Genomic DNA, 72089 nt, shown 5'->3' with positions numbered 1-72089 from the left:
GTAGGGTAGGGTAGAAAATACGAAATACAGAATTTACTTAGACAACTATTTAGGAAGCGTGTTTCACAATCTGCTGGGATGTCCCAGAAATGAGACGTTGCGTTTAAAAACGATAATGTACTCGATTATGCTGCATGTCTGCGTATTCTACGTTTGGCCCCTTCCTGTTGGCACCAGAGATGACTGGATAATACTGACAATGATGATATTTACAATGATGGTAAATAGCTACAACAACACACACAACGTTCCGGTAACGACACCCAAAACAGGGACACCGCCCCAATGGCGAGAGTGATTACGTTCAACCGCTTGCAAGCAAGATTTGTGAGGCATCAGCGCGTACTGCTGGGAATGTGATGGAGGTGATTGCTTTCTCTTGACTCCCACCGCATGAAGAGGACTGTCCTTTGTCTTTCCTTTTCATTGTAACAATAATAAAAGCAATACACAAATTATATATTCATGAATATAACGTAATCGTCCTTCATTGTTACTAATATTGAAATATTTATAATTTATTCTTTTTTAATATTTTTTGATATTTTTAAAAAGTTCTTTATTATATATGATCATTTTCATTACGGTGTACACATTGTAAAATAAATCATAGATCTTGGATATGAATTTGTTATAAATCAGATACAAAATAATAAAAGAAAAGGTTTTAAATCAATATTTCTCACTTTTCATTACAAAAGTAGACTGCTGGGACGCGAAACCAACGTCCATCAGAAAAAAAGCATCAGTGTGCATTAGAGCTGCAGATGCAGACTGTCAACATGGATCTGGACAAGGTGAGCAGAGATTTACTTGTAAAGCTGTTCTATCAATAACAACAGCAATAGTGCTACTGCTCTTCGCCAATATCGACGGATTAAAGCAACACACAACACAAGGATGTCCTTCTTCCGCACAGGTGTTAAGGAACATGATTCGGAAGTTTAACGGCCTTGCTGCAGTGGTAACACCGGTTCCCGTCAAATCAACGAAGTTAAGTGCTGTTGGGCTGGGCTAGCATTTGGATGGGTGACCATCCGGTCTGCCGAGCGCTGTTGGCAAGCGGTGTGCACTCAGCCCTTGTGAGGCAAACTGAGGTGCTACTTGATTCAGAAGTAGCGGCTCCGGTCTCGGAAACTGACATACGGCCGGGAGAGCGGTGTGCTGACCAGATGCCCTGCATATCCGCATCCAGTAACGCATATCAGCTGAGGCTGACACGATGGCCGGTCGGTACCGTTGGCCCTTCATGGCCTGTTCAAAAGGAGTTTAGTTTTAGTTTTATTCGGAAATTTGAATTACTTCGCGATTTGGGAACTGGTGCTGGGACAGGCCGACGGCCAATTGAGCCACAAGTTGTTCAAGAAGCTAGTTTGCCACTGTTGAGAATGCTGGACGCAACGTGCGATCTTAAAGCAGTGTATGAGCTGCGTCACGATAGCTGAACATTCCATGATCCACCGTTCGAGGAGTACTGAGAGCAATTTTTGTGAAATGGTATCTGTATTCCGGTTTCAGGGTATCGTGGGTGCAGATGGTCGTCACATTGTGTAACGTTTTTAACCTGGAACGTAAAGATGGTGCGAGATTAGCAAATGTTGTCCTCTCATGCGGAAATTAAAATGTGTTTCTTTCAATGGTTTATTCTTTTTTTCTCTTCCTCGTGTCCTTATAAATATTTCTGAAAAATTTTATTGTTCTACGATCAATCATTTTTCTTGGAGGCAACCACACTGTATATCTTGCCAGGTCAAAAGCTATGCCAGACCAGATTGCCAGCAGGGCCCTGAACTAGTTACGTCACTCGCACATCTCTTCAAGGCTGACTCAATTCTCCTGTGCTATTAGTGATATTCTCATCTTACTTACGAGAATTACAGGCATGCTCACACAGTGTATACGGGAGTATCATCACTGAGGAAAAGGATTTTTGTTGGTGATGCTGGGCTCTAGTTACCACATATTTTAACATCCGTGTAAACACTGAAATCAAGGAAACTAGGTTTCGGATGTGATTTGAAAAGAATAATTTAACATGAACAGCCCGAGGAAGCTATACGAAAACATATTCGAGTTATCTTTCAAAGTTCAAATGGTTCAAATGGCTCTGAGCACTATGAGACTTAACATCTGTAGTCATCAGTCCCCTAGAACACAGAACTACTTAAACCTAACTAACCTAAGGACACCACACACATCCATGCCCGAGGCAGGATTCGAACCTGCGACCGTAGCAGTCGCGCGGTTCCGGACTGAGCGCCTAGAACCGCTAGACCACCGGGGCCGGCTCTATCTTTCAAAGGCCAGCGATTGTAACTGACGCTGAAAACTGATTAACTTGCTCTACCTCCTCAGAACTACGCTGACGAAATTTGCAAAACCGATGGTATACGAGTACCATTTCTTCATCATGTTTTGGTTGGTGCATAACTTAGTAGAGTTTTTCCAGCAGTTTAATAAACGCAATAGACACACGTAGCAGACACTTCACTCATGAATAATACATTCTTATTCACTATTTACAACAGTCTGTCAACGTTGGGGTATCTTTTCGATTCCGCGACTGTAGAAATAACGTAGTTTTGAAGCGACAAACACGTCGAGCCATGATCGAAGCGCATTTGCATTCGGAAAGCAAGTTCCTTGAAAGTTGTTCGATTGAGAGCGCGAAAGGTGAAAAGCTGAGAGCGTACAATCGGGTTGAAAAAGGTGGGTCCGGGCGCGGAGGAGCATCAATGCACGCATTTGTCCTGGTTGTTGTTCTTGGACTGCACCTGCAAGACGTCTCTGATGTTAGGAATAAATGTCAGCAGTGATATTTACACCTCGGGGAGGCAATTTGTAGCACTCCACACAGTCCCTGCTCCACTTGATGCATAACATTATCCTCTGTGGACGGGCGCATGTCTTTGCACGGAGAGATACTACCTTGTTTGGACTCAGCCATGCTTTCTTTTCCTCGTATTAGCGTAAAGACACCATTTCTCGTCACCAGTAGTGATATAGGATAGGAATGGTCGGTGTTGTTCACGAGCCAAATGATGGCGAGCAACCAGAGATGCACATATGGCAACCGACGATTGTTGTGATTTGCATGCGGTACCCATACACTAGATTTTTAAAATTTCACCACTGCATACAAATGTCGCACGATGGTGGAATGCACACAGTTCAACACATCTGCCAGTTCTCGGGTGCACTGGATTAATGCGTTTAAACAATATTCATCAAACCCCGAAGGTCTTTCTGAACGTGGAGAGTAACTAACGTCAATACCAACCTCCTCATAATAAGTGGCATTATCCCCACACACCACGCAAGTGTTCCTGGGTGCCTACGCTGCTGTCAGCCCTGTACTGAATTCAAACAGAATAATATGTGACAAATGTTGCGTTTTCCCCAATTGGCACTGCATTTATAGTGCTCACAATTCCACTCACTATCTCCGGATGACAAAATGTCAATATGTAAACTCAGACAGCAATAACGAAACACACAGCAATGGGAATACGAACATGCGAAACACAAGCGCTACAAACTTATGCACCAACCTAATGGTGCTGCTGTCTTCTCTGCTAATGGATTTATCCACTGCGTATCTGATAAGGAAAAAGAAACCTGCTGCTGTAAATAAGAACGCAGCCTGCTAGCTGTTAAGATACCATGCCTCACAGCTACGACAATCTACGAAAGAGAGAGAAAAAAAAAAAGAAAAAAACATTCAAAATGTGCTCAACTATATGGAAATCTTTACTTTCTAGCCCTCATTTTGGGTCCATGGGACTCTCAAATGTTTCTGTAAACAAAGTAATTTGCAATAATAATAAACAACGAAGAACGGCTTTTCTGCAGTGGCGAGGGAGCACTGCACTATGATGCGACCCTCTGCTCTGTGGCAGGAGTCAGTCAGCGGCGCTGTGCCACAAACTCCTGGGGAGGGTACTACTCTTATTTTGTGCTAAAACCACACCAGTCCTCCAACTACGGTCGTTGCCGCTAAGTGGCGGAGTTTTTCGTTAAGCATGGCTGGCGTCGTCTCGCAAACCCCTTATGTATATGTTACTGTGATTCACCCGTCGCCACACTGCCGTTGCTAGCCTGCGGCTGTTAATGCAGTACCTAACGGCGGCTTTCTCACTGCTTCTTATCACTTCTGCTAAAAGACTGGGTGGCGACGCGACAATATGTTACGTAGTACCATCAGGCGATACCCATTTTCACTGTAGATCCAGACCGTAAGTTACTTTTGAAGACAAAAAGAAGAATTTAAGATAAAAACCGAAAAAACAATCTTGGTTACTCAAGGTAGGTTTATTTGATCTACAAATCTGACGCGTTTCGCCTGTTCTAGGCATCATCAGACAATCTATGGAGACTAAAAACTGGAGTTAAAACTGCTGTTAAAGGTAATGATAAATGAATAAATTAAAAATAACAAGAGGAAGACATACACCCATTGGACTACGTTGAATAGGGCATCAGTTCTGTTTCAGCGGATGGTGAGGGGTATATATGTCAACTCAAAAAATATTGGACAATAACTGAGCTTACTGATAAAAACTTCTTGCTAATTGTAACCGAGGGGTCGAACGTAATTAAGAGTCCTATAGAACTGGGAGGTGACCGTCAGATGTCCACTGTCAGCACTTCATTGCATCACCTAGAAGCAACTTGAAAAAAGAAAATGACAGTAGAAAAAAGAAAGCTACTAAAGCGTGCTAGTGGTACATAACTTAGACAAATAGGCACACTCAGTGACAGAAAAAACTAGTGCAAACTACATTAAATGGCTAGACTAATACGCCTTTGGTAAATTACTGGACGCAATAAGAATAAAGAAACAGCTAATATTTTTTAGTAAAAATATGAAGCAACGAAGCGGGAAGGAAGGATATGCCGGAACTCTAACGTAACGATGATAACTTAGCCGTGAAGAAACCACTTATATGTTTACTGAAAATTTTTGGCTGTTTCTTTATTCTTATTAGTGCCAAGTCATTTGCCAAAGGTGTATTAGCCTAGCCATTACATTGGTGTAATTTGCACTGTTAACTTTTTTCTGCTCACTGAATGTGCCTATTTGCCTAAGTTAGGTACACCTAGCATGCTTCAGTAGCTTTCTTTTTCCTACTGTCATTACCTTTGCTTCTAGGTGATGTAGTGAAGCAAAGACAGCGGCTATTTGACTCATACCTCCCAGTCCTTTGGGACTCTTATTCACATATGACGCGTCGTTACGATTAAGAAGAACTTCATCGGCGATGTAATGAAGCATCGACAGTAGCTGTTTGGCTGTTGCCTCCCAGTTCTTTTGGACTCTCATCCACGTTTGACGCCTCGGTTACTATTAGGACGAGTTTCATGTGTGATGCAATGAAGCACTGACATTGGCTATTTGGCTGTTACCTCCCAGTTCTCTAGAACTCGCCATTACGTTCGCTGCCTCGGTTACGGTTAGCGAGAAGTTTTTATCGGTAAGCTCAGTTTTTGTTGTTGTGGTCTTCAGTCCAGAGACTAGTTTGATGCAGCTGTCCATGCTACTCTATCCTGTGCAAGCTTCTTCATCTCCCAGTACCTACTGCAACCTACATCCTTCTGAATCTGTGAAGGTGTGTGTTATTGTGCAGTATTCCATGAATTGAAATTTATACACCTCACCACCGCCTGACTCACAAAAGTGACCTTGTTCTCCGTAGTCCAACCGGCGTACGTCTTCCTCTTGTTATTTTTAATTTATGCATTTATGATTGCCTTTGTTAGCAATTTATAATTACAGCCGTTTGTAATTCCCCAGACTCTGATGATGCCTTGAACAGGAGAAACGCGTTACATTCGAATACCAAATAATCCTGTGCATCAAAAATGTTTTTTTCTGTTCTAAAGATCTTTTGCGGTTGCTACACAAGTCTACATCTACACCTACGTAATTACTCTGCTATTCACAATAAACTGCCTGGCAGAGGGTTCAATGAACCACCTCCAAGCTATCTCTCTACCGTTCCACTGTCGAACGGCACGCGGGAAAAACGAGCACTTAAATTTTTTTTCTGTGCGAGCCCTGATTTATTTTATCGTAATGATCATTTTTCCCTATGTAGGTGGGTGGCAACAGAAGGTTTTCGCAATCGGAGGAGAAAACTGGTGATTGAAATTTCATGATAAAATACCGTCGCAACGAAAAACGCCTTTGTTGTAATGATTGCCACTCCAATTCACGTATCATGTCTGTGACACTAACTCCCCTATTTCACGATAATACAAAACGAGCTGCCCTTCTTTTTACTTTTTCGATGTCATCCGTCAGTCCCACCCGATGCGGATCCCAAACCGCACAGCTATACTCCAGAATAGGGCGGACAAGCGGGGTGTAAGCAGTCTCTTTAGTAGACCTGTTGCACCTTCTAAGTGTTCTGCAAATGAATCGCAGTCTTTGGTTTGCACTACCCACAATATTATATATGTGATCGTTCCAATGTAGGTTATTTGTAATTGTAATCCCTAAGTATTTAGCTGAATTTACAACCTTTAGATTTGTGTGACTTATTGCGTAATCGAAATTTAGCTGATTTATTTTAGTGCTCATGTGGATAACTTCATACAGTGCCACTGTGGTAGCCGTGGAGTGGAGTTAATTTAACATAAAAGAAGAGTATTTTGTTTCTGCAAATGACGCATGACATACAGTGTACCGCTTGAGTGAAATAGAACTTTTTGTTGTTCTAGCGTCTTTGCCATTAAAGGCTTTCTGTTGTTGCGACATCATCTCCGTTTGATAGAACTGCTTTCCAAGAGACATGTCTTTCATAAAAGTTATCTATAGTGCCTTTCTAGCGTTTACATCTGATAGATACTGTTGGCGCTCTCAGCAAGGACATGCTTTCAGCTGTGGGCACTCAGTAGGGTGTAGTTGCGTCAGATACTGTAGAGATACTAACAAATTGTGTATCATCTGTTGCAGCGCTCGTGACAAACCTCTGAGTCTGTGAGTTAAAGATAGATCGTGTCGAAGTGGGTGCGCGAGCCGTGAAATGAAATACCTTCTCACATGAACACAGCACGAGAACTGACAGATGGAGCCGATTTGTGTGAACTGACGACCACGCTCTGAGGGAGAAAAAAGGAAGGACGTAAAACGGAAATGAATGACGCGGGGGCGGCCAATTACTCAGGAAGCGCCGACATAGTACACATTAGTCTCGGCTCCCCTGCAGAGAGCCGCAGGCGGCAGGCAGGCAATCGGTTGACGCTCAGCGTAGCTCGTTTCGGTCGCTTCTGGTCGCATCATTTGATGGCGAGTGATTATAGTGCGCGTCCACATTGGCCCTCGGAAACTGCAGCCCATCTTTATAGCTGGAGCATAAATCAATTCCGGGAAATTCCTTTACAACAGACTAGGTCGTACGGCTCTATCAAACACATGCTTCTACCGTTTCTAGTTGTGATAATTTATTAATTTATTATTACGAAGACAGAAGAACAAATTTTAGAACTAACTAGACAGTTCCGTTAAAGTTTGTATTTCCAATGACGAAGGGCCACTATAAGTCCATAGCCCTCTGATGTCAGCCTGTGTAGTCCAAATGTACATCAGCTGCAATGAGGCTAGTAACACCACGCTCGGAGAAATTTGAGCGGTCGTTCTTCCCACTCGGCCCACGCGAATACGTGGTACAACGGGACGTACACGCTGCCATTTATTTCACGGAGGTCTGTGAAGAGTAATAGTAAATTTACAAGCTGACATAAGTAACTTAAAAAAAGACATAGTTGACTGTAAATGGAATAGCCATTATAGACTTTGCCTTTGTAACTTCTAGTAACTGTTAGCTTCGATATATGAACGGCTTCGCACATACGTGCTCATCTGTACCAAATGTTAAGTAATGTGTTTGTATACGTTTATACACCAGTAAAGATGCTTTAACTTTACTTGCAGTACCGAAGTACTTCACCTTTTCCTGCACCTACTCGCGTCCTTCACTCTCGGGCTATTTTGCAGAAGCAGTTCACAGGAGCAGATCCACGTGCCGCCTATCCAGGCGGGATACAAAACCAGACGTGCTCGTATCGTCAAGAAGAATAAGCTGTAGTTCCGTCACATAGCCTCACGCAGTAAGTGGTTCAAATGGCTCTGAGCACTATGGGACTTAACATCTGTGGTCATCAGTCCCCTAGAACTTAGAACTACTTAAACCTAACTAACCTAAGGACATCACACACATCCATGCCCGAGGCAGGATTCGAACCTGCGACCGTAGCAGTCTCGCGGTTCCGGACTGAGCGCCTAGAACCGCTATACCACCGCGTGGTCATTACGGCTATTTGCTCACTGTTTGAGGAGCAGTTTAACATCTGACAACCTGTTCAATAGAGAGGCTGCATTGACTCAATTGAGAAACGCCACAGTAGAGTTAGTAAAGAGCCCGAGCGTACGGAATTAAAGGTGGTCCTTTGCTACCAGTTCAATAGATCATCTCAGTTGTATAGCAACAACGACGTCAATAACGTTTTGAAAACCGTTATACTTCGCTATGCATTTCTATTTTGCTTGCACGAATGCATCACTATTTGTTCTGGACGGTTTGAATGGTATACTGTGGAATGACCTCAGCAACTCATTTGCAAAAAACCCACATCTGGAACAGCGTACATCAACACCGACTTGACTTAAGGAAAATGTGTGGCGCTTGAAGAATAGATATTATGAAAAATGTCATCTTTTTCCCGTGTAAGATGCTGACTAAAACGAATTCTGATGTTTTGTAGACGCGAAAGATGCATTTTTAACAGCTGAGCGGAATGCCCAGAAAGTTGTGCAGTAAAATGATTTTCGCCTTGTAGAGCAGCTCCCTGACATCGTGATCCAGCAAGAATAACATCGATCTATGCAAGTTTGGTTTGTCAGAGACAGTGAGAGGTTCATTTGCTAACTTCCAATATCCTCAGAAGGGTGTCTAATTGGCCTCTTCTAAAACTCAGCACCTTGTAGAAAACTAGGTGAGCTTTATTGTCACTAGAAATGAATGACATATGCGAATCAATGTAACGAAGTTGCAGATCGAAACTGGGGAAATTCACTGACGGAAGCGACCTAGATGAAGAGTGGATAGTTACGGCACGGCCGGCCGCTGGTGGCCGAGCGATTCTGGCGCTACAGTCTGGAACCGCGCGACCGCTACGGTCGCAGGTCCGAATCCTACCTCGGGCATGGATGTGTGTGTGTTGTCCTTAGGTTAGTTAGGTTTAAGTAGTTCTGAGTTCTAGGGGACTTATGACCCCAGCGGTTGAGTCCCATAGTGCTCAGAGCCATTTGAACCAAGTTACGGCACGACGCATGGGATCGACCATCCCGCAAACAGAAAAGCTGGTCAGCTCTTCGCTTGCTGCTACGGCGAGCGGCTATGGGAAGGTTGAAGGACTTTGAAACCACAAGAAGGTGACATATTGTTCAACATCCACAACCGATCACAGGACATGGAGGCTGTTGGCTTTCCCACTCTGTGGCAGATCTGACGGCAGAGTACAATTTCAGTGACTCCTGTAACTGTGGCAAAACACAACGTGTTTTTATGAACTGTGTTAAGACAGAATATAATGACAATTATATACGTTCTACACATGTATGGCTCATATATGACGGAAATGCAGGGCTGATACATTGATATACAATGTTTATCTCCTTGAAGATAACTGTAAAAATCAAAATCCGTAGAGAAAGAACTTAAAATTGTACATCTGATGACATAAATAAGATTTTTCCAAATTATGTAAGTCTGCAGACTTTCGTGGCCGTTGTTACTAAAGGTAAAATCTTCTGAGTTGTTAGGCAGCATCACATTTCCTTAAAAAATAATCGACGTTTCGACACCTCTGCTCGGATCGTCTTCAGGATGTTGTCCTAGCTATGGTGGACACCGTAACATCCTGAAGAAGATCTCAGCACAGGGGTCGAAACGTCGATTATTTTTTAAGGAAATATGACGAGGCCTAAAATCCAGAATATTTTAACTTTTTCCAACATATTTGAGACACGCTATGTTTCCATTGATTTTTCTGTGTGGTACGTTTATAATTCACGGAAATGGCCATGTTTGCTGCCTTGTGTAGAACGTCTTGTACACTGCAGCGAGCGGAGCACAGTGACCGCAGTAATGCCGTCCACACGGCACACCGCCGTTCACCACACACGCTGCCGCCGCCTCTCGCCCAAGACGCATCTTTCTGCTCGGCTGGCAGAACTGACGACTTCCTCGCGACAGTCTCCTCAAACAATGGCCTCGCTAAGATGAATGGTAATCTACTTAAATGAACGGGATGCACATCCTCGAACTTTCCAGCCGTTGAGAAAGTCAAACATTCAGTTATTTCGAAGAAACAAATCTTGTTTCGGTACTACACAGTTAAGTGATGTTTCCTAACAGTAGTTTTAAGTACGTTTCCCGCTACGTTCTTTCAACCCGCATACAAAGTCATGGGTTGATTCCTCACACAAGTACAGTGACGGTGAAGTATGGACTCAATAAAACGGTTACTTCTTAACTACGCTATCAATTCAGAATAGTTATTGGAGCTGGTGCAAAAGTTCAGAATAATACTGCAGCAATAAAACACGAACGAGAGAAAAAAAAAACGAAAATAAAACTTAAGTTGCAAAGGAAATGCACCGTATACAAGAACAAAACACAGTGCTCATATAAGCGTCTGCCAACAGAAAAATGTGTTTCATAACACAAATTGTCTCCGATGAGCGTGACGTCACAACTGTTTACATTTGATTCGTTTGAGCGGTTGCGAGCGAGCTTATGTGCATGTGCAGTTGCGTATGAGTAGTACCGTCTCCCGCTGCTGGCTTCATAAGTGTGGCAGTTAGCTGTATAAACAACATCAACAAGCAGCCAGATGCAAACCGGAAAATTTTTACCGGTGCGCCTGAGCTGGCAGATTCACATATGCGCAACAGATCCGGAACTAGGGGGCGGGGGCAAACCGGGGGTATCTGACACCGGTGGAAATTTCAGGGTGGGGGGGGGGGGGGGCAAAAACGCTAGGGTAAATCTTACACTCCGAAACTGTAGAAATCACGTGGGTTTGAGACGAAGAACTCGTCTATCCTTGTTCTGAGGGAATTTTCATCCAGTAAGGGAGTTTCTTGAAGATTGTTCGACGGAGAGCAGAAAAACTGAAACTCTGAGGACGCAAGATGAGGTAAAAAGGTGGTTGCGAAATGACTTCCCAACCCAACACCTGTGTAGTGTTTCTTGTCAGTCTGGCAGAATGCGTTGTTTGTTGTTGTGGTATTCAGTCCTGAGACTGGTTTGATGCAGCTCTCCATGCTACTCTATCCTGTGCAAGCTTCTTCATCTCCCAGTACTTACTGCAACCTACATCCTTCTGAATCTGCTTAATGTATTCATCTCTTGGTCTCCCTCTACGATTTTTACCCTCCACGCTTCCCTCCAATGCTAAATTTGTGATCCCTTGATGCCTCAGGACATGCCCTACCAACCGGTCCCTTGTTCTTGTCAAGTTGTGCCACAAACTCCTCTTCTCCTCTATTCTATTCAATACCTCCTCATTAGTTACGTGATCTACCCATCTAATCTTCAGCATTCTTATTTAGCACCACATTTCGAAAGCTTCTATTCTCTTCCTGTCCAAACTATTTGTCGTCAATGTTTCACTTCCATACATGCCTGCACTCCATACAAATACTTTCAGAAACGATTTCCTGACACTTAAATCTATACTCGATGTTAACAAATTCCTCTTCTTCAGAAACGTTTTCCTTACCATTACCAGTCTGCATTTTATATCCTCTCTACTTCGACCATCATCAGTTATTTTGCTCCCCAAATAGCAAAACTCCTTTACTACTTTAAGCGTCTCATTTCCTAATCTAATTCCCTCAGCATCACCCGAATTAATTCGACTACATTCCATGATCCCCGTTTTGCTTTTGTTGATGTTCATCTTAAATCCTCCTTTCAAGACACTGTCCATTCCGTTCAACTGCTCTTCCAAGTCCTTTGCTGTCTCTGACAGAATTACAACATCGGCGAACCTCATAGTTTTTATTTCTTCTCCATGGATTTTAATACCTACTCCGAATTTTTCTTTTGTTTCCTTTACTGTTTGCTCAGTATACAGATTCAATGCGAGCGAGCGTTATTGTCGAGTAGCATCACTTCAGGCAGTCTTCCTGGTAGTTGTTCTTGGACTGCGTCTACAAGACTTGTTGTTGACAATAAATGTTAGCAGTGATTGTTACATTTCGGGCAAGCAATTCGTAGTACAACACACAGTCGCAATTCCACTAGATGCATAACATTATCTGTTATGGATGCAGGCAAGCCTTTGTATGCGGAGTTGCTCCTTTATTTGGACTCAACTATTCTTTTCTTTTCCTTGACGTAGCATAAAAATACTATCTCTGGCCACGAGTAGCGATAAAGGATAGAAATGGACTGTGTTGTTCACGAGCCAAGTGATAACAAACAGCCAGATATGCACATATGCCCACCCTCTGATTTTCTTCATTTTGGCTTAGAGCATCCGGTACCCATAGCCCCCATTTTTTAACCTTTCCCATTGCATGCAAATGTCGCACGATTGTGGAGCGATGACAGTTCATCAAGTTTACAATGTCTAGAGCACAGTGACTTGGACCATTGTGGATTAATGCGTTTACACGATCTTCATCAAACTACGAAGGTCTTCCTGAACTTGGTGAGTCATTAATGTCAACGCGATCCTCCTTAATTCCTTGCGGCGCTCTGTCAGTGGCATTATCCCCGTACACACCGCTTCTGGCTGCCTCCGCTGGTGTCACCTTTCTACTGAACACAAACAGAAAAATATGTCCGAAATCTTCCGATTTCTCCACTCGGCACTTCATTCTATAGCGTCCACAACTCCACTCACTATCTCCAGATTACAAAATGGAAATATGTAAACTCAAATAGCAACAGTGAAGTATTAATAAAAAATGACAATCGATAAATAAACCCCTAGCAACCGGAACAAGAACATGGGGAAGAAAAAGAAAAAGAAAAAAAGAAACGCATCGAACTTATGCACCAATCTGCCTCTCACAATGACCCGATCAAAATGGAGAGTGTTACACCATCATCACACTGACTGAAACCTAGTGAACTAGCAATTGTATGCCTGTACGGTGTCTTGATCAAAGTTTTGTCCTTAGGCGAAGAATAGCGTGAGTACATGACCACTCTTAGGTATTTCAAACGTTAGAGGAACTTTTAGCTTCAGATCGGACATGCACGTGGAGGTTACCGCCTCATTTAGACTTCGTGAAAGTTCGCTCCATTGACATGGCATGAGAGCAGTTATCGTGACAGATGGCACTGACACTTAACCGCAGTACAATGACAGAAAAAGAATGCTGAAGAAATGAAATCAGGAAGAGTGGTTGGTTCAAATGGCTCTGAGCACTATCGGACTTAACATCTATGGTCATCAGTCCCCTAGAACTTAGAACTACTTAAACCTTACTAACCTAAGGACATCACACAACCCCAGTCATCACGAGGCAGAGAAAATCCCTGACCCCGCCGGGAATCGGACCCGGGAACCCGGGCGCGGGAAGCGAGAACGCTACCGCACGACCACGAGCTGCGGACCAGGAAGGGTGGGCACGGAGCATTCCAGAAGGACAATAGCACGAGAAGATGGTAGTATTGTTCTTTTGGTTCTTATGGACAGTCAGAGCTGAAATCCTGAAAGAGGTTACAAGCAAAGGACCATCACGAGTCATTGGGAAAGAATTACTAGGATCTGGGTTGAGATGTCGAGGTGCCATGAGTCATTAACCGCATCCATCATACCAAAAGCAACGGGGCACTAAATATTATTGTATCAGGGTCAAATGAGACGTTGAGTGACTTTCTATCGTGTACAGTGATGAGTATTGTTTCCCTTGTGATGGTAAGATGACATCAAAGTATACTTAGACGGACTGGTGGAAGGTCACAGGAAGCAGCGGTTTTCGAGACCCGTACAGCTCCAACACTTGGAATCATGACAAGAAATGCTATAACAGCAAGATGTTTGGTAATTGCTGAAAGGAGGCTATATGCTTTCCATTATGTGAGAAGAATGGTAACCACTGTTGCCTTATCCTTCACGATTAGCGTACCAGAAAGCCCTTTCAGCATGACGATGCAAACCCCAACGCTGCAATTCAGACGATGAAAGCCTTGAGGTATGTACCGATCCTTGACCGGTCTACCGTAGCTTCTTATTTCTCACTCACTGAGCATGTCTGGAACATCACTACCCATCCAAAAATCTTCAAGAACTGACACAGCTTGTCGTTCAGTCATGTCAACATATTCCTGAAGATCCCATTCAAAGGCCATTTACTTACATGACACACCAAATACAAAATTGTATTCGTGTCTCTGGAGATTACACCTCGTAATGATGAGGTTGATGGAAATTCGTTTAGAATGGAACGAAAATTCAATCATTTAATATCCGTTATGTGATAAACAATCTGTAATAAATCAGACTAATATCGAACTAGTTCTTCATGGTGACTACCTTTCTGGTTCCGTTAGTGTATTACGTTTATTCTAATACTGAAGGTTAAATTGGATAATGTCCCTATACAGCAATACATTGCTTAGTGACGCGGCTTACACAGTACTAAATTCTCAGCCGGGCATTGAAATTCCTATGTGGACGATTGAGAGATAAATACAACAGCGAACCGACAAATGAGGAGTCCCGTTACTCAATGTCAGGCAATATTACAAACAAACTGAGATTAAATTAATTTCATAAATAATTGTTACACTGTAGTCCATTACCTAGGATTCTGTGTGGATGCACAGATTTCTGCATAAAAATTCTACCGCGATTGCAATCAGATTAAGACACAGAGAACTCGTCAGCAATCATCAGCTGCGTGATTTCAGTACAGCGGGTGATCACACGACGCCTCTTGTGATAGTAAACGTTATAAGAAAAATATTTACGATCTCCAGCATGCTGTAATAACATGACTAAGTTACAATGATTTGAAGATGAGTCACTGCCCGGCACTAGTCATCGAGTGAATAAAAAAGTTAAATTCGCAACTATGGACTGGTTTTTCGTTACAGTGAGGAAACTATTGTTCGTTTGGCCCGTAACGTTACTAGATTTCCGGGGCTCTTGCTCTCGCATGGATAGATGGAACTTGATTATCTTTAATCAGATGTCCTTACACGTATGAGACAGTGCTTGCAGTTGACAGTTACAATTACGGCATGAAATCTGACATAAGAAATTATGGTGTTCTGCTCATTAACGTGGCCATTCCCGACAACTGTATTCTTCTTATAATTTGCTTTGTATTAAATAACTGCGTTTAACATTCCTTTTTCTGTACGTATTATCATATTCTTAATAAATGGACTGCATAACAGCTTAACGTCTCCTACAAATAGTCTGCTTTAACGTCTGGTTTCCTACCAATTGACATTAAGACGAAAACCATCTTCCAGAAACGAAAGTAGACTTCAAATTTGCAAGTACAACATATATATTGTATTAGTGGGCATTTCGCGATATTTAGCTAGTACCGGTACACATGTAACGGGTCGAAGTGTAATAGCAAATGAGAAACTGCCTTATTGCAATGATAAGCAACATTCCAAGTCACTAATGCTAGTTTGTTATTTAGAGATAGTGCTTGTGTTCGGACAGGCGACTGACACATTAATTGATATGTTGTCATATTTACAGTGAGTTTGCACAATGTGTCTTTTATATGTACGCTATTTGATCTATTAACTTTAGAGGGTGTATCAAAACGTATCATCCTATTTGGCACGTCTATATTTCTGAAACTAATAAACATATAAAATGAATTTTTTTTATGAACGGTGAACTCAAAAAGTTTCTTTTTCGTACCTTTTCATAGGTGTTTAATATGCCCCCCTTGAGATGATCGGCACATGTCAATGCGGTATACAAATTGTTCCCGCACTCCAGCGAATATTTCTTGAGTTACAGCTTCCACAATTACTGTTATGCGATGGCTCAAATGGCTCTGAGCACTATGGGACTTAACTTCTGAGGTCATCAGTCCCCTAGAACTTAGAACTACTTAAACCTAACTAACCTAAGGACATCACACACATCCATGCCCGAGGCAGGATTCGAACCTGCGACCGTAGCAGTCGCGCGGTTCCGGAATACGCGCCTAGAACCGCTAGACCACCGCGGCCGGCTGTTATGCGATGTCTCAGTTCATGAATTGTTGTTGTTCTCACGTTATGTCGGTTCAACTTTCTTTTTAAATGGAATGTTGCCTCGTGACTAAACACTAAGCGTGGAAGAAAACTGTCATCCTCCATCTTGCCAAGAACGAAATGACAGAACTCCACACGTTGTTGTTTGTCACCTGCATGAAGAGCTTGCAGTAGCTGAATTTTGTGGGGTTTCACATGTAAATGTCGACGAAACACACGCCATACGGATATCGGGGCCATGTTGAGCTGTCGAGCTGCACAGCAAACGGATTTCTGCGGACTCCTCATTAAACTATGGCGGATGCGTTCGACGTATGTGTCAGACAGTTGGGGACGGCCTGGCGATTTGCCTTAACACAAACAACCTGTTTCTCGGAATAGTTCATGCTATCTTCCAATGCTTTGGGCTGTAGGATGATCCACAGCCTAGTATGAAAGTCACACTAAACTATTATTACTGACCCGCACTGCGCAAAACGTAGAACATAAAACGTTTTCTGTTGTCCCGACACCATTTTTACTAAAACTGAAGTGGGCGCTCACTGCTGCTACCTAGCGGGAACCATGTAAAACTTGAAAGTTTGCTCTTCCCAACGGTACGTTTAAATTGAATGATTCTTTTTGGTACACCCTGTATTTCACAGTCGATTGATTCGGTAGTGATATGGATGTCTGAAGATGGGACTATATAACTTCCAAATCGAAAAAAAAACAGCAAACCTAAAGACTTATGTGAAAAAAGATGTTACTAAGAACAACATTTGAACGTAGAAGTATTCCATTTGGCGAAATAGGTCAAATACGAAAAAGTGGTTTCTCTCATTCATAGCATGACCTTTCAAGTAGTACTGCCATCATACGGCCTTGGACAGTACTTTGCCACACCTTAATTACTGCCACACCGTGTCCTGAACGACTTGCTTCCGAGACCCGATCGTTAAAAGCTCATAATTTCTGTTTTATGTGTATTCCACTCTGTAACAGTATTTGTAAGAGAAACTGGAATCACCTCACAAGTGGAGTAAACTTGTGAGAGAGCACCGCAAACACAATATGCACGTTATTTACACTTCCTTTTTTTTTTTAAAAAAAAAAAAAAGGAAGACGCACCACGAAGGAATTAACAAGATCGGTTGATATGATGTACGTGTTAAATGTACAGACAAACTAATGATTGTATGATTTATTCAAGAAAAAGAATTTCAGAAGCTGAACAGTCTAACAATACCACCACTTGCAAAGTAGGTTATAAATCAGATTAATAATGTTGCTCACGCAGCATATGTTCGCTTTATCGGGCAACAACAAAGTTATTGACTGTGGATGATATCGTCAGAATGGAAATAATGAAGCCACTGTAAAAAAAGTCATTAATTTTGGCACTTATCTTGAATGGATTCCCACGTAGATTTCGTCGAAGTTGTTATGGCACATGTTGTTGATTCTAGGGTGATTCCACTTTGACAGGCTGTGTTTTAGTAATATTTGAAGACCTAACAAATGAGTGTTTCAGGAAATTCTTAATGATCAAACAATCCCAGATCAGAACAATGGTATGGCAGAAATAATTTTTGACTTGGTGTTCACGATCCACATTTTTATTAAAGTTCTTGTAAATTCACATATACTTCTTCTTAATTGTCATATCATCAAGAAAACAGTTTTGTATCAGTCTTCATATATTTAATTTCCACTTTAACCAAACACAAGACTTGACTGTTCTTTTACAAAGCGAGATAACAACATAAATTCGGCAAAGTGAAACAAAGACTGCTCTGTGCGCATTACTCCAAAACGGTTACAAGTAAGTCAAAGATTATAATAGTCTCACTGATATGAATACACACAAGAACCATATCACTGTAATATATCGATACATCGGAGTAGCTATACATTAATAAATCCAAATGTTAATATTGTGACAAAAATATGTCTGTTACTTCGCAGAAAAGTAGTACGACATTACCGGTATCGGTAACTGGGGTTGGAGTGCCGTAATGGTCACGTAAATAAAGAACCGTTACAGCAGGTCAGTAAGACGTTGGTCCCTTTTGGCCCTTATGCAAGCAGTTATTCGGATTGGCATTGACTGAAGGAGTTCCTTGGTTTCATGAGGGATAGCGTGTCAAATTCTGTCTCATTAGTGTATTAGATCAACAGAATCCCAAGATGGCTGAAAGGCGTGCCCACAATGCACCAAATGTTCTCAACTGGGAGAGATCCGGTGTCCTTGCTGGCCAAGGCAGGGTCTGGCAAGCACGAAGACAAGCAGTAGAGTATCTCGCCGCATGTGGCGGGCATTATCTTTCTGAAATGTTAGCCCAGGACGACTTGCCATGGAGGCCAACAAAACTGGGCTTAGAATATCGTCGGCGTACCACACTGTTGCAAGGGTGCCGCAGATGGCAACCAACTGGATACTACTATGAAAAAAATGGCACTTCTGACGATCACTCCTGGTTGTCGGGCGGCGTTAGGTTGGTATCCCACCTGTGGTGGTGGTGGTGGTTAGTTTTTAACGTCCCATCGACAACGAGGTCATTAGAGACGGAGCGCAAGCTCGGGGCGGCCGTGCCCTTTCAAAGGAACCATCCCGGCATTTGCCTGAAACGATTTAGGGAAATCACGGAAAACCTAAATCAGGATGGCCGGAGACGGGATTGAACCCTCGTCCTCCCGAATGCGAGTCCAGTGTGTTAACCACTGCGCCACCTCGCTCGGTATATCCTACCTGTGTCTGGGACGTCTTCAGACAGACTTCACCAGTTATTAGGGCTCCAGTCGACGCGTGCCAGAGTGAAGACGGGTTCAGAGGTTCAACAGTCACAACATACAAAGAAATTCTGCTCGGAGCGTGATATCTGACAACGTAGTCGCGAGTAAACAGGCCAGCTCACTCATTAATGCGCCTTTGGTTGGTTGGTTTGTGAGATTCAGGGGACCAGACTGCGATGGTCATCGGTCCCTAAGGCATCTTTCCTACATTAATGTTTACATGAGTTATGTGATCACCGTTTAATTTTGGTGTCAACAGGTTTTACTGTTGTTTATTTTTGCATCATTTTTTTTTTCTGATTAGTATCGGCGTTCCCTGGCATCAGAGCTACTCTATACGAAAGCGGAGAGTTCTCGCTTGCAACATAAGATTCCTGGGAACATTGGTTTTCTGCCGTTGTTTTCATGCTTACATGTCTCAATAGCCAGTAGAGGCCTCGTTCCCACGCAGATATATTCGCTCCCCGGGCGAAGTTTGCTCAGCTGTCGCTGGTGATTGCACATCCCACTTGCCTGCGACTCGGTCAGCAGAGAAATTGGAAACGGATGGTTATTTCGATCTACATAAAACAACCAAAATGCTAGAACCAGTACGATTTTTCCACAGCATGCCTTTATAAATTTTCGCTAAGTTATAATCTATTTATGCTAATTTCTTCTGTTCGAAGAATAATTGTGAACAGTTTGGCGGAGGAAGATATTCCATACAACAGTACGCCTTAGGTATCCGTGTATTGCATTAGCTAGTGGACGCTTAGAAGTCGTAACATCATAAACTGGAATACAGCTAAGCGGGGGTTCAAATCTTAACACCTTCCTCACGTTAATCGTATCTTCGTGTACTTCGTTGTATAAAATATTTGCGCACATGGAAGCATTCTCTGGACATGCCTAGTAAACCACAAGGATAAAAGTTACTACCTGATCTGACGACTTCAGTATTTTTTTATTTGGTGGTAAATTGTAGTTTCAAATATTGAAATTTATTTCTGAAATTTAACTCAACTGTTGACAGGTATAGATGTACTAGTAAAGCGACATATGAAACTTTGTGTCGTACCAGGACTCGTACCTGAATTTCCCTCCAACCGCGAGCGACTACCTTGCCACTTAGACTATCCGAGCACACTCCCTGGACAGACCCGAATTTCCATGTGTCACAAACCTATCTATTCTTTCTCATAGATTATTAATTCATTTATCCATAATCTCACATTTCCTGATTCCCGTGCAGGTCTTAGAAGCAAGACAACGAGAGCCGGGTCGGGAATTTTCTCCACCCGGGGACTGAGTGTTTGTGTTTTCCTCATCGTTCCATCATTATTCGCAAAGTGGCGAGACTGGACAGTGAACAGATTTGGAACTGTACTGGAGCTGATAACTACGCAGTCGAGTGCCCCTCAGGCCAAAAATAAACATCATCAGGGAAACGAGAAGTCACTGACTATCGCTGTCAACGATAATACACAGTTCAATAAATATTTCCCTCGTCACAGGACCGTCTTGGCCTTATATAAATTTTTATATTTGACGACAACAACAGTTTCAAGAGATGTGCGAGTATAGGTAAATAAATTAATAATAATAAGTGAGAAGAAATAAGTAAGTGTGTGAAAGATGGAAGTTTGGGTAAGTCCGGGGAGCGTGCTCGGATTGCCTTAGTGGTGAAGCTACCACTTGCGATAAGCGGGAAATGCGGCTTCAAGTCCCAGTATGGCACAAATTTTCATTTGTCGTTTTAGGTATTAATTCTATATCCGTTACAAATCAGTTAAATTTTCAGAATAAATTACCTGACTTCAACATTAAGAACGCTGCAACTAAATAGCCTGAGTAACTACAAGAGTTTTTCCTTAAAATGATAATGTTCGTATGTATTCTTCAAATTACTGTGAAGAGGGAAATATTTATTGCTGGCCGGAGTGGCCGAGCGGTTCTAGGTGCTACAGTCTGGAACCACGCCACAGCTACGGTCGCAGGTTCGAATCCTGCCTCGGGCATGGATGTGTGTGACGTCCTTAGGTTAGTTAGGTTTAAGTAGTTCTAAGTTCTAGGGGACTGATGACCTCAGAAGTTAAGTCCCATAGTGCTCAGAACCACTTGAACCTTTTGAAATATTTATTGCACTGCCTTCCGGTACAAACAGGGCAATATTCAGGTTGTTCCAAACCTTCAAAGTCAAAGTCAGTCAAGCAGCAGGAAATTCCTTACTCCACCACTTTCAAATACGTACTTAGTTTTTTATTGACGCTGAAGGACGGCTGTTTCGCTACGAGTGATTTTCATGCACCTCACTCTATGTAAGTCACTTGGTGATCACGGGCAGACAGTCACGAACCTCCTGTGACCAAGAGAGGAACTCACTTTTCCTACTAACAAGGAAATGTCAGTATATATTGCCGCAAGGCCAGTCTTCCACTGGTGCCGTCCAATAGGGACGCTAGCCGGCTTAATTCGTTTGGATTGCAGAATGCTTAGAAGAGGAAGTCACTGGAGTCTTATGATCCCCCTGGTCCACAACGCAGTAGCGAGCAGTATTTCTGATTTTAGCATTGTCCTAAAACTGACACAGTCGACTAGAAATCTTTGGCTTAACGTTGAAGGCGTAGCTTACTGCGAGCAATGAAATGGCTTTCGTTTAAACAGCTGTGTACATACAGGGTTTATTGAAACATAAAACTGAATGAAAAGTGCAGTAGTCCTCTATAGCTGTATGTATTAGATACCCATAATATCGGTTTCGCAACTCTTAAGTTGCACCTTCTGTCTTCGGACATGTCCGAAAGAACAGGTACCATCTTCATATATATAGTTAAGGCTCACCGGCCATTTGACCATCTTCTGTGCGGACGCACAAACCGTGCCCGAACTCTTACGGGACTCGGTAAAGCCGCGAGTAATGAGTGTAATGGGTAGGGGCACTACGAATATAGTGCAGGACAATAAGCTGAGAATGTTGGTCTCACGGGAGGCGTGCCAGAGATAAGTCCCTGCAGTAGCACTATCCTCTGTGTCCTCGGTGACTGAGATGGATAGAGCGTCTGCCATGTAAGCAGGAGATCCCGGGTTCGAGTGCCGGTTGGGGCACACATTTTCAACTGTCCCCGTTGACGTATATCAACGCCTGTATGCAGCTAAGGGTATTCATTTCATTGTATTGATTTAATTGTAATTTCAGATCGGTTACTGCTGCTACAATGGCAGGTTATCAAGATTTAAGTGAGTTTGAACGCGGTGTTACTGTCGGTTCGCGAGTGATGGGACACAGCATCTCCAAGGTAGCGATGAAGTGGGGACTTTCCCTTACGACCATTTCAAGAGTATACAGTGAATATCGAGAATCCGGTAAAACATCGAATCTTCAACATCGCTGCGACCAGAGAAAGATCCTGCAAGTACGGGACCAACGTCGACTCAAGAGAATCGTTCAACCTGACAGGAGTGCAACCCTTCCGCAAATTGCTGCAGATATCAAAGCTGGGCCATCAACAAGTGTCAGCGTGTGAACCAATCAAAGAAACATCGATATGGGCTTTCGAAGCCGACGCTCACTCGTGTACCCTCGATGACTGCAAGACACAAAACTTTACGCCTCGCTTGGGCCTGTCAGCACCGACACTGGACTGTCGATGAATGGGAACACGTCACCTGGTCGGACGAGTCTCCTTTCAGATTGTATCAAGCGGATGGACATGTGTATGAGTGTGGAGACAACGTCATGAATCCATGGACCCTGCATGTCAGCATGAAACTGTTCAAACTGGTGGGGGCTCTCTAATGGTGTGGGCCGTATGCAGTTGATGTGAAATTGGACCCCTAATACGCCTAGATACGACTCTGACTGGTGACACGTACGTAAGCATCCCGTCTGATCACTTGCATTCATTCACGTCCATTGTGCGTTCCGACGGAATTGGGCAATTCCAGCAGGAAAATAAGAAACCCCACACGTCAAGAATTGCTACAGAGTGACTCCAGGAACACTCTTCTGAGTTTAAATACTTCCACTGGGCACCAAAATCCCGAGACATAAAGATTATTGAGCATATCTGAGATGCCTTGCAACGTGCTGTTCAGAAGAGATCTCCACCCCGGCGTACTCTTACGGATTTATGGACAGCCCTGCAGGATTCATGGTGTTAGTAATTCCCTCCAGCATTCCTTCAGACATTACTCGTGTCCATCCCACGTCGCACTGCGGCGCTTCTATGTTTTCGAGGTGGCGCTGAACGATATTAGGCAGGTGTACAGTTTCTTTGGCTCTTAGTGTAAAAGTTATACGGTAGGTAGATACAGGAATTATGAGGGCCGTTGTCCATTGCTTGACATGGGTCGATAGGAACACAGTTTACCTGGTTATGTGATGGCGGTTCGTGATTTTGAAACAGACATGAAATTCATCATTGATGATGGTTTTTTCAACTTTGAGGAGGGCTGAGACCTTTTCCCTAGACACGTCAATTGTTAATCTGACGCATTTTGTAACTTCTTCCTGTATCATATGACTTAGCATTTATAAACACCAGAAGAACTTAAAAAGTTGCGAAACCGGATGTGTGGGTCTCTAATGGGAGTAAATAGATACAGCTACAGAGAACTATTGGACTTTCCATTCAGTTTTATATATTTTAATGGTTTTAACGCCCATATTTATACAACTGTTTACTGTACGAATTCTCAGTCAATCACGTATAACTATTTTAGCTAGGGTTGCCCGAGTCTTAAAATTCTCTGTAGCTTTCATACTATTGGGGACTATGATAACTTCAACTTAGGTAAAGTCGTGTGTTCTTCGTGTGTCTCTAAAAGGTAGAATTCGCTTGCAGAATATTTGGTCTTTGTCAAATATTAGATTGATTTAGAATACGTGGTGATCTGAATGCGTCACTAAGCTACGCATGTGTAAATTAAAGTGACCTACAACAAGCATTTTCCTCTCTTGACGATGTGATTTTTGATGTTACTTCTTTCGTGATTCTGTGGTGTTCGAATGGGATACTAGATATTCCACCTCGATGTTTATTCATAACCATCATGGCGAAATTGTATTCGTAATCTACATGCAAATTACACTGACTTTCCGTTACATTTCGGCTTTCCTGGTATTACTAGTTTCCGCCACGTGTATTTGCCTCCCTGTTCGAATTCTTACTTATTTCTATGGGTTGGCATGTTTCTTGCACTTGAATTGCATTTAATTAAGGATTGCATTGCACGGGCATTCACTACTAATATTTCTTGATTTGTAAAAGATTTCCCGGAAACCTGGTAAGCTGACGCTGACGCACTTCCTTCGAGATTTCCTGCGGTTAAGACTACGTAACTGTAAATCACAGTACTCACCACGTACGCTATACGTTCGCAGGTTACTAGGCGGTGGTGGCAACAGGTGACCAAAACATTTGCCCTAGCACAAATCGTGTGATTTAATACACTTTGCAGTTGTGTACTATGTGATTAGCACTACATGTGCACGTTAAATATTCTTTTGTGTTACTTATCAGGAAGATTTCCCCCTTTGCTGTTGCGCTTTGAGTAAGCTTGCCATCACTTGTTGCTAGTAAAGATCTCATTATCATTGGGTCATCTTCATTGCATGGGGGTGTATTTCTGGATATAAATTGTGTTCATAATTCTGCACATATTCTCTTCTATAGTTTTTACAAGAGTGGAAGCTTACAGTATAAACGGCTTATACCTTACAGTAACAATCTGAACCCAGTAGAGATTATTCAGAGACCACTGCCTGTCACAAAAGAAGTATTACAATAATGCATTGACAAGTGAACGCAGCGTTCGGTATCATTTAGTACCATTGCCTGCACATGGTATTTCTGATACTGGTGTCACTGCTTTTCCATCAATACTCTTCTCATTGTACTTTCGGAAGTGCGCAGTTCAAAGCGAAGTTGTCGGGGTCATGTAGGCGAATCTTCGCCCACACGAATCAACACCATATCCCCCAACTCTTGTCTACGCACAATTCTTTGTCGAGAACGTAGACCGGCCATCTGTGATTTGTGAGCTTGTTTCTCGCTAGTCTCTAAAGACGACAATAAATTTCTTCTAGTTAGGCTGAACATGTTCTTGAATTAAATTTCTTTGAATTAGCATTGAGTCATGTTGTGGAATTGGTCCCTGTACATTTGGTCGATCCTGTTGCAACTTATATTAAACGGATGTCTATAAGCTAGTATAACAAATTACGCTCCATCGTCGACAACGAGTTAGTTGTACACAGTGCTAGGACACATCACGTGAGATATTCTATTGTTTATCAAGGTAGCCACCAACTGTGATGCAGCAGGCAGCAGTTTCTTTGAGACTTAAACACTTTACATACACTTGGTGCGCCATATGCACTTCTTACAGCAAACACTCAGTACCGCGATAAATATTTATTTTCGACCTCAAACGTCTATGCAGTTTAAATCCCAAAGTTTTGAAGCGCCCCATGAAAAAGGAGGGAAGAGGTTTCGTAGAACTAAGGTAATATTTTTAGCAATAATTGAACCCCAATAAATTACGGTAGGTGCTCTGTAGAAGTTTGCACTACCGTCTAGTTGACAGAAAACTGAATATCGGACCACTTTTTGATTGGTTTCAGGAGAATGAAAACAGGGAGGAATCTTGAAAAGGAGAAAAGTTTTCGTGTGTACCATAAAGCAGTGTTACGGCACCACTTCTAATTACCCCTTGGAGCTGTTGGTGGATGATGATGTTGAATGTGGAAAATATTCGATGCAAGAAAATTCTAGTGAAATGCTAGAAGACTTAAGAGCTGATCGGCTCTTGTTAGGGGGCTGTCAGTTCTCCCTCAACAAATACAAATATAATGTATTATAAACAAAATGTTGGTGAAAAGTATTAATTTACAATTCTGCACACGATCAATCACTGGAGTCAGCAACATTCGTAAAATATCTGGGATTTTGCGTCTGGAGCAGTTTAAAGTAGAATAACTATATTACAGGAAAGCACAAGCTAAGCTGACGCATTGGAATAATTTTAAGGGAAATAGCTTACCCGTGGAAAGGCATTGTATTTAATCCTATTTCGACCGATTCTTCTGCCCGTCAATCCGGAACCCTTTCCAGGTTGGATTAATGCAGGGCAGAACGTTCTGCACGGTATTGTTTAGTAAACTCAAGGAGTTGATCATCTAACTTTCTTTCCAGGCGTTATGCATCAGAGAGGGATTTACTGTCCTTGGTAAATGTTTGTTTTTTGGTCTTCATTTCTTAGACGGTTTTGACGAAGCGCCCAATGCTAGTCTGTTCTGTGCAACGCTTCATTCCTGCAGAACTGTTGCAACATGCATCCAATTAAACATGCTTATTATAGTCAAGCTGTGATACCTCTGTACAATTCATTATCAAAGAGCGTGTAAATAAACTGAACTGTGCCGTACCCTTTCTCTAGTCAACTTTTCTGTAAAGTTCTTTGTACCCCAATTCCATGCAGTAGTTCTTTCTTAGTTTCTCGATCGCCCTATGAAATCTTCAGCATTTTTCTGTAACACCACACACACACACATCAAATTTTCGTTTACATAATAGCTGTTGTACGTTTTCATTTTTTGTCATCATTATAATGGCCATGTCAGTTATTATCTTGCCCAAATGGCAAAACTCATCTACTACTTTCGGTGTCTCATTTCGTAATCTGATACCCTGAGCACCGCCTGATTTAATTCAACAACACTCAATTACTGTTGCTCCATTGTTCATTATGCTCATCTTGTAATCTATTCCAATAGCAGTATACATTTCATTCAACAGATCTTCGCTGTCCATTCGCATTTCAGACATAATTACAACGTCATTCCCAATTTTGTGTAGAGTTACTCCTCGCCCTGTGTAGGGTAGTCATAAATTTTTAATTGTTGCGTCAAAAAATTAATTTACGTTATGTGTTATTGTTTTGTTGGTGCTAGTCCCCGAAACAAAATCTCTGTTTTATCAGTGAGCTGCGTCATTTTGTTCAGTGTGTTTCAGGGCTGCAGATAAATATATGTATCTTCCAGCGCGATAACTAAAACTTCGTGCCTCCTCTCGTGTAGAATGACAACATGGTAAATGAAACGCAACCCAGTTTCATTCCCTTTTCAGTCCCTGCCAGTATTTCATATCTTTTGAAATTTATAAACACATTTCAGTTTATTTACACGCTGAAGAATGCCTTTCTGTTTCTGTGTTTCATCCCCGGGCAAGTTATGAAATTCAAAGGCATTTTTCCAGTGGACACTGTCAGAATCTTTTATTAATACCTCCCGAAACTACAAATATGTGTTTGCCATTCTTAAATTTACCTTCTTGCGAAGGACAGGACGACGATAAATAAGAGAAATTCTTCAGATGGAGGTTGACTGATACTTTTTTTCCTCGCGTACAATTTGATAAAGGAACATAAAAGAGGCCACACGCAGCTTGAGGAATAAAGGTAGCTCTAAACCTCGTGAGACAGCAGTTCCTCAGTACGATCTCTATCCTGGAGATTATTTCGAGATGGAGATAGCGTACGGACAGTAGCGACCATTTACTTCGACCGCGCATAAAATGCAGTGTACCCACTCAAATGTTCCTCCGTGTAAAGCTATCTTTTATACGTACCGTACTTTTTCCTACCTTTCTGCTCTTTTTTTATTTTTTATTGCGCGCTTTTATGGAAGAGAATCCGTTTTTCTGCTCCCTTTGCGCCACGGAATCTCGGGTAATGTCAAACCGGAGTCGTCGTCCCCGGCCAGTTGCGAAGTACCGGCGGTGAGTAGCAACGCCGACTCTCATTCCGGCGCCGGGATACTCTGCGGAATATTAAGCCTGTTAGCGCACCGGTTCCTCCTCTTTCGCTTCGCCGGTACTACCCGGCCGCCTCGGCTCGCCTTGCCTCGAGGAATTTGCCCGTGACATTTCGCAGTTGTCGGGCGGCAGCGCGCACAGGGGGGGAGCTTGGCGGCAACAGAACGCGTTCGCCGGAAATTTACGGCAACTGCTGGGGCGACCTCATTCCGCTTTATGCGGCCGTAGACTACAGCCGGGCGACAACACGCGCCCTGTCGCTCCTACAGAGCCATCCAGATTTACATGACTCGGTTTCAGGTGAAAAAGCTCGACTGGGACCGGACGATCGTTTGTTCGGTAGCTCAAAGCGTCCAGCGAGGCCCGCAAAGTCAGCGACTGCAAAAAAACAAAAAAAAGTGTCCATTCTCACAGTGTTTAGAAAAAGACTACACCTCCTAATGGGCTACTAAATATCGCCTTTTTCTTCTTTTCTTCTCTAGTAGTTGGATCATTTACTAGGATCTTCTTAGCAATTTCGAGAATATTAACAATAGTCATTCTCTTTATTCTGTTTGTACAATAAGCTATAAATTAAAAGGAAAACTAGAAATTGTGCTTTATTGTCATTCACTGAAGTTTCAAGCCGTGTCATCATATAATGCTGGTTCTTGAAACTCTGTACACATGCTTTCACAAGATAGTTTTTGCATGTTTTCAGGTGTCTGAAATTTTTCAGCACCTCTGGGATACTCTCTCACGGGTTCAACAACCCTGTGAAAATTCGTACTGCCCTTCTTTGTATATTTTAGTCCTGTGTGGTACGGGGCCGACACACTTGAGATTATTGTGCGGAATTTCCTTCGTAGGCTGTGTTTTCACAGTACCCTGTGTAGTGGTTCTTTATTTGCGAAACCATTACCACCCACGAACCCAATTTTTCGATACCGTAGATTAATGAATAGTTTTCTACGTAGTGTCTCATTTTTTCACTCTATTCAAATTTGGTTTCATTTTTATATGTAGGTACGTCGATATTTTGAGATGTTGAAATCGATATAATATCTAGTGTAAATATCTTTCTACTTATTGTTATCTTTGAGACTGGCTTGTCTTTTGGTGCTGAAGCGTACAGAGTAGTCAAGTTTTTGTGTTGAATATGAACAGTCTTGACTTTGTGTTGGAAATGAAAACATGAGTCTGAGTTGTGGAGAATGAAAAATGTGGTGAGTTTTATTAAGAGCAGTAACGGTTGCGAAATTGTATGATGAAGGAATGTTTTGAACATGCAAAAGTATAAAAAGTTTAAAAAATGTGAATTCCTGTGAAAAGTGAGTGTGACGAATTATTTTCAAGTGATCATTGTTTAAAAAGCATGAAGCACATTTCAATGAAAAACATAAATCATCAAATTAATCCTGAAAGGTTGTCTTCGTAAGTTCTTCAAGGCGGCGTCATTAACATCCGAGTGCCTTTCGCACCAATAGCGGTGGTCATGCTACCTAGACAACAATTTTAATTTCGAGCCAAAGCCAGAGCGAAATCGTCGTTGGATTGCAAATACAATATAAGTAATATTATTGTTAACTTTCTTCAGTGACTGTAATCAATTGATGTAGCTATCCCTACCACAATAAAGACCTTTTAGTTACGCAGTAAAATGATCATACTTTGAGTGCGCGACGTGATAATTTTTGAACTAATTAACTGTTGGTGGAGGTTTAGTTATACCTGCAAACGTTCGAGTTTTCCCTGCTTTACCTACTAATGACTGCATGCGATTGTTGCATTTACACCCAGGTTTTCTTATGAGTTCCCTGATTTCGGCAGTAGATTATTGATATTGTGGTCATATTTCCTTTTCTCTGTCGCTGTCTGTGTTGCTTCCGTACCAGTATTACTTTCGTAAATACGAAACAAACCGCTATCAGTCGCAAATTCCGATTCTTTTTCAGTACATCTTCATCTGCATATATGCTCTGTTAGCTACCAAGCGGTGTGTGGTGGAGGGCACTATTCGCGCCAAAGTCATATCCCCCCCCCTCCCCCCACTGACCCACTTGCGAATCGCACTAGGGAAAAACGACTGTCTGAGCGCCTCAGTACGAGCTCTAATTTCCCTTATCTTTAAATGGTGATCATTGCGCGATATGAAAGTTGGTGGTACTAATATATGCTCTACATCCTCGGCGAAGATCTGATTTTGGAATTTAGTGAGCAGCCCCTTCCGTTTAACGCGTCCTCTATCTGCAAGTGTGTCCCACTTCAAACTTAGTATGGGATCTGTAACGCTCTCTTGATGGCTAAATGTACCAGTCACGAATCTTGCCGCTCTTCTTTGCACTTTCCCAATCTCTTGAATCAGATCCAACCGGTAAGGGTCCCATACAGACGAACAATACCCTAGACTGGACGGACTAAGGTATTGTAGCCAATTTCCTTTGTTGAAGGACTGCATCGCTTCAGGATTCTACCACTAAACCGCAGTCTAGTGTTCGCCTCACCCGTTACTTGTGTAATCTGATCGTTCCATTTGAGGTCATTTCGAATAGTCACACCCAGATACTTGACGGATGTTACCGCTTCTAAAGACTGGGCATTTATTTCGTACTCGTGCATTAATGGGAATTTTCGCTTTGTTATATGCAGTACGTTACACTTTGAAACGTCCCCTTTTATCTATTTATACATACGACTGTGCTTATACTGACACACAGTATTTTTAGCGCAACGCAATCTGACTTTCAAAATTCCCTACAAAAGAATGGCCCTGACTAACATTAAACTATACCTTTCACAAATCACTTACCTCACAAAAATCTTCGCTGCTCAAGCTACTGAAATACAGCGAGCGCCACTTCTGCCAGCTAAATAAAGGATTCAAACTATGGAAGGCACTAACTACTGATAGGGATAGTTAGCAAATGAAAGATATTAATAGAGAACAAACAATGTATTTACCTTGATATCATCATATATATAGCAGTTCATGACAAATTACAAAACTCCGCCATCTCTCTCCCCACATCCACCACTGCTGGCGGCTCACCTCCAACTGCCCAACGCTACGCGCTGTTTACAGCCAGCTGCCTAACACTACAATGGCGAGTATTACAACAATGAAAAGCAGCCACAGACTGCACACAGCACAGCCAGTGATTTTCATACAGAGGTGGCGTTACCAATAAAAAAACCTAAACAGCCTACTTACATAGCCCCCATGCTCCCCACAAAAAATTTTACAAATTGGTTTGGGCAGTGGCCAATACAGATTTGAATATATTTTTCATAATTACAATAACAAAGAAATCAAATGCACACACTTATTGATACAATGTTGGTCAAAAGCTAAAATTTTCTCACAGTCCATAAAGACAGTCCTGATCATTCATCACATTGCAGTGTTTTTCTCAAAGTCTGAGCAGTAAAAGAAAATGCACACAGAAGTAGTGGATTTCCATGTAGTCTTGAAGAAGTAGCGTTGTCCTTCCAACAGAAAGACAGAGCAAACCCACAGCGGAGTCAGTCGAAGTTTTGAAGAGTATTGGTGGGTAGGTCATCACAGAGCAAACCCACTGTAGTCCTGGTAGAGATTACGGTATTGGTACTGGTGGGCCACCAGAGGTGCAGACCCACTGCAGTCCTTGTGGAAATAATGGTACTGGTGAGTCAGCAAAGGTGTAGACCCACTGTAGTCCTTGTAGAAATAATGGTATTGGTGGGTCATCAAAGATGCAGACCCACTGTAGTCCATGTAGAGACGGCCAGCAGCCATCTGTTGTGACTGTGCAGGTGCACAATCACCATCGAAGAGTCTTGCGGATAATATAGCAAGTCCATAACCACCACTTGTGCACTCACAAAGTTTTTGGAATTGTCCTTAGAACCAGCAATGCTGTTAACCAGTCCCTTGCTGAATTATTAACACACGTGCAAACACTAACAGTCCCTACTTCTCACATATTGTCCATATACTATGACCAACAGAAACGTGTGCAGTGAAATGTAACTTACAAGTTAATAATATGATGAACTGGTGACAATTACAATTTTATAACATGAGAATACAATTACAAAGGTACAAAATACATCATTAAAGAACATAACAATACAGAGAACATTTGTAATACAGGCTTTACAAAAGAATCTAAATAACATATACATCAGTGTCACAGGAATTATGACATAAGTACATACATGAAAGATCAGAATAACTTTTGGAATATCAACTTCACACATGAGCATTAAAACAAAACAGAATAAATAATGTCTAAGCATATTTACAAGGTAAATAACATATTATTAATGCCAATTATATTTGTGGATAACAGTATTCCTCATCATAGTGAATGTAGCTTAGTATTAGAAAACTTCTACAACATAAGTCTTATCAGATAAACATATAAATACAGGAAAAACATAAATACACAAGGGAACACAAACACATAGTGGGATAACACAAGGAAAGGACAGGGTTTCTTTTACTGCAGTATTTTGCAAACAAAACTTTCTTTAGTTCTCAGAGATCTCCCTTCGTTCCTCACTATTTCCAAAAAGTCCTATCTATACCTGTTTTCTGTATTCTAACCATATTTCTTTCAAAATAATTATGGCTCATTGTACAATACTCATTTTGGCCCAAATCTTTTTTTATATACCTTGTCAATGCATTGCTTCCAATTCATCATAGTTTCTTATATAGTCTACCCCCTCTTAAGCTAACTTAAATCTACTGAGCTCAGATGCTAAACTAAGGGACGAGGCAATGCAGTAGCACAAAACAATTAACGCAAACAGCAATGAAAAAAATGCAGCATTATAGAAATTAGGAAAGCAATTGCAATATTACAACTAATATAAGTCAATGTGCAGCAAACAAGAAAAATAAATCAGTAGTAAACTGGCTTAGAAGAGTAACACAAATTAAAATTCAGTAGCACTATGCCTGGCAAACAGCATAACTTATACCTAAACATGACAAAGTTAAAGCAGAAAAAGTATTACACTAAAAATGGCCATGTCTAATACCTATGTCACATCTTAACACTAGAGTGATGCATCACGATAACTTACTCTACCAAAAAAAATTACCAAGTAGTTGAAAAGAAAATTATGTATGCAGTTCCTGTTACTAGTCCCTTCTTATTGTTCTTTCCATTCCAAGAGCTCCTTTTTCGAAGAATGTGGATCATAAAGTAAATATGTAATAGATCTGATGACAGAAAGTGTTCACATTAGCAAATGCATTTAATTTTATTTTATGAAACCAATGCTGCAAGACAGCTGGAAACCAGATATCAAATGAAATAAGCAATTACACAAACCAAAGCATAAAAATATCATTCAATAGTCATGTGACATTTCATAAGTTAGTAGACATTCTCTCAACTCTCGTAGATATACACTTGTCCTAATCAGGTGTGCAGATGTAAGAATGTTTCCAAGTTATTATTAACGTGTCGTATTTACAATGCTTTCTACAAAGGAACGTCAATAGCGAGGATAATGGCCTCCCTTTTTTTTTCTACCTGTGCCGCTGAAAAGGGCTCGCAATAATGGCTTTTTCTCCAGGCGTCTGACACACCTGGCCGCTCAGCTGGGTGCCCACGACGCATTATGTGCAGGTGGTCACTGAACTTTCTTACCGAAATATTTACGACACCAGTTTCCGCTACAGTGACAGTCTCATATAAATATATTTCACAGGTCAAGAATTTGGGTTACAAATCTGTAGAAACAAAATCCTATAAATATAACAGCATCCAAAAAATTTTAGCCAGCATTGTGATACATTTACGCATTTACACACATTTCCTACCTCTTAAAGAACGATTCTTGGTTTCCAACATCCTTTTTCAAAAGTCAGTGTCCCTAACCGCTACTCATTACTCCTTACCTTATTACACATATATATATTCGTCGACGTTTCTTTAATATTTCATTATATGAAATATGTAGCATAATCAAATTCCTCATATAGCATCAGCTTCTTGACCATAAACATACCTCAGCAGCATAATACACATCGTCGTCGTAAAAATAACATCATAACACCTCAGTCAACTCTCAAAATCGTCGTAGCTTCCTCCAATAGTTTCAAAACCTAAAAAAATTCTCTGCTCATTTCAATAGTGTCATCAACCTCAAATGTACTTTAAAAATCATGATCCCATACCAAATACATCATTCAAAGCTGTCATAGTACCACAATGGCTCCGAAAAAATATGAACAGTTCACAAAGTACTGACAAAATACAATTTCGTAAGTGTGAAATTATTCAACTGTGTAATTACGTAAACATCTGTCACTAATATAGTAAAAAAAATGTTTGTTTCTCTCAGGTAAATAATCAGATAGCTGTGTAATTTGTGTGTTAGAGAAATATGGTACTGATGTGTAAAGTTGTGTAAGCAAATACCACATTAGCTAGGGTTCCTTGTGCTTGCCAAACACATGGTACACAAAGTAAGCGTGTACCCCCTGAGGATTAATGTAATTATACCCTCAGGTGTTACAGATTACAGCAATGGAATGAAATGTATCACGGAAAACCCTTGTATCATTGCACTTCAAATATCTTGAAAAAAATGTTTTAAGTGCGAAATTAACACTCAAATACGTGTACTGTAGCGCTAAACTGTGCGTCATGTTGTAAGATAATCTCTGTGGAAGTCTCGTATTTATCGTCCTCCGAAAGCTAAGTTCTGCAGAAGTCAATGTACTTACCTCATGATAAACAAAAGTGAAATGCTTTGCGTATAGATATCTTAGTTATTACGCTTATTGTTGTGATGAAGAAAGTACTGTGCTGTGACGTATTGTTGTGCCACGGAAAAGGCTGTCTCATTGTAGCTATACCACAAAAGTTAAATACTAAAACATGTTTTACTTTCCAGAAGAATTCAGAAAAATTGTGCAGATATAAAACAGATACACTGCAAAAGCAACATTGTAAATTGTCACTCATTAGTAGTGTCGTGATAAAATCGTGTAGCTATCACATAAACTAACCACTGTGTCATCTGGTATCTCACAGAAAGTGCTTTAAATCCAGAATGTATTTTCAAGTAAACCAAAATGTTGCATTAAAATCTCAAGTTAAAAAGCACATTATCTCTCAATAAACGGTTTTATGTGTGAAATGTGGTGTAAACCTTTGCTCTTCCTAGTACGCAAAGTTTCAACTTTAACGCAATTATCAAGTGGTATACGTCAGTAAAGAATAGTGGAATTTTTCTCAAGGTTAGCGTCTATGTTATTTTTCCCTGAGCCAGCTGGTGCACGCGGCTGCCTGCTGTGCGAGTCATTGTCTGTCTCTTTGTTGGCGCGCGCCGTTATTGGGATTTGGAGACCTAACTTCTACAAATTCACTTTGACGAGAAGGCCCTGCCCTGTTTAAATCCCGCCAGTTTTGATGCAATTCAGGTCTGTCGTTACGAATATATCGTCTGTCGTCATGTCGGTAGTTTACATAGTTTCTTGTTTGTCGATCATGTGGTGGAGAATTTCTCCCTGAATCGTAACAGCGTGCTGAACTGTTGCGTCTGAAAGTATTCTGTCTCCCTTGATAATAATATTTCTGGTTACCATATTGTCTGTTTCTATGATTGTCTCTGTCATATTCATTACTACGGAAATGCGATCTTTCCCTGTAATTATTATTACTCTGCCAATGGTTGTCATATGGGTGGTGTCTGTTTTGGACACGATTTGTGTTGTAAGAATAGCCTTGTCGTGTCCAGTTATTGTTTCTGTCGTCACGAAACTGTGACGTATGTGACCTGTAATTGTTGTGCTCCTGTTCTCGCGTTCCGCGAATGTCAGTGTCAATTTCCAGTTCTTGTAAGAGTCCCTGAAAAGCTTCAATGTTGTCTTTGCAACGTCCTGCCAAAATAATATGTCGTAAATGTTCAGACAATTTTATTAAGCAAATGCGGATGAGTTCTGAGTGGCTGTATGGGTTTGACAGGTACTGATTCACAAGACTGGAAAATTCAGATTGTTCGAAATGATTCATCATTATGATGCTATGTTTTACTCGGTCTTGTGTAGCTTGAGACCAATATGGTGAGAGGAAGGCATGGTAAAACTCTCCTTCATTGTGGCAATCGTGAATGACCGACCGCATTCTTACAGCTGGTTCATTCTCTAAATATCCACACATAAATTCTAATCTGTGTTCTAACGACCAGTTGGGAGGAAAACAATGAGAGAATTGATGGAGCCATGCTTGTGGATGAATGTCGTTGCCAGAATTCTTAAATGTTTTGAATTTACGTGTAGTAATGAACAGCTTATAGTCAAAATCAGCATGTCGGCGAGTCGCATATCGGTCATTGTTAGGTCGTGTCGGCCGTTCCATCTCAAAATTCGGTGCACAATGCCAGTTTCTTTCATAACTTCCGAAATGCCCTGTGTTATTATTTTGCGTCTTTTCCGTATTTCTAAGTCCCTCTTCCCGTGTTGGAGCGCGAGTGTCCTCTGAAATACGTAATTCTTGTATTACCTGTGTCAGCTGATCTTGTACTTCCCGGATTTCTACTTGGTGTTGCGTATTAATTTGATTCAGATTTTGTTTCAGTTTCCTAATTTGTTCGCTCTCTTCTGTGTCATTAAAGACTACCGGTTTTGTGTCATTCAGATTATCATCTACTTTTGTAGATAAGTTAATGAACTGATCTGAAAGTTCGGCTACTTTCTCCGATAGTGTACTCATTTCCTCAGTGTATTTTTCTGAACCAAGTTTCAGAGTATCTACTGAGTCCTTTAAGTTTTCTTGAGTTTTTGCAAGTTGCGTAACCGAATCGGTAGATGCAATTGAATCAGTTTTAGCTTGCAGGGTGTCGTGATTTTCATGAACAATGATTTGCAGTTCTTTTATGGCTGCTTCGTGATTCTGTAATGCATTTTCATGCCGCGAAAAAATAGGTTGGAAATGCTCACAAATTTGTGTTTTTATGTCATTACAGACTTTTTGACATTTCGATTCAATGTTATGTAACTCAGTAGTTAAATCTTCACGTGTTTGTTCAAGAGTTTGTTCCAATGAGTCTAACTTTTTAAGATTTTGTTCCACGGTGTCTAACTTTTGAAGATTTTGTTCCATTGTGTCTAACTTTTGCTGTGTTTGACTCTGATTTTGTTCCATTTGTTTCTGATTTTGTTCAAGCGTTGTGTCTAACTTTTGTAGCCTTTGTCCCATTTGTTGCATTAACTGTAATAACAATGCACTGGTGTCTGAAACACGTTCCTCAGTGCTTTTCGGCAGTGAAGTTGCACCGGCAACATTCACATTTTGACAAGCAGAAAATGTGTCTTGACTTATTTGAGAAAACGGTGAGGACCCAAATCCTGAATCCACAGCATTTGCGAGATTGTTTCCTGTCATTTCGGATTCCTGAGGCGAGCTGTCGCCGACCGATCGATCGATAATGCTTCCCTGTTCTCTAATTGTTTCGCTGTCTACACCATTGTTTGCCGCCCGCTCCATTTCCCTATGCACAATTACCAAATTACTACTTTGAACATTAGTTATTCATTACTCGGTGGCGCTAACACACTGCTTTCGTCTTTACTGTCATTTCTCAGTTTACTTTGGAGCCTAGTATTACGTTTCTCACACGCCATTATTGTCACAGCATTTCACACGACAACACAGAAAAACACAATTTGAAGAGCAAACATAGGGGAACACATTAACATAACACTGAAAATAATATCTAGTTAATTGCAGCTGCGAAATACTTGGTGCAAATCTACATACATGCCACAACTGTTTTACTGTACAACAATGAAAAACTACAACTACAATGGAAATTCTCTCTATAATTACGCGCTAGCAATAAACAAAATCTACACTAATTACACAAACTACAAGAAAAAATCAGAAGATTCCAGTGAGGTATCCTCGGCTAAGGGTCGACATATGAAACGTCCCCTTTGAACCAATTTATACATACGACTGTGCTTATACTGACACACAGTATTTTTAGCGCAACGCAATCTGACTTTCAAAATTCCCTACAAAAGAATGTCCCTGACTAACATTAAACTATACCTTTCACAAATCACTTACCTCACAAAAATCTTCGCTGCTCAAGCTACTGCAATACAGCGAGCCCCACTAGTGCCAGCTAAATAAAAGATTCAAACAATGGAAGGCACTAACTACTGATAGGGATAGTTAGCAAATGAAAGATATTAATAGAGAACAAACAATGTATTTACCTTGATATCATCATATATATAGCAGTTCATGACAAATTACAAAACTCCGCCATCTCTCTCCCCACATCCACCACTGCTGGCGGCTCACCTCCAACTGCCCAACGCTACGCGCTGTTCACAGCCAGCTGCCTAACACTACAATGGCGAGTATTACAACAATGAAAGGCAGCCACAGACTGCACACAGCACAGCCAGTGATTTTCATACAGAGGTGGCGTTACCAATAAAAAAACCTAAACAGCCTACTTACAACTTACTAATATTGAAAGATAACTGACAGTCGTTACCCCACGCATTTATTTTCAGAAAATCATCATTGATTTGTTCACAACTTTCGTATGATAGTACTTTCCTGTAGACTACAGCATCATCGGAAAACAGTCTAATGCCGCTGTCAGTACCATCAACCGGAACCTTTATGTAAATCTTAAAAAGCAGCGGACCTATTTCGCTGGCCTGGGGCACATACGATGTTACGCTTGTTTCTGTTGAAGTCTCCCCATTCAGAACGACATACTGCTTTCTGTCTGTTAGAAAACTTTCTATCCAGCCCGTAAGACCGTAAGCGCGCACTTTTTGGAGCAAGCGACAGTGCGGAACTGAGTCGAAAGCCTTTCGAAAGTCGAGGAATATGGCATGAGCCTGGGAGCCGGTATCAAGAGCCTGCTGTATATCATGTACAAAGAGAGCCAGCTGTATCTCGCATGACGGTGTTTCCTAAAACCGTGCTGGTTTCTGCATATGAGCTTCTCAGAGTCTAGAAAGGTCATTGTCTTAACACAAAATGTATTCCATGATTCTACAACAAATCAATGTCAGTGAAAGTGGCCGGTAATTGTGTGCATCCGATTTTCTACCCTTTTTATAGACTGCTATGACCTGGGCCTCCTTCCAGTCTAGTGAAACTTTCTTCTGTTCTAATGATCTCTGATAGCTGATGGATAAGAATGGTGCTATATTTGTAGCATAGTCAATATAAAATCTTACGGGGATAACGTCTGGGCCAAATGCCATCATGGCGTCTAAGTATCATAATAGTTTTACACTGATTTACGCTAAACACTATGTCAGCCATCCTTGCGTTTGTTCTGTAATTGAAAGGGGGAATGGTGCTGCAGTCCTCTACCGTAAACTAGTTTTTGAAAGCTAGGTTTACGCTTTCGCCCTTTTGTTTATCATCATCCGTTACATTACCCGTACTGTCAGCAAGAGAAGGAATTGAATTATTTGTAGCGTTCATAGATTTTACGAACGACCAAAATTTTTTGGGATTATTTTTAGAATCTGCTGATAAAATATTGCTTTCAAATTCGTTAAAAGAATCTGTCATTGACCGTTTGACAGCTGCCTTCATTTCGCATAATTTCTGTTTGTCAGCGGGACAGTGTCTACGTTTAAAACGACTGTGCAAAATTCTCTGCTTTCTCAACAACTTCCTAATATGTTTGTTGAACCAAGGTGAATCCTTTCCCTCAGCTGTATTTTTGCTAAGCACATATTTCTCTAGCATGTGGTGGACAATACCTTTAAATTCCGGCCAAAGAGGCTCAATATGTTTGTGTCCCTTGGTGAATGCTTGGAGCTGACTGTGAAGATATTCATTAATGACACTTTTATTTGCTTTCCCAACAAAGAAAACTATGTAAGATGCATTTCAACCCCTGGAGCTCATTTTCAGGTGCTTGACTAATCTATACCTCTTCGAATTACGGTATACTATAAGGCGGCACACTGACTACAATTTTTACAAAACAAACACCAAATCAAAACATTGGGTACTGTTTTCGGTAGCGGTTACACAGCTTTCAAGCACAGTATGTGTACACATACTTATATACATATAGACTCATCTTCGAATCACCTCAGGAATAACATCATTTGTACATAGGCACAAATGGAAATGAGCGTATGGCATCGTTGGACGGGAGGCCCCAACCGCGGATGTTCGGCCGCCAAGTGCCTGTCTTACTTCAGTCGACTTGAGCGCCGGTGATTAGTATGAAATGATAAGAGGACAACACAACACTCAGTCCCCGAGCGGGGAAAATCTCCAACCCGGCCTGGAATCGAACGCGGACCCCCTCATATGAGAGGCTAGCACGTCACCACCCAGCTAAGTAGGCGGACATAGGCACAAATATAACATGTTTACACTTTGACATTGTCTGACGATGAATTTTGTTTACAAATGTTCTATGAGACAAAAATTACATATATGTATATAAATCTCTACTCATACCGTGCTTAAAAACTGAGCAACCACTACTGAAAATAGCACGTAATTTTTAGTTTTTTTTTCCTTGGTTTTGCAGAAACTGCAGTCACAGTGTACTACCTAGTAATATACGTATATGCTCTTAACATGACCAGTAGTACTACAGTAAAGAAAATGGTGTAGACTGATCAAGCACCTGAAGATGAGCCCCCAGGTCTCGAAATGCGTCGTGCATTGAAATAAAAATGACAGTTTGTGACTGAATACACTTTCCCGTTTTGCGAAGTGCTCGATTTTAAATATTGTGCAAGTTGCCTTTGAAATCTTAACTGAAAATTTGTGCAGTTATTTTCTGTTCAAAATGGTTCAAATGGCTCTGAGCACTATGGGACTTAACATCTGTGGTCATCAGTCCCCTAGAACTTAGAACTACTTAAACCTAACTAACCTAAGGACATCACACACATCCACGCCCGAGGCAGGATTCGAACCTGCGACCGTAGCAGTCGCGCGGTTCCGGACTGAGCGCCTAGAACCGCGAGACCACCGCGGCCGGCAGTTGTTTTCTGTCAGTACTTCATTAAAGATAATTGCATCGTTTGGAAAAGACTGCTTGTTACCGAGGAAGTTAGTGCGATGGTCAAGGCATTAGAGTCACATTCTGGAGAAGCGGTGTGCCTACATCATCAAGAAGGAAGATAAGGAATGAACTGCATATCGTCGTTAGCAGCACAAGATCAGACTGCGAAAGGAAAGCGGCCATGACCTATAAAGGAAATATCCCGAAGTTTGCCTCAGTAGACCAAGAGATACCACCAAAAACCTGAATTTGTGTGATTTGGTTGGTCAGACGGGAATCTGAACCACCTTCCTCCAGAATATGAGTCTTGATCTCTAAGCCTCTCTTGGTGGTTTGGGAGATTTCCGGCTAGCCGATTTTTTTCCCCGCGATCGACCTATTTGAACCAGTAGTCCATATGCATTTATATCAACACCTGCAGAATGTTACCACCCGGCGATCCTTTCTTCTTCATCGCCCCATATTTCAGTTTCAACATTAGTGGGCATGGCAGAAATTGGATTCTTGTATCTCTCTTGCCAAGCCGCAGGGATCTATATATTAGTTGACCAAGTGCGTCGATACCAATAACTCGAGAAATACTAACAATGGGATGGATGTGTGTGATGTCCTTAGGTTAGTTAGGTTTAAGTAGTTCTAAGTCTAGGGGACTGATGACCTCAGATGTGAAGTACCATAGTGCTTGGAGCCATTTGAAACATTTTGAACCTCATTACCACTGTCTTTGCATCGGAATAGCCTCGAAAGGTTGATTCTATGCTGGAAACGTCACTTACGTTTATTACATCGCAAAATTATTGTTATTTATGGACTAATACTTTCGTTCCCATCGATGGTAGAGGACGTGGGGTCAGGCACAAGAACTGTGACCTGGAGAGCTACTTCGGGTCCACACTGCGTCCCGTCACACGGAGACGCCCCGCTACCGCGACCTCGGTCATTACGCCGTCGCCACTCGTGTTATAATGAGACCGGACGCCGTTAGCGGGTCCGTGTAAATCCATTAGCCCTCCGCCGCCGTTTGGCACTAATGCGCGCGCCATCGTCGTCGCCGCTGGCGGAATTAATTCGCCGATTGTGGGCGTTATGGGCCCCGCTGACCCAGTTGCCAGTGTGTGTCGCGCCCTTTTTACATACATTTGCATAGTTTCGCAGTCGGCCGTCAGCGCCGCGGCGCGCTCCGGTGCATTGATTCCGGCGATCAAGCGCGACGCGCATCCGCAAACGTGGAGCGCACGATCGGAATTCCAGCCGCGTAACAGACACGACATATTAACTCGGCGAGTCAAATTAATTTTATTTAAATTGTTCAAGAGCTGGAAAGCACATCTACGCCTCAGAGATATGCGACAAAATGTAGCACCACATTTGACAATTTACATCCCCAGAACATACTTCACACGTTTCGGTGCTACTGAAGGCGCTACTTACAAGGGAACCTCCCCATCGCACCCCCCTCAGATTTTGTTATAAGTTGGCACAGTGGATAGGCCTTGAAAAACTGGACACAGATCAATCGAGAAAACAGGAAGAAGTTGTGTGGAACTACGAAAAAAATAAGCAAATATACGAACTGAGTAGTCCATGCGCAACATAAGCAATATTAAGGATGTTATAAGCTCTGGAGCGCCGTGGTCCCGTGGTTAGCGTGAGCAGCTGCGAAACGAGAGGTCCTTGGTTCAAGTCTTCCATCGAGTGAAAATTTTACTTTCTTTATTCTCGCAAAGTTATGATCCGTCCGTTCGTTCATTGACGTCTCCGTTCACTGTAATAAGTTTAGTGTCTGTGTTTTGCCACCGCGCCGCAAAACCGTGCGATTAGTAAACGAAAGGACGTGCCTCTCCAATGAGCACCGAAAACATTTGCTCGCAAGGTCATAGGTCAACCGATTCCTCCACCGGACAACACGTCTGATATATTCTATACGACACTGGTGACGGCATGTGCGTCACCTGACAGGAATATGTTGTCGACCCATCTAACTTGTACACTTGGCGAATGGGTAAAAAGATTCTTCTACCTTGCCGATTTAGGTTTTCTTGTGGATGTGATAATCACTCCCAAAAAAGTGATGAAAACATAAGAGTTTGTCACATGAACTGTAACAAATGAATGCAACATTTTCACAGTCGCACAGTTTTCCCTGTGCTCTGTCAAAACATATGTTTTTAACGTTTTCAAATTTTTGCGTGTGTAGACCGTCAAATCCTGCATGTGTCCAAGCAAATCTGAACATGTCCTGGAATTTTGGAGAGCGAAGTTGATTATTTTTGAGTGCCTTAACTTTGATAATAGTCTGAAAATAAAAAAATTTTCACTCGAGAGACGCTTGAACCAAGGACCTTTCGTTTCGCAGCTGCTCACGCTAACCACGGGACCACGGCGCTTCAGAGTCTACAGTGTCCTTGACGCTGCCTATCTTGCGCATGGACTACTCAGTTTGTACATTTTGCTTATTTTTTTCATAGTTCCACACAACTTCTTCCTGTTTTCTCGATTGATCTGTGTCCAGTTTTTCAAGGCCTATCCACTGTGCCAACTTGTAATCAAATCTGAAGGGGGTGCGATGGGGAGGTTCCCTTGTTAGGAACATGTGGTAGTACGGAAATTGGTTTTGTTGCCTCCCACTCACCTGTCTGCAGAATTCTGGTGATCTTTTTTCTCAGCAGCGGTTCCACTCTGCTACATCTATATCCAGTACAAGAGCGGCGCGGATGCAGATTATTCGTGCAAAATAAATCCTTTCCAATCTTTAATGACGCACTAACACGGCGCTCTTCTACAGAAACCGGGGTTCGAGTATATGAGTTAACGACAAATTTTTTTAAGAAAACTAGCTGCAGTGCCCGGCCTTGACTGCGTGTTTGATCTGAAAAGATGATTAGTTGCACCATCTGTTGTTACATTTTGCGATAAGTATTTCATTGTATTTTTGGAGAGTTCGTCTTCTTTTTTATTTCAAGCTCAGTTTTCACTATTTCAAAGCAGGGTCGTGTTAGAGCACTATTCTAATTGTTTACGTCACTTTTCGTGAGATCTCGGGTTCTGTTTGATCTTTCAATCGGTCCGTGATCTAGTGACTTTTGTTGTACTACATCCACGATCTGCCGTAGCGTTTATATGGCATTGAGGATTTTAAAAATAAAAATAGTTGTACAAAAACGTACTAAAATATTTTGTTGGGTAAATGTAGTATATCACAACGGCAACTGGTCAATAAATAAAGAGTTTGCAATCACGTTTCTGTCAAATTCTCGAGCTCTCTCTCGTCCCGCGATCTAGTGACATCTGCTGGTACTATCTCCAAGACGGGTATTGCCTTTGTAATTTACTCTCGAGAAGAAATTAGAGTTACGATATATTTAGTTGGTCAGGCATTTATTTTTTTTTTTATAAATTTTCTTCATTGTCACATATGAATATAGAAATGTGAAGTAAATGGGCCAAGATCTTTGAAGTAAATCGTTAAAGTACTCTTAGAGATCTTTGGTAACAATGTGTCTTCCAATGTCCGCCCAAATATTCATTAGGGGATCGTGTAGAAATCTGGAGCAAATCGCCCAATAAATTTTGGAGGTTTTTGGTAACAACTTAGTGACCCTTCTCTTACCTTGAAGGTAAAGTGGAGAAAATTTCAGCAAGATCGCAATAAAACTGTAGATTTGTATGAGTAACAAACAAACAAATGGACACTCTTCTTTACGTATACAGACAGGTATCATCCACGTGTCACTACAAAGAACTGAATGTGATGTACTTCTTATTGATGACATTCAGTCCAGGGGCGGACTCGTGGTTCGATTCTGGAGAAGAGGGGAGATCAGAGTTTATGCTGTGCCCCCCCCCCCCCCTTCCAAATAAAACTAGCCCTCTCCTTTAACGAGCCAGTCATGCTCAGTATTTTACTAACGATAACTATAAAAAACATTTCCTTTTTTTTGATTCAACAGTCTTCTGACTGGTTTATTGCAGCCCAACACCACTTCATCCCCTGTACCATTCTGTTCCTCTCAGGTTAGAACTTCCACATAGCGACCTCAGATACAGGATGCATTCCAATCTCCGTATTCCTCTACAATTTTTATCGTCTGGAGCTTTCTCTACTACCATGTAAGCTGCTCCCTTATGTCTCGAAAAATATCCTGTCACACGTCCCTTCTGCTTACCAATGTTTATCCGCATGTTCCTTCCTTCTCCGATTTTGCGGAGAACCAAGTGATTCCTTACCAACTCACTTAATTTTCAGCATCTTTCCATAGTACTTGGTCACAGACAGTTCGATTCCCTTCTTCTGCTATTTTCAAACAGTCTACGAATCACTTCCATACAATTTTGTACTACAAACGTACATTCTCGGAACTTTATGCTATAAATGAAGTGCGATATGTATGATAGTAGTAGACGTGTACTGGCCAGGAATGCCAACTTCATATGCGCTAGTTTAAACTATGGAAATTCTCGCGTCGTGGGCTACACTGCTTCCTCACCTCCACCCCACCCTTTTGGTAGGTGGGTGGTTCTTACCCACGGTGATTCTTTCCAGATCATAAGTGACATGTGTTCCAAGTTTTGCTGAAAACGATTCAGTGGTTTAGGAGGAGATATGGAACATAAATACATACATATATACATACCCGTACATCCATTTTCATAATTTGTATAGTTACTGTAGACACAACAACATATCAGCATATGGACAAGGGAGTAAAAGTGCATTTTGGCACAGATAACGTATCAGTTTTACGAGCGTCCATTTTCGCTAACAAACTCTGTGGTTTGCTAGCCAGATAGGGCCGACAGCTTCCGGCGGAGGGCGCTACGGTCGCAAATCGCTTCAACCAGCACGTCCCGTGTGATACGGGTGCTGTGAGTCTCGTAAGGTAGGATTTCGCGTGTATTTCCACGTCAACGTTAGCTGCATCGTTCCCCGTGTGGACGGATTTACTAAGGTTCCTGTAGCTAACCGATTCTGTCTGTAGACACTCGAACCGTAGCAAGTTTGTTGCCGCCAGTGGCTGTGGTCATCCTGTGGACGGACGCCATTTGCTGGCAGGAATCTTCTCTTGCAGCAAACAGCTACGGAATACTGAACCAGGCGCGTAATCAGTCGTTCAGCGATCTCCAAATTTCACTGCAAACTTAGCTCAAAAGCAGGTCCTCATTGAAAACTCTTATGTTTAACATGTAACCTAATATTTAGATTTCTTTGCCGTTTTCGATTATCACGCTACTCAGTTCTCTAAAAGTTTGCAGTGAAATTTGGAGATCGCTGTACGACTGATTACGCGCCTGGTTCAGTATTCCGTAGCTGTTTGCTTATGAATTTACGATAAGTGTACAAAAATCTATCTTTCGACTGCTGACTAGGTATTTACAAAACTTGTTTCTATGCATATCGTCGTCTGCTGACTTGATTGACTGTCCCAAGTTACAGTAAGTGACTTGCACGAAGTACACCTGAAATTCCTAATAATACTATGGAACTCTCAGCCCACTACACATCTGTTGAACTTAGCTGAGAAAGATATTTTAGCACTGTTTGTGGTGTTGATGTGAGTGTGGTAGATGCCACAGGACGGGAAAGCGAATACGGGGGTGGGATCTGAGGAGAGGGTTCAGACATCTTAAGAATTGTAGTTTTTTTTATCCAATCATAAATTACGCTTAAAAATCATATTAGTCAAACTAAAATTTCCATTGGAAGCAAAAGTTATTTCTTATCAACCTTGTGATGAATAACTTGTATATAGTTATGTGCCGTAATGTTAGACCTGGTTACGCTGATGTGAGAGTAGTAATTTCGTGTAGCGCTAATTACTTCTACTATGTTTCAGACTGAAAAACAGGCAGATGCAATCTATTAAAGTCTAAAAATGGACTCATGACTAAACAGTTGTGTTTTAAATGTATGCTCAAATTTAGGTGCTGGCCGGAGTGGCCGAGCGGTTCTAGGCGCTACAGTCTGGAACCGCGCGACCGCTACGGTCGCAGGTTTGAATCCTGCCTCGGGCATGGATTGTGTGATGTCCTTAGGTTAGTTATGTCTAAGTAGTTCTAAGTTCTAGGGGAGTGATTACCTGAGAAGTTAAGTCCCATAGTGCTCAGAGCAATTTGAACCATTTTTTATTTAAATTTAGGTCTCTAAAAAGGGAGTTAGCACAAGTTGTGATCGCAATTACAATTGATTTGCGGTTTGTATGAATATACTTGAGGTGCTGATTACAGAAAATTTATAGACTAAATGCCATTGCCAATTACATTGTAAGATGCGACATTCTGCTCACAGTGGACCATACGTAACGTGATATCGTGAATTTTGTAATTGTAGTTATCGTAAACTGTACTCCTCTAGCTAATGTAGTTATTTGCGGTGTATGCTGTGGTCGGCACACGCCTTGCTGAAGGTCACCAGGCCCCAAGTGTCCGATGCGAAACCTAGGGGAACAGGACAGACATTACACATAAGAGCAAAGACGCCTGTCTCTGTTGCAGCGACCCCGTCAGTTAATTCGTCCGTTGGTGGTGTTACCGTTTTCGTAGCGCGTCACGTTAGTCTCACTGCCAACGTAATCCTCTGATAATGAATCTTTCAAATGTAGTGAACATCATTGTTAGCCATTACAAACATAAAAGTAGCTCCACAGAAATTACAGTAAACTAAAGAAATCCAGAATGAGATTTTCACTCTGCAGCGGAGTGTGCGCTGATATGAAACTTCCTGGCAGATTAAAACTGTGTGCCCGACCGAGACTCGAACTCGGGACCTTTGCCTTTCGCGGGCAAGTGCTCTGCAATCTGAGCTACCGAAGCACGACTCACGACCCGTTCTCACAGCTTTACTGCGCCATTTTCACTGTGCACGTTTTCACATATCCGGCTGTGTCCGAAGGCAATGAACGCTTGCAGCGGCAGCCGCCGACGCGCCCACCATCGCGCAGCTGCGAGCGCCCGTGTTATTCACAGCCAGAGGTGCCGCGGGTCCCGGGCAGCTCTCCAGAATTGGCTGCCGGCGCTGAGACGGACGTCCGGCGTCGCGGCGCGTCGCGTCGCCCTAACTCAATTTGAAAGCTCTCACTGTATTGGCCGGAAGGGCCTGTTTGGGCGCAGCGCCGGTGGTCCATAAAACCCGCCGCCACTCACAAAAGACGGCCGCGCAACGCGCCGAGTGTCGCCGCGGACTGTAAACGGCCTCGTAAAAGCCGCCTGGCGCGGTCGGCGCGTGCGACGAAAGCTACATCCGCGCCTCCAGAGCGGCCGTCTGCGTCCACGGCGACGCATGCGGGTCTCTTATCGGGCGCCCTTTGTTGACAACCGCCGGGACCACTCCCTGTACAAGCTGCTGCCGGGCGTTTGCCGTCGTGGACGGGGAAGCACCAAATCCTCTCTCTAGGCAACGTGTCGTCCAACTCGTCGCTGCTACCTTTAAGAGAAGCCACTGCAAACAAAATCGTGAACACAGACTAAGCCAGGACTACAACACAAATTCTGAAGCTGTTAGGTGATATTTAATAAGTATTTGATATCAGGGACCCAACTATGCAACAGGGATTTATTTCGTTTGTCACCCTGAAAGACGGGCGTTCTGGAACGGTCGTTAAAATATTTTACCAATCGAGGAGCTAGGAGTACTAAGGAGCCAGGAAAAAATCATTTTCTCCAGCCGACACAAGTTCACTAAATAAAAATTTTTCCAAGGTATCTATCTAGAACATGTGAAATTAAGAAGCTCAGATAAAAGCAACCAATGGCAATAAATATTATATGTTTCATTTTAAAATGCAATAAGATATGGTTCCTCTCTCTCTGTGGTTATATATGATGGTAATATCTGTTACCGAACGAACAGTTACCGTTGATGACCATGCAGCTTTGCTAGAAATGAAATGATAATTAAATGGACACCCTAGCTGCAAACAGGCGTTGATGTACTTCATTGGGGACATATTGAAAATGTGTACCCAGACCGGGACTCGAACCCGGAATCTCCTGCTTACTTGGCAGACGCTCTATCCATCTGAGCAACCGAGGGCACACAGGATAGTGCGCCTGCAGGGACTTACCCCTTGCACGCTCCCCGTGAGACCCACATTCCCAACATGTCCGCACCACTACATTCGCAGTGCGCCTAATAGATGTTTGCCCATCATACTCATTACTCGTGGCAGATTAATCTACCAAGTCCCATACGAGTTCGGGCATTGCGTGTGCGTTCGCATAAGAAGGTCAATGACTGGGAAGCCATATTTTAACTATATATGACGGTAGTATCTGTTCCCGAAAGAATAGTTACCGTTGATGACATCTATTAGGCGCACCAGAATGTAGTGGTGTGGACATGTTGGGAATGTGGGTGTCACGGGGAGCGTGGAAGGGATAAGTCCCTGCAGGTGCACTATCCTCAGCGCCCTCGGTGGCTCAGATGGATAGAGCGTGTGCCATGTAAGCAAGAGATCCCGGGTTCGAGTCCTGGTCGGGGCACACACTTTCAACATGACCCCAATGAAGTACATCGACGCATGTTTGCAGCTAGGGTGCCCATTGAATTATCATTCCTCTCTCTGTAGTGTTCAACCCTGAGGTTGGTTTGCAGCTGTACGCCATTCCCTTCTTCTGTCTGCCTCCCTGTTCATTTCCTACTATGTGCTCCATCCTACATCACATATAATCTGTTTCATCTATGACATCCTTGGTCATCCACGGCGATTCGTTCTTTCAATAGCTACTTCCACTATAATTCCAAAGACGGCGTTCTGTCTTAAAATGTATGCCACGAGGTTGTGTGTACTTGTTTGGGCGTACCTCAACAGAGATCTGGATGCATGTATTCTTCTCAGCACGTGTCCCTTTTTAACTGTGTCTGCAGCTGATGACGCGATACGTTAACCATCTCACTCAGGTAGTTCTCCCACTACATAAACCCAAAGGAGCATGGAATGATTTCAATCACCTCTCAAACAGATAAATAATAAATTGAGGCTACAAAACTTGTGGATTAGCGGTACGCGCATATAGAGACGGTGGTAATATTGCGTACACCAAGTATAAAACGTGAGTGCGCAGGTGGAGCTGTCATTTTCAGTCAAGTGTTCATGTGAAATGATTTCCGACGTGATTATGGACGCACGACGGGAATTAACAAACTTTTTAACATGCAATGGTAGTTAAGCTATACGCATTGTGTACTTCGTTTCCGAAATCGTTAGGGAATTCAATATTCCGAGATCCACAGTGTTAAGAGTGAGCCGAGAATACCAAATTTTGGACAACGCAGTGGCCGACGACCTTCACTTAACGACCGAGATCAGCGGCATTTGCGTAAGCAGCCAGTATCGTTGTCAGAGCTAACAGATAAGCACCACTGTGTGTAATAACAGAAGAAATCAATGCGGGACGTACCGCGAACGTATCCGTTAGGAAGTATGACGAAATTTGGCCTTAACGGGCTAAGGCAGCAGACGACCGGCGCGAGTAGGTTTGCTAACAGTACGACATCGCCTGTAGCAGCTCTGAAGATATCGGCTGGAGGAGTCCTGATTTCTGTTGGTAAGATCTGATGGTAGGATTCGAGTGTGCGGCAGACACTGCGAAGCCATGGACTGATGTTGCCAAAAAGCCACTTTGCAAGCTGATGGTGGCTCCATAATCATGAAGTGTCAGTCCTCTGGTTCAACTGAACCGACCATTGACTGGAAATGGTTATGCTCGGCTACCTGGAGACCATTTGCAGCTTTTCTACGATGAAATTGTTATGGGTGACAATGCACCTTGTCACCGGGTCATAGTCGTTACCCATTGGTTTCAAGAACGTTCTGGACTGTTCAAGCGAATGATTTGGTCACCAGATCGCTCGACAGCAATCCCGTCGAACATTTATGGGACGTAATCGAGAGGTTAGTTCATGTACAAAATCTTGCACCGGCAACGCTTTGACAATTATAGACAGCTATAGAATGAGCATACCTCAGTATTTCTGCAGGGGAGTTCCAACGACTTGTTGAGTCCATGCCACGTCAAACTGCTGCACCACGTACGGCAAAAGGAGGTCCGACACGATACCAGGTGATATCCTACGACTCTTGCCATCTGTCTGTTTAAAAGAGTATTTTGTTATCAAGGACCCATGGTCTCCAGTGGCTTGTTACAGACCAATAAAGCAACTCTGTTTTGTTTTGTTCGTTACTCTAAGAAACGGCCGTTATTGAACGGTCGCTGAAGTGGTAATGTGCCAAGCCACGAAAAAAAAAAAAAAAAAAAAAAAAAAGATATCCTGGAAAGGCAAGTTAATTAAAGAAAAATTTTTCCAGGCTGTTGTTAGAAATTTCTGTCCACAAGTGAAATTAACAAGCTTAAATAACTTTAAATTTCAGTTATAAATGGTCTCTCTGTCTCTGTCTCTGTCTCCCTCTCCCTCTCTCTCTCTCTCTCTCTCTCTCTCTCTCTCTTTCTCTCTCCCTGTCCCTCTCTCGCTCTCTTTAGTGTGCAGCCCTGAGGTTGATTTGTGACGATACGCCATTTGCTCTTCTGTCTGCTTTTTCTCTAATTTCCACGTATGTAGTGCATGCCACATCATATACCTGCTGCAACTATGACACGCCTGGTGGCCCCCTGCTATTATTTCTCTCAATAGCTCCTTCTACTATTGTTCCAATATAGATATGTGTCTTAAAATGTATCCTACGAATTTGTCTCTACTTGTTTTTACGGCCCCCACAGAGATCTAGTTTCCTGTACCCTTTTCAACACCTCTTCATTGGTAACTGTTTATGTCCAGCTGATAGTGAGATAGTGTAAATCTAGACCACACTCAGGTGGTTCTCCTTTTATTAAGTACGACTTCAGTTACCCCTCAAACAGACGAAAACTATTAGCTAACAGATGTTCCCAAGAATATCTATGAAGCATCAGAAAACATTTTAGTTAACGATTCAGTTAACACCTGCACTATAAAATACATGCCCGAGATATATTATTTAACTACTCATTAACAATCAAGCACATTCCGAATCCCAGCCAAACAACAAGTTGCTATGCACATAACTTGCTTTTAAATTGATATTAGCCAGGCCAGTTTTATAAAAGAATGTGTAGTAAAATTTAAACAAGGACGCCCTCAGTGCTTCACTGAAAACTGCAATCAGTAAAATTACTTGTGAGTGCCTAAGTCAGTTTCGTAGAGACAAGAAACAAATATCTGTAATTTCACAAACCAGGCTCAAGACTGATAGAAATAACAGTGATATAATGAATTTTATCAGTGTAAGTTAGCCCAATCGGTAAACTTCAACTGAAAATCGGAGTTAACTCTGACTTACAGCAGACAGTATAAAGAGCCCAATGGGACATCGGAAAGCTACGAATAGCAGTTCATGCAGTCTGCACATAAAGGAGCTCACCGAACAACTTCATACGCCTCAGAAATTTCACTTTCCCTCGATTTCTGTAGTCAGAAGTAAGAGACCAAGCGTGAAGGCCGCCTACCAACAAATCCGAACGATGTGCTTCTCGGGCACATAAGTTGATACAATACTAGCAAAGACTTTCTCGAAATGATATTCAATTTCGTCAGTTGATCATATCGATCATGTCTAACGTGATTGCCAGAATTTGTTCACATGGTTCAAATGGCTCTGAGCACTATGGGACTCAACTGCTGAGGTCATAAGTCCCCTAAAACTTAGAACTACTTAAACCTAACTAACCTAAGGACATCACACACATCCATGCCCGAGGCAGGATTCGAACCCGCGACCGTAGCGGTCGCGCGGTTCCGGACTGTAGCGCCTAGAACCGCTTGGCCACTCCGGCCGGCGCCAGAATTTGTCCGTGGATGTCCATCTTTCGGTTATCGGTGGTGAGCGACTGAAAACAATATTACGTATACCGCAGTGAAGTTGGCGCGGCAGAACGTGCGTGTGCCCCCTGGCGAGACCCGAAGCAAGCGGTAGCTTAGCTACAGGCAAAGAGGTTATACAATGCTTTCGAATACATTTCATAACCGCACACGGGTCGGAAGTCCGTTATGTACTGCAAAACAGCTCCAAGCTCGTCATAAGCAACTTTTTTGGTAAGAGATATTATCACGCGTCGCCTCTTTCTGCTAGACCACGGTACCTTTGCCAAAACGAGGAAGTATGATGAGACTTTATTACCACGAGCGTAGGATTTTGACCAGTTCCGGTCATGGAGAATGCTTGGTGACAGAATTCGGTTCTGTTCCACCAAACACCAAAGGCACTTAATCCTTGTTCGTCGCCCAGGGGCCGCACGTAGCAAATACACTCCTGGAAATGGAAAAAAGAACACATTGACACCGGTGTGTCAGACCCACCATACTTGCTCCGGACACTGCGAGAGGGCTGTACAAGCAATGATCACACGCACGGCACAGCGGACACACCAGGAACCGCGGTGTTGGCCGTCGAATGGCGCTAGCTGCGCAGCATTTGTGCACCGCCGCCGTCAGTGTCAGCCAGTTTGCCGTGGCATACGGAGCTCCATCGCAGTCTTTAACACTGGTAGCATGCCGCGCCAGCGTGGACGTGAACCGTATGTGCAGTTGACGGACTTTGAGCGAGGGCGTATAGTGGGCATGCGGGAGGCCGGGTGGACGTACCGCCGAATTGCTCAACACGTGGGGCGTGAGGTCTCCACAGTACATCGATGTTGTCGCCAGTGGTCGGCGGAAGGTGCACGTGCCCGTCGACCTGGGACCGGACCGCAGCGACGCACGGATGCACGCCAAGACCGTAGGATCCTACGCAGTGCCGTATGGGACCGCACCGCCACTTCCCAGCAAATTAGGGACACTGTTGCTCCTGGGGTATCAGCGAGGACCATTCGCAACCGTCTCCATGAAGCTGGGCTACGGTCCCGCACACCGTTAGGCCGTCTTCCGCTCACGCCCCAACATCGTGCAGCCCGCCACCAGTGGTGTGGCGACAGGCGTGAATGGAGGGACGAATGGAGACGTGTCGTCTTCAGCGATGAGAGTCGCTTCTGCCTTGGTGCCAATGATGGTCGTATGCGTGTTTGGCGCCGTGCAGGTGAGCGCCACAATCAGGACTGCATACGACCGAGGCACACAGGGCCAACACCCGGCATCATGGTGTGGGGAGCGATCTCCTACACTGGCCGTACACCACTGGTGATCGTCGAGGGGACACTGAATAGTGCACGGTACATCCAAACCGTCATCGAACCCATCGTTCTACCATTCCTAGACCGGCAAGGGAACTTGCTGTTCCAACAGGACAATGCACGTCCGCATGTATCCCGTGCCACCCAACGTGCTCTAGAAGGTGTAAGTCAACTACCCTGGCCAGCAAGATCTCCGGATCTGTCCCCCATTGAGCATGTTTGGGACTGGATGAAGCGTCGTCTCACGCGGTCTGCACGTCCAGCACGAACGCTGGTCCAACTGAGGCGCCAGGTGGAAATGGCATGGCAAGCCGTTCCACAGGACTACATCCAGCATCTCTACGATCGTCTCCATGGGAGAATAGCAGCCTGCATTGCTGCGAAAGGTGGATATACACTGTACTAGTGCCGACATTGTGCATGCTCTGTTGCCTGTGTCTATGTGACTGTGGTTCTGTCAGTGTGATCATGTGATGTATCTGACCCCAGGAATGTGTCAATAAAGTTTCCCCTTCCTGGGACAATGAATTCACGGTGTTCTTATTTCAATTTCCAGGAGTGTAGATTTGCAGACATTCGTCTAGTGTGAATACGAACGCATTGGACCAACAAACATCATCACTATAGTGAGGTAATAGCCAGCCAGAAACATTACAGTGGCTTCCATGCGACTGGGAAACTTGATTGAAGTCAGCTTAGGTAAAGTCGTAATATTTTCGCTTGTTTCTGTAGGGCTGTGCAGTTTTAAAAAAAATGGTTCAAATGGCTCTGAGCACTGTGGGACTTAAGTTCTCAGGTCATCAGTCCCCTAGAACTTAGAACTACTTACCTAACACACCTAAGGACATACATCCATGCCCGAGGCAGGATTCGAACCTGCGACCGTAGCGGTCGCGCGGTTCCTGACTGTAGAGCTTAGAACCGCTCGGCCACATTTTTTTTTTCGCAGACGCTCAATCCATCTTTTTTTTCCTTCTTTTTATGGCAGACGCTTTATCCATCTTTTTTTTTTTCGCGGTCCGTTAGTATACGTCGGACCCGCGTGTCGCCACTATTTTTTTTTATTCGCGGGCAAGTGCTCTACCAACTTTTTTTCTGTTTTTTGTGGAATAACCAAAGAAAATGAAACAGAAGAAAAAAAAAGTGCCAGAGGAGGAATCGAACACGAGACCTCTGGTGTAAGAATCCGAGCCCTAAACACGCTTTTTTTAATACAGCCGTAGCAACAACAGAACAAGAGTTCCTTCTAAACCATGAAAAAGAAATTGAAACTAATAGTGTGATGATAAATAATAACGAAAGAAAAATGTAACCAAATCCCGCACGCCATTCCATGTGCATGGCCCCTCGGCGTACAGATTCCATGTTCCAAATTGTTACATTTCGCGGCGTGTGGAGCCCCATGTCGGCGGTCATCATCTGCCCGGTACTCCCCAACTGTGAGGGGGGTTGTCGAAGACACTGCGCAAATAGTTCGCAAATAGCTGTCGTTATCGGGGTGTACACTCAAGTGTGCTATGACTGTCATGGAGAAATTGCCAGTAATCAAGCACCATCTTCTCATCATCGCGAAAGAGGTAGTATACAGACATGCCTTTAAACGATGTGAGAGCGTGAGTCTTCGCAGGTGGGAAATAAGTATCCTCTGGACAAAGGAGGAGCCGTGGCTCAATTGTGCGAGGCGCGATACGTAGGTAGCAGGCGAGGATCTTCTGCACTAGCAGCCATACCTCTAACGCCGATCCACATGTTAAACGGTGTTCGTCAGTATCCACGAGACGAGGTGGCAACGTGGGCAAAGGGGGGAATCCGTCATCCCAATAGCGTGCAGCCGTTGTCGTGTTACAACCTTCCCATTCACCACCTGGTACCACGCGGCTCGTACCCGCGTGGGGAGGAACGGCTTCTGGACCGCTCTCCACACTGCCGGCCATAGGGTCGTAGGGCTCTTCCTCTCAATCACATTCCGAGGTATGGACCTTAGCAGCAGTCTGTAAACGTCTCTCGCCTTGGAGTGCGAGTGTTGGGAAGGTCTGGGTGCACGTAACTATATTCAAGAATAAATGCCGAGAGGTGCGAGAGTGAAGGTGTAATGTGCGCTACCGTGACAGGTGGCAGAAGAGACGCCGGCAGCAATTCCTCTAACAGACGTCCCGTAAGGGAAGCATCTTTGTGGGTCCACAATTTCATCATCGTGCACAAGTATAGCGCTGTAGCTCTTGCTCGTACATTTATAAGTCCAGTCCGCCATCACGCGGAGGGAGGGTGAGTGTTTCGTAGCGGACTTTGAATAGGTGTCCGGCGGTAAGGTAACATCCAAACGCTGCTTGCAATCTGTATGCCATCGCTGTCGATATCGGTAGGACCTGGGCCATGTGGATCATCTTAGTCGCCACGTGAAGGTTGAGGTATTCCACACGCTGTAAGAGGTCCATCCGTCGAAGTAAGTTCCGGCGAACTTCTGTGCGTATGACCTGTAGTAATCGTGCATAGTTCATTGCAGCCGTGCGGCGCACATCCTGTGTAAATGTTATGCCCAAGAACCGGATCTTGTTAACTAGTGGGAGTGGGGCTAAAGCGTCCTCCTGTAGACCTCTCCCAATCGGCATCGCTGCCGACTTGGCCACATTCATGAGGCTGCCCGCTGCCAATCCATAGCGATTGATCCATTGTATCACCGATCGTACCTCGTCACCAGATCGGACAAGTAATAGAAGGTCATCAGCATATATCCTGCAGTGAAAGGTGTGATCCCTCAATGACATTCCCGAGAGCCTGTTTTTCAACCCTCCGACAAGTGGTTCGAGTGCGATCGCGTAAAGGATCATGGAGAGTGGGCATCCTTGGCGAACTGACCGTCGGATCGGAAAGGGACCCGCAATCCGTCCATTCACCAGTACACGGGATGCAGCTCCACGGAAAAGGCGCTGAAAGATGTCGAGAAAGTCAGGCGGGAAGCCCATGCGGGCCATAACGGACAGAAGGAACTTGTGGTGAACTCTGTCAAAGGCGTGGTCGAAATCAATGGAGATCAGAGCAGCTCGAAGGCGACAGCATGTGGCGATGGCTATTAAATCCCTGCATTCGCTCGTTGCCGTTTGCATGTTGGTCACTCCGCCCTGTGTCGTTTGCTCCATTGAGAGGAGTAGGGGCAGAACCTGCTTTATGCGGCTGGCGAGTAGTCGGGTGAAGATTTTATAGTCCGAGTTGAGCATTGTAATGGGCCTGTAGTCCTCGACCGTCCGACCTCTGGAAGGCTTGTGTATCGGTATAAGGAGACCTTCCACGAATGTAGGTGGCACGTGGGAACCGGGGGTCATCAGTTCTTGGTACATGCTCATCCATCGGGGCATCATTAGATCGCGGAAAGTCCGATAAAACTCGAGCGGCAGTCCGTCTGGCCAGGGAGATTTGTTGAGTGATCCCTTGTTAAGCGCGTCCTCGATGTCGTCCCGTGTAATTCCACCTAACAGCATCGCCGCTGCTGCATTGTCGAGGGTGTGCGACACGTGCTGCAGTATGTCTTCCTCTGTATTCACCTCGTCGTAAAACTGGCGATAGTGATCTGCAAAGGCTTCTGTAACCGCGGCCTGGGTCAGTACGACCCTACCACCTGGCAATACGAGGTCCGTGATCAGCTGCTGTCGGCGTCGGCGGCTGTCGAGCACGATGTGATGCATAGACGGGTTTTCTCCTTCCGCTCGGTCGTGACGTCGCGATCGCACGACGATCCCCTCCAAACGTTGCCTCGTAAGAGACAATATTTGACCTTTAATTCGGCGGTTTTCCATTTGTCGGTTTGGAGATGGTGGTTGGCCGTCGAGTTCGCGAAGCATCGTGTAATAAAAGTCCAATGTGTGACGATGCCAAGCTGCGATATCCTTACTGAATTGAGTTAGCACTCGCCGAAACGCTGGTTTTGCACAGTCCACCCACCATGCTAGAGTCGAAGGATATCGGGGAAGACGACGTTCGCAATCCAGCCATGTGTTGGCGATAATTCGACGGCATTCCGGGTCTTGAAGATGTGCCACATTCAGCTTCCAGGGTCCTCGGCTGCGCCATATTCGCTGCTGTTGTAGAGAGAGTGCATATGAAAGCGCTATGATCGGAGAAGGCAAGCGGCCAACGTTCGGCGTCCAATACTCCCGGCGCTAGAGCTCGTGAGACATAAATGCGGTCTAGGCGACTGGCCGAGTGACTAGTAAGGTATGTCGGCCCGGGACGGTCACCGTGCACTGTCTCCCACGTGTCAGTGAGAAGCAGATCACGAACCAGGAGCCGAAGTTCTTGACAAGTCGAGAAGTGTGGGACTTGGACTTTGGGGTGGAACATACAGTTAAAGTCGCCGCCGAAGATATATTGATCGTAGCGGCTGATGAAGAGGGGGGCGATATCCTCCGAGTAGAACAGCGATCGTTCGCGGCGTTGGTCAGTTCCTGATGGAGCGTAGATGTTAATGATGCGTGTGCCCAGTGCTGTGATCGCCAGCCCCCTTCCTGACGGAAGGTAAGTCACTTCTTCGATGGCAATTTCGTCGCGCACTAGTATTGCCGTACCGCTGTCATTCCCGTCCGCCGGTGACATATGTGTCATGTAACCGTAGAAAACGGGGAGGGCCGCTATATACACTTCTTGCAACAGGGCAATGTCAACATCCGAAGAACGAAGCATCTCACGCAGCAACTGGATCTTCACTGCCGTTCGTATCGTGTTGAGGTTAAGCGTGGCGATACGATGTGCTTGTTGCCGAACCGCAGGTGTTAAGTTATCCATTAAGACTGGAATTGCCTATGGCGCTTCTGACTCTATTGACACCTCCGCATCCCCACAAACCTCACCTGCCGTCCTTTCTAGAGAGCCGGCGCCAATGGCGTGGGCCCTGTTGGCGTAACTTGCATGGTTCCGTCGTCGTCGTGGTCATCCGCCCACGTCGGGGAACTCAATGCAAGATCTGCTTCCCTAGCGTCCTCAGGACTCGGCATGGGTGCTTGCACTCCAGAAGGTGGTGTGCAGCATCTGTCCAGCATATCGGCATCCGATGTTGCCACTGTAGGTATATGTGGTTTGTCCTCAGTTCCGTTCGGTGGTGCCACACAGCAGCAAATGGCGGCTGCCTCTGTGGTAGCGTCGTCATTGAAGGTGGAGTCTTCGTCCTCTGGAGGCTGCGTGGCATCCCGTTCGGAAGTTGCTCTACGCCTCCGCTTCCGTCGCTTCGGGGAGCGTTGCTTTCTGGAGTGTCCTTCTGTTCAGACGACGGCAAAGATTCCCGACGTTCCGGCACAAAGGCAGCTGTAGGCACAATAAGCGAGTCTACGGCCATGCTATCGTCATGTATGTTGTTATCCGTCGACGGGGGCGGCGGCATCGGAATTGAATTCGTAGCTCGTGGAACGGGTGTGTCGTCATCGCCCTGTATTGGAGGATGGAGCCGCGACCCAACAGTTGATGTCGGCTGTCGTGGTGAAGTGGTAGCTGTCGTGAGGGCTGCTGCATAAGTCACGGGAAGCAGCGTCGGCTGCGATGGCGGGTCTGCGTCAGCCGGCGGCAGTTGCGTGATTCGACGTTGGAGACATTCTGATCTAAGGAGTCCCTCCGTCCCACAACCAGAGCAGGTCTTTGGTTGCCCATCGTAGATGACGATGGCACGGCAGCCACCGATAGTCAGATATGAAGGTACATGTCTTTTAAGTTCTATTCGGACCTGGCGGACTCCATTCAGCACAGGATATGTCTGGAATTGCGTCCATTTTTCCGCAATATGATCGTGGACCGTGCCGTAGGGGCGCAGCGCTGTCACGACGTCCTCCGCCGGTAATTCGAAAGGAAGTTCGAAAATTCTGATCGTGCGAAGTCCCATGCCAGAATAATCGACGTGTACAGTCCCCACATTGCCATCAGCATGGCAGAAACGGAGGCCCTGTTTCGTGTCCCGAAGGATCCGTTCACATGTTGCGCCGTTGATGATCTTGACATATACGATACTACTCACAATGGACAAGTGAATGCCGAGAATGTCGGTCGCCGGGATTTTAACTTCTTCTCGTAGAAATCGTTCGACTTCGAGTGCCTTGGGCCGTGCAAATTCGTTGCGGAACGAAAATTCGAGCGTCGATTTTCTGTATTGGTGCGCCATGGTGATCTATATCCTGAGTACGGCACGCGCGAAACGGCCGAGTACGATGTAAACAACACAAGCGCTCGCTCCGCGACAGGAACACAATCAGCGCGTCCTCACCGCAGCACAGCCAAAGGCCAACTATACATCGGCCGGTTGCAGTTTTCACGTGCATGATATCGGGTCTTTGTTCTTATGTTTACTCACTTGATATCAGGTGGTGACCTAAATCAGTCTTCGTTCTTATGCATCCATAAACTGAAGTGATTTACAAGTAGTTTTTTCCGTTCACAAAGAAGTTACCAGAGAATCTGTAGTATTATTTCCTTCATGAACCTGAGATGTTGTTCGAAAGTGAGATACATTTAATCGATGTTTATTCATAGCCATCATGGCTAATAAAGGGACCCCGCGATCACTCTCCCTCACCTATTTCATTCATATGTACAAGGTGTGTAGGGCACCACTAGGACTTTAGTATACGTAAACAGGAAGACGCAATACTCAACCGTTTTACAGGAAACCGAGCCTGAAACATTTAGGCGTTCGTATATACTTTCTGTGGTCGCTAGCGTTTAAGGAGTCCGCATCTGAGCGAGTAAGCGGTTAGTTGATGAGCACAAGGTCGCTGTATCGGTCCTGTTTTTTACATTCCCACGTTATTCTGCCAACGTGCGATATTAAAGAAATCCCTCTCAAATGTAGTCCGCTGATGCAGCCTTAGGACGTTTATTTCTACAAAAGGCAAAGAACCTCATAAAAGATTACAAAATTACATACGTCATCGAACAGAATAGGGAGATAGCTTCTAGAAAAAGGCTGCGTTAAAATTCAGTCAATCGTACACTATCGATTGTCTGTACCAATATTCGGCGATATACTCCGATATGCGGGGTACGCCGTTATATTGTATGATGACCGAGAACCGTTTATGAATGTAAACCAAGCTTGTTTTGCAGTCGGCACATGCATAAAAATTCTGCGTTCGTCACACATGCTGTGTGTCGGAATAATTATTGTTTTCTATGTTTCTACGGACAGTATCATCCTGATTCGTGCAGTGCTTCATAGATTACGTATTATACTTGTTACAAATACGCAGCCAATAATATAAACGGAATAATTACACAGATTTGATTGAAATATTACGTGTATCCTTTTTTGTATTTCCAGTCTCCTTACGAGAAAAATTCTCATTGTTTGAATAATAAATGAATCATTAAATATTGATAATTTGCATATTCATAATAAATCAGTTATTAGAATTAAATGAGCACGAAAAAAATACCAGTAGCAAGATACGATCAAGTGACCTTGTACTTATCTACGTGCGTACTCACTCGGCTGAGGACTGCTCGAACATTTGTGATCATGCAAAGAATATAAACATCTCTGAAACCTTCAAACTATTTTACGGAAAATGGTTGAGAGCTGCTTATTCCTGTTTATGCACAAGGAAGGCCTAGTCGTGCCCTATACACCCTGTCAGTAGGAATCATATCGGTGCAGGGAAATCTGTACGGTCCCCTTATAAGTTGTGTAAGTAACTTACTCCTAAGTTATAAAATCTAATAATTGGGTTTGGATTTCGCTAATTCATTAACTGAAGCCTTTCCCTGGTATTATCAATTTCAGCGCTCGTGTTAGAATTCTCATGGGATAGTGTGCCTCTTGTATGTTGGATTTGATTCAAGATAACATTGCACATTCGTTCCGTATTACAATTTAGTGCAAGCAACGTAAGTCGACGCTGATGCACTTACTCGGAGATTCCTGCTGCTGAGACTACGTAATTCCGAACCACTGCGTTCACCACACAGTCTAAATGTTGATGGGTTAATTAGACAAAAGTAGGCAACAAACGACAAACATATTTGACTTTACACAAATCGTATCTATAAAGTGCCATACATCACTCTTAGCTGCTTTGCAATATATGGTTAAAAGGTCTATGCATGTGTTCATTATTCAATTATGCCAGTTCCGAGTAACATCCGCATTTTCGTTGCGTTTTGTGTGACGTTGCCATTTGCTATCGTTAGTGAAAATGCCAAATAGCGTTATCATATGGTCACATTCACTTTTTGGGATTAAATTTCAGAGCATAAGTGTGTTCATTACAATGTGTGGACAGTCGTAGGTAGTCGACATAGGAAGGCAGGTTGCTACCACATACACTTCACTTATTTCAAAAAACCTTCGCAACAGTGAAATAGCCTGTTGTATTGAGAGAAAGATGTTGACAATGTTGGCAGAACTAGAACCTATTAATTTCTGAAGACATCAGGGATAAAATACAAGGGAGCAGAAGATTAATTTTTAGGTTGTACAGAAAACGTGAAGGGTAAACAACCTTAGAGGAGGGAGTGAAACAAGGTAGTAGCCAATCCCCAGTGTTATTCAATCGGCCAGCCGGAGTGGCCGAAAGGTTCTAGGCGCTACAGTCTGGAACTGAGCGACCGCTGCCGGCCGATGTGGCCGTGCGGGTCTAGGCGCTTCAGTCTGGAACCGCGTGACCGCTACGGTCGCAGGTTCGAATCCTGCCTCGGACATGGATGTGTGTGCTGTCCTTAGGTTAGTTAGGTTTAAGTAGTTCTACGTTCTAGGGGACTGGTGACCACAGATGTTAAGTCCCATAGTGCTCAGAGCCATTTGAGCCATTTGAGCGACCGCTACGGTCGCAGGTTCGAATCCTGCCTCGGGCATGGATGTGTGTGATGTCCTTAGGTTGGTTAGCTTTAAGTAGCTGTAAGTTCTAGGGGACTGATGACCTCAGAAGTTCAGTCCCATAGTTCTCAGAGCCATTTGAACCATTTTTGTTATTCAATCTGTACATTCAACAAGATGTGAAACGAAGAAGAAATTTGTAATGAGAATTACAGTTCAGTGAGAAGAAATAAAAATATTAAGGTATGCCGATTAAATTGTATTTTTGCCAGAGATGGCAAAGAATCAATAATGAAAAGATGAATAATGATAATGAAAAGGTGAACGACAAAAGTAAAGTAAGAGTAATGGAACACAATAGAATTAAATCAGATGAGGCTGATAGAATTAGATAAGGAAATGAAATACTAAAATTAACGGATGACTTTTGCTATTTCGGCAGCAAAATAGCTGGTGATGACAAAATTGAGACTATATAAATGCATATTAGCAACAGCAAGAAAAACATTTGTGATAAAGGGAGATTTATTGTTACTGAACATAAATCTGAAGGTTTCTAAGTCTATTTAGTGAAATTTTGTAGATAGGTTTCCGCGGGATAGTTAGCGCCTCTCCTTAAGAATTTTCCATTTCAGGTTTTCATCATTTAAGAGACCCTTTCTTGTGAATGAAACATTACTATGACTATTCGTGCTGCCATTCATTGTTTTTGTTCAATATCCTCTGTTAGAATATTAGGAAATGACACATTAAAAGTATTCGATAAGTTTTTTTATCTGGGCGCTAAAATCAGAGAGGGCTTAAAAAGCTGATTGGTCGTTGCCGGAAAAGTGTTTCTATAAAAGACTAATTTGTTAGCATCGAATATTAATTTGAATGTGACGAAGACTTTTCTAAATGTGTTTGAAGTATAGCTTGTGTGGAAGTGTAAAATTTTACATGGATTTCTTTCCATTGAAAGTGAAACAGCGATCGCTGTAAAATATCAAAATTTTGTGAAACCGTCTGGATAGCAACTGACACTTATTTCGGTTGGCAACCGGTTTAGATCTATGATTAAAACCATCTTCAGGCCGTAAGCACTGCAATATAATAGTAACACATAGAGGGACTTCTAACAAAGAGATAGTAACATCGTAAAATCATCTAGAATAAAAGGTATAACAACAACAAAATAAAAAGTTATACAGATAATGGCGGCTGGTAACGGTGGACGTGACAAACCCGACGGCAGCTGCTGCATACGACAGCATTCCTCGAGAATATATACTGTAATCCCCTTCGCATACGGCATTAGATCATTGACAATCAAGCACGTAGTCATTGCGTGAGAAATGTTACATTAAATAGTGTAGTTGAAATTTACAAGATAAACAGGTACAAAAATACATACAAAACTTACATAATTGTTCACAAAAAATGTTTTCATGATCCATTTAACACAAAGAAACACAATAACAGACATGATTTCATTGGTTTTATGTGTTGACTGCCCTCTAGAAAATAGTCGTGCAGAGAAGTCTGTACGGGATACTTGGAATTGGCTTCCGTGATCGTAAGTTGCGTTGCTTCGAGGCCGACACAGACACCGCTGCAGTGGCGGCGGCTATTCGATGGCTTTGAAGTCGACGTCGTGTTTCAGCTTTGACAGTAGCGAAGAAATTGAATGCCACAATTCGACTTCAAGTGGTGAGAAGAAACAACTGAAGCGATCACTCGCAATGACTCTACACTAGTGGTTAAGAACCTGGTTATAAAACTTTGACAAGTTCTGGTTACAAAATCTCTGCCTGCTATTTAGCATTACACGAAATGTTTCCTATAATAGATTATAACTGTTTAGAAATCCGTCTTAAGATGTGTTACTGTTTTAGTGCAATGCTTACAGCCTGAAGGTGGTCTGAATTATAGACCGTAACTGGTTGCCATCCGAAATAAACATTTGTTGCGATGGAGGCTTTTTTAATTAATTTTAACTCTGTGATACTTGGAAGATAAATAGTTCAAACAATAAGAGAGTAAAAGCTTTTGAAATGTGGCGCTATACAGGATGGTCCATTGATAGTGACCGGGCCAAATATCTCACGAAATAAGCATCAAACGAAATAAACCACAAAGAACGAAACTCGTCTAGTTTGAAGGGGGAAACCAGATAGCCCTATGGTTGGCCCACTAGATGGCGCTGCCATACGTCAAACGGATATCAGCTGCGTTTTTTTATATAGGAATCCCCATTTTTTATTATATATTCGTGTGGTGCGTAAAGAAATATGAATGTTTTAGTTGGACCACTTTTTTCGCTTTGTGATAGGTAGCGCTGTAATAGTCACAAACGTGTAAGTACGTGGTATCACGTAACATTCCGCCAGTGCGGACGGTATTTGCTTCCTGATACATTACCCGTGTTAAAATGGACCGTTTACCAATTGTGGAAAAGGTCGATATCGTGTTGATGTATGGCTATTGTGATCAAAATGCCCAACGGGCGTGTGCTATGTCTGCTGCTCGGTATGCTGGACGACATCATCCAAGTGTCCGGACATCCGCCGGATAGTTACGTTATTTAAGGAAACAGGAAGTGTTCAGCTACATGTGAAACGTCAATCACGACCTGCAACAAATGATGATGCCCAATTAGGTGTTTTAGCTGCTGTCGCGGCTAATCCGAATATCAGTAGCAGACAAACTGCGTGAGAATCGGGAATCTCAAAAACGTCGGAGTTCAGAATGCTACATCAACATCGATTGCACCCGTACCATATTTCTATGCACCAGGAATTGCATGGCAATGACTTTGAACGTCGTGTACAGTTTTGCCACTGGGCACAAGAGAAATTACGGGACGATGACAGATTTTTTGCACGCGTTCTATTTAGCGACGAAGCATCATTCACCAACATCAGTAACGTAAACCAGCATAATATGCACTACTACTGATGTTACTACAAGATGTTTCACTGCATGACAGAATGGCGATGTACTTCCAACACGATGGATGTCCGGCACATAGCTCGCGTGCCGCTGAACCGGTATTGAATAGCATATTTCATGACAGGTGGATTGGTCGTCGAAGCACCATACCATGGCCCGCATGTTCACCGGATCTGACGTCACCGGATTTCTTTCTGTGGGGAAAGTCGAAGGATATTTTCTATCGTGATCCACCGACAACGCATGTGCGAACATTACGGAAGGCGAACTACTCGCTGTTGAGAGGAATGTCGTCACACGTATTGCCAAATGCATTTAGGTTGACGGACATCATTTTGAGCATTTACTGCATTAATGTGGTATTTACAGGTAATCACGCTGTAACAGCATGCGTTCTCAGAAATGATAAGTTCACAAAGGTACATGTATCACATTGTAACAACCGAAATAAAATGTTCAAACGTACCTATGTTCTGTATTTTAATTTAAAAAACCTACCTGTTACCAACTGTTTGTCTAAAATTGTGAGCTATGTGTTTGTGACTATTACAGCGCCATCTATCACAAAGCGAAAAAAGTGGTCCAACTAAAACATTCATATTTCTTTACGTACTACACGAATATGTAATAAAAAATGTGCGTTCGTATTTTAAAAAACGTAGTTGATATCAGTTTGACCTATGATAGCGCCATATAGCAGGGCAACCATAGCGCCATCTGGTTCCCCCCTTCTTGTTAGACAAGTTTCGTTCTTTGTAGTTTTTTCGATTGATGCTTATTTCGTGAGATATTTGGCCCGGTCACGATCAATGGACCATCCTGTAAAATATTTCTGACGATTAAATAGGTCAATGCTGTAAGTGACTAGAAGGTACTCATTTGAATTGAGGAAAAAGGAGTTGTAGCAGAGTTTGTTAAAAGATGGGATCCGTTCATGACAACATCCTAAGGTATCAAGGGATAGTCAGCTTGGTGAAGGCAGAAATGTGGTAGGGGTGGGTGCGGAAATTTTAGAGGGATGTCAAGTACAGTAAAGAGGTTCAATTGGATGTAGGTTGCAGTAGCTGTGCAGAGATGATCAGCGCGAAGAGCTGCATCACACCAATCTTCAGACTGTAGAGGACGACACCACCAATCCAGTTTATTCCTCTAAAATGTGTTCACAACATTGAAAAACCTTATAAAATGCTGTCAGCTTCCGGTCCGTCGTTGGCGCCTCGTACAGATGCAAAACTACTGTGATGTCGTCATTGTGGGAACAGCTTCGCGTGCCATCGCTGTACCTCTCTACCATTGCATTCAGTATATCCTTAGGCAAGGTACATATTGACCAGTCTTTTATCAATCAACCTATCCATACTGCTGTAAACTCTTAACGTACAGCTGCGTAGTGACATCAGGAAGTTAGTTATGTATGTCGTCCCACATTACGATAATTCAGCAAAAAGAATGGCGCATCGACAGCAGAGACTACCTCTTCAGGATTTCCTGCAGACAGTGTTCTGCTCCGTTAAGGACAACAGGTGCATCATAGTGTGCGGTTTAACATCGCAGCTACTGAAAATGTACCCCAGAGTTGTATTACGCTGTGGTTGAACAGTCTGAATTACAAATAGATTACCATGAAATGCTGATGGCATATGGACCAAATGCATAGTCGCGTCCATCCCGTAATCGAATTAGGCCAACAATCTGACCAGGGCCGCACAGACAATAGTGGTACTTAACAGGAAGTCGAGTTCTTGCACCAAGCGAATGCCATCTTTTCGGCAAGCTGAAAGATCATCTTGGCGGGGGGAGGGGGGGGGGGCAAGGGGGTGGAGAGGTTTTCCAACAATCAGGGCATTTACACAGTGGTTCTCGAATGGCTCTGTGGCACAGGAGAGGATATCTATGTCGAGGACTTGACCGCTGGTAGAACATTGTTTTCACAGTGTCAAGTATCTGTGTCACTGTGAACTGTAGTGCAGCATTCAGTAAAAGTTACTTGGCCTTCTACAACCTGATTTTTTCCACCATGTACAAACTCTGGGGATTGATCGATGAGAGGATGTGGAACAGAAAAGGTCTAATGAACCCATGTCCGGAAATGCACGGCTTCCATGTTAGAGACCAATTATTGAGTCATACATTGTTCCAGAGACAGCTGTCTAATATGCGCTGTACCATGCAACCCCAGATAGAGTACATGCTGAAAATGGTTTTCATACACCTTAACGCGTACGTGTACGCGCCGTAGCATGTTCAGCTTGACACCTTCGCACCGGCTAGGCTGCATCTGCTGCTCCAATGTCTACACATCTGGAATGAGCTCTGGATAGACAATACTTTCAGATGGCCCCATAACCAGAAATAGAACGCGCTGAGATCCCGTGAACCAGCAGGTCATGCAACAGGACCCCCTCGTCCGATCAATCAACTACGGAACACACGACTGAGATGCGTCCGGACCTTAACGGCGAAACGACGTGGAGCACCATCATGTGGCAGCCACGTAACCCTTCGGATCATCCATGGCACTTCTTCCAGCAGGGCAGGCAGAGTCACTCGCAAGAAACGCCCATAGTTCGGGCCTGTCAGGCGACGTAGAAGGAAGGGTGGTCCCAAAATATGGTTACCAATTATCCCGGCCCACACTTTCCGTCTGCACCAATGCTGATGATTCGCTTTCACCATACCATGGGGCTTCTGCATACTATCCCACAGATGACTGTTACGAAAGTTGAAGGTACTACTCCGCCACTCCGTGTAAATGTGGCCTCGTCTGGTGAATAAGACGGATGATGCAAATCTCGGAATTGTGGGTGCCTGGTGAACAAAACTGCTCCGTATGTGGAAAGTCTGTCGCTATTTCCTGCTTCCTCAAACGACCCTTTCTCAGACAAATGGCGAAAAACTGTTTGCAAACATTGACTGCTGTGGTTGTTGTCAGCGACGTTAGGTCTCCTGATCCAGCTTTGCTGCCCGCCGCCCGTTGCCGTGTGTCTTTCCGTAAGTAAGCACCATGTCGGCAAGCTCTCGATTCGAATATGAAATTTGGAAATTTGTGGTAAGATATTATGGATCATCATCGGTCATCGGTCCCTAAGCTTACACACTATTTAATCTAACTTAAACTAACTTATGCTAAGGACGACACACACACCCATGCCCGAGGGAGGACTCAAATCTCAAACCTCTGTGACGGGGAGGGGGGGGGAGGTGGGGGGGGGGGGGGAGCCGTGTGGACAGTGACAAGACGTCCAAGACCATGCGGCTACCTCGCGCGGCAATTCGAATACGGAACGAGTGTGTACAACGCTGTCTCACATCCACTACAGGGTCAGTCAGCGAGACAAGTAGACCGGACACAACATTACCAATTACTATGGCGGGAGATGGCGCTAGGGTATGACGTAAGTGGAAGAGTACAATCCTCTAGGAGAAAACCATGCATGCTGTAACTGTGGCTACATGGTACAGAAAGTATTAGACCGCAGTCTCTCTAACAACGTTGAATAAAAGGTCTCTACCATGGAAACCATGCATTTCCGGCATGAATTTGTTAGATTTTTTTTCAGTATCATCTCATAGATCAATCCCTAGAGTTTGTACATGATGGAAAAAAACTCACCCTTTATAATAATGTGTAATTTACCCTTTGAATTCCCCGCGTAACACTGCCGGAAAAACAAACCCGAGACAAATCCGACGAGCACTGAGTTCAAAATGGTTCAAATGGCTCGGAGCACTATGGGACTCAACTGCTGAGGTCATAAGTCCCCTAGAACTTAGAACTACTTAAACCTAACTAACCTAAGGACAACACACACATCCATGGCCGAGGCAGGATTAGAACCTGCGACGACGAGCACTGAGCGCAAGCTTAATGTCGAAGAGTAAAGTGAGCATTACTGTTGTAAACAGCAAGTATCGTGATAGAATGGAAAAAGTTTGTCTGCAAAAAAGACAATCCGCCAACTTCGTTGACATTTCTACTGTTCTGCAGATATATTCTGTGTAGTACTTATACGGAGTTAAAGGGGTGTAGGAAATTAAATGAAATGCAATTATTTTGTTTCGAGACACGAGAGAGTGGGGACTACGGCTCCCTGATACCAAATTCTCTCAATACATCCATGAACAACCTCCGCAATTTTGTCGGTAGAGTTTGAGTTCATTCTGTTCATCAGAGTGAATAATACATCATTCCTGTTCGCTTAAGCAAGTGAGAACGCTCCGTAAATGTAAATGAATGTTGGAAATATGTGCAATAATGATGAGAGAGGTCTCTTTAACATACTTCCAAATTCTGAATGTGTACCACAGAGGCATTCGGATCCGTACCCTAATCATTCTTGAGTTTTAAAGTGTTGAAAGTTCGGAAGGATTTGCACTGGAATGTAAGTTGCAAGCGACGACGAGTTTAAGAGAAACTGATAACAGCCAACCGAGTAAGGATGGGCAAGAAAGTCGACGAAGATGTTCATGTATTAATATAGAGTGATCACTGAAAACTTGATTTTAAAGATTAGGACTGGGATGCGAACTAAGCCGAAGAAATTCACATGATTAAAATCAAGTATCTGAAGAAATGAAGTTTCGAAAAAAAATTTATGCACTAGAAAAGTAAATATTTTTACTTCTGGTTCACTTCAATACCTACTTATGGATTTTTCATACATTATTATGGCGTTCCTATCACTTGTCTTACACTTTTTTTGTCTGTTTCAGGTCTGTATTCAAAAGTGGTTTTCTTCCTGTGCCTGTTTTGCCCAGTAAGTAAAACTTTTATTTCCCTTCTGTTAAGTAGCTCTTTAAAGTGAACATTAAAGATGTGAAAGTTTCCTGAGATGCATTGATACTATATTCATAAGAAATCCACTTTTTGTGTGGAGTATATTTACTTTTGATACATTAATTGCTATTTGATGATCGTCCCAAATAATAGTAACAAATGTGTTTAATAATTTCTCTTTGGGAACTTAAGTTATTTTTTTAATAGATAAAATTGATGATGGAATGTGTCTTAATACTGCATTAGCATGATATTTTGCCTTTTCGTTACAATACTTTCTAGATGACCGGAAAGTCAGCTACAAAGAATTACGTTTGAAAGCATTGTACGTACGTGATATGTATCAATATAGACTCCTGCCGTGCAACTGACAGTTGTTTTAAGCAATTTCTCATAATAACTCTAGGAAGAATCCTACAGTATCTTACCTGCTACCTCACAACGTCCCTGAATTGCATTGCCAGTAGTCGAACGATCATACTGCTTTTGCCGCAAACATGAAAACTCTAACTAATATGCACACAGCAAAAAAGGTCTGGCATCACCTCAGTTCCGAGAGTTCCGGAACCTGTACAGAAAACTGGAATAGAGATCAACATAAACATCTGTTCCGCCAATTTTATTGCTTATGAAAACCACACATACAGATAGACCTTCAGAGGTGGTGGTCCAGATTGCTGTACACACCGGTACCTCTAATACCCAGTAGCACATCCTCTTGCATTGATGCATAACTGTATTCATCGTGGTATACTATCCAAACGTTCATCAAAGAACTGTTGGTCCAGATTGTCCCACTCCTCAAGGGCGATTCAGCGTAGATACCTCAGAGTTGTTGGTGGGTCATGTTGTCCATAAACAGCCCTTTTCAATCCATCCCAGGCATGTTCGATTAGGTTCATGACTGGACGACATGCTGGCCACACTAGTCGAGCGATGTCGTTATCCTGAGGGAAGTCACTGTCGTCCATGAAGGCGAATATCTCTTCAATATGCTGCCGATATGGCTGCACTATCTGTCGGAGGATGGCATTCACGTATCGTACAGCCGTTACGGCGCCTTCCATGACCACAAGCGGCTTACGTAGGCCCAACATAATGCCACTCCAAAACAGCAGGGATCCTCCACCTTGCTGCACTCGCTGGACAGTGTGTCTAAGGCGTTCAGCCTGACTGGGTTGCCTCCAAAAGCGTCTCCGACGATTGTCTGGTTGAAGGCATAAGCGTCACTCATCGGTAAGAGTACGTGATGCCAATCCCGAGCGGTCTATTCGGCATGTTGTTGGCCAATTTGTACCGCGCTGCATGGTGTCGTGGTTGCAAGGATGGACCTCGCCATGGACGTCGGGAGTGAAGTTGTGCATCATGCAGCCTATTTCGCACAGTTTGAGTCGTAACACGACGCCCTGTGGCTGCACGAAAAGCATTATTCGACATGGTGACGTTGATGTCGGGGTTCTTCCGAGCTATAATCTGTAGGTAGCGGTCATCCACTGCAGTAGTAGCGCATGGGCGGCCTGAGCGATGCATGTCATCGACAGTTCCTGTCTCTCTGTATCTCCTCCATGTCCAAACAACATCGCTTCGGTTCACTCGAGACACCTGGACGCTTCCCTTGTTGAGAG

Source organism: Schistocerca nitens, chromosome 2 (genome assembly GCF_023898315.1).
Source record: "Schistocerca nitens isolate TAMUIC-IGC-003100 chromosome 2, iqSchNite1.1, whole genome shotgun sequence".
Taxonomy (NCBI): Eukaryota; Metazoa; Arthropoda; class Insecta; order Orthoptera; family Acrididae; genus Schistocerca; species Schistocerca nitens.
The sequence above is the reverse complement of the archived record's forward strand: the minus strand, read 5'-3'. Positions refer to the sequence as shown.